The 72,089-nt window shown below is 39.4% G+C and overlaps 1 protein-coding gene across 2 annotated transcripts; it reads left to right on the forward strand.

The window, feature by feature from the left end:
* Positions 1-26,918: 26,918 nt before the first annotated feature.
* si:dkey-112a7.4 lies at positions 26,919-33,008 on the forward strand. 2 transcript variants are annotated; one of them, XM_039746920.1, is made up of 3 exons: positions 26,919-27,055; positions 27,399-27,679; positions 32,543-33,008. In XM_039746920.1, exons 2-3 carry the CDS (start codon positions 27,415-27,417, stop codon positions 32,626-32,628), a joined length of 351 nt encoding a protein of 116 aa, XP_039602854.1. In that variant the 5' UTR covers positions 26,919-27,055; positions 27,399-27,414; the 3' UTR covers positions 32,629-33,008. The 2 variants fall into 2 exon arrangements, with proteins under 2 accessions (XP_039602854.1, XP_039602855.1); XM_039746921.1 differs by lacking the exon at positions 26,919-27,055 and adding an exon at positions 27,110-27,220.
* Positions 33,009-72,089: the final 39,081 nt, after the last annotated feature.

Genomic DNA, 72,089 nt, shown 5'->3' on the forward strand with positions numbered 1-72,089 from the left:
CGCGGGATTTTGCTATATACAGTATATATATGTAGATATGTATATATATATATGTGTATGTATGTGTATATATATGTAGATATGTACTGTATATATATGTGTATATACTGTATATATGTGGATATGTATATATACAGTATGTGTCTGTGTGTGTGTATATATATATACTGTATATAGATATGTGTATGTGTAGATATGTGTATATGTAGATATGTATATGTACAGTATATATGTTTATATGTGTGTGTGTGTGTGTGTGTGTGTGTGTGTGTATATATATATATATATATATGACAGCAACACTCATAACAGTGACAAAACAATTACATTGACAATCATGTTACGTTATTTTTAAAATGTTTCCTTTTCTTTTTCATAACTTCTTTAACACACTACTTCTCCGCTGCGAAGCGTGGGTATTTTGCTAGTATACAGTATATATAATTTGTAACTGTTTCATCTTGTGTAGATCCTCTCCAATGAGTCCCTGATCAATAATAAACAAGAAATTTAACAAACGAGAGGAGACCATTCAGTCCATCATGCTTAGCTAATCATTAAACTGTTCCATTATCTCATCCAGGTTCTTTTTAAAGGTTGTGAAGATTTCTGCTTCAGCTCCATGTTTTGGTGATTTGTTCCATAATCCCACTATTTTTTGCATAAAGAATTTTTAATGCACTTCTCCTTAATTTGAACTGTTGTCTTTGAGTACGTGATTCACCTTTAAGGTAAAAGACTTCTTCTGGATCAACTTCATCAGTGCCTTTGAGGATTTTAAATACCTGAATTAGGTCCCCACACAGCCTAATCTGCTCGAGACTAAACAGGTTTAATTCTCTGAGCCTGTCACAGTAGAATATGCCCTTAAGTCCTGGGATGTACCTGGTTGCTCTCCTCTGCATGCCTTCAAGTTCTGCTACGCCTTCTTTGTACCATGGTGAGCAGAACTGCACAAAATACTCCAGATGTGGTCTCCCTAGTTCATTATATAGTTCGAGCATAACGTCCCTCAATTTATCCTTAATGTTTTTTTTGATATAGCCTAACATTTTATTTGCCTTTTTAATTGTTTCTGTATATTTCTTAGTCAATTAAAATGCTGTGTCAACTTAAACCCCTAAATCCTTTTCAGAGGTTGCTTCCTGTATAACAATTCTTCCCATCTTTAATTTTGAATTGATGTTTCTGTTGCTCATGTGTGTCATTTTGCACTTTTCTACATTAAGCTGCATTTACCAGCTGTTTGCCCAGTTCTGAAGCTTGTCCAGGTCTTTTGTGACTTTTATCTGCCTCCTCAGTGTTTGCCATCCCTACAATTTGTGTGCCACCTGTAAATTTCACAAATGTACTAACTACAATGGAATGAAAGTCCTTAAAGTAACTTAAGAAAAAGTAATGGTCCAAGGAAAGACCCCTAAGGGATGCCCCTGATGATCTCGCTCCATGTAGAGCATTCGCCTCTTACCTGTACTCTTGGTCTCCTGATGGCTAACCAACCTGAGCTCCTGTTTTGTAGGTTACCTCTGATGCCTACGGATTTTAGTTTCAGAATTAATCTTTTTTGTGGGACAACTGAGTCACAGGCTTTTATAAAGTCTAAGTAAATTATTTTATGTGCTTTGTTTTTGTAAATTGTTGGTTGCTTCTTCAAAACACTCTAAAAGATGTCTCTCATAAACCCATACTCACTGTTATTTAGCATATATTTTTTGTTTAGGTTATTTCCTAATTTATTTCATATTATAGTTTCCACAGTTTTGCATGGCACAGAAGTAAGACTTTATGGTCTGCAATTACCAGGATCTAATTTGTCTCCCTTCATGACAACTTGACAAATCTGCAACTTTCCATTCCTCCTGCACTTCTTTCTAAAGTGACTCCTCAAATATGCCTAATCAAAGTTTATATACACTATAAGAGGTGGGACCCAATACTTTTTTCCATAATTTTTGAATTCAGGTGTTTCAATAAGACCCATTTCCACAGGTGTATAAAATCAAGCACCTTAGCCATGTGTGAAGATAAACGGTCTAACATTTGTGCAAGATGTACCCTTAATAAGTTTCCATCTTGTGTTCTTGATGATGGATATATTTTTATGTGACAGCCAGAATTAACTGTGGAAATCCTATCTTGTTCGGATGGTCAAGGCAAATTTTATGATGTGTCGACACGCTATGGAAAATAACTTTTTAGAGGAACAATTAGTATGTACACTCTGGACAAGTGGCAGCTCACAATGGGGTACTTTAACAGGTAATTTTGTTACCTTATTTACTGAATTACATTTACATTATTATTATCTTATTAATCAGTTGAAACCTCTACCCAAGATGACTTAAATCCTTTGAAATACTGTACAGTACTATAGTTATAATTAGCTCCATTATACAGTGGATTCAAAAACTTGCTACACACTTTACTGTGCTGTAGATTTCATTTTAAATGGATACATTTGGCATTATTTTCAGTCAATCTACTCAACAACCTGTAATGTCAAAGTGAAAGCAAGTTTTCAGAAAAGTTTGCAAATTTATTAAAAATCAGAAACTAAAATCTCTCATCAAGTATTCAGGGCTACAAAGGAGTTGTAGTTATGTTGGGCAGCTCTGTTTTGGTTCTCCAGTAGGGGGAGCTGCTGAGAGCAGGCTTGTTTGGAGGAGAGTGGAGGTGGAAAAGAAAAGAAAAGGAATTGTGACTAATTTACCAGGTGATAAAAACCTGTAAAATGTATTTTGTTTAATAATCCTTCTATATAAAAGCGGTCGGGATTGTCCTTCTGTCCCGTGAGTGCTACGCAGGCGTGGAGTTTCACACATGCCCCGCCCATTTTGCAATGCACGATGGGATTTGTAGTTTCATTTTTCCAGGTAAAAGATGATTTTCTACTCCAGACTGTGTGATATCTTCTTCTTTCTTACTATATAAAAGCGGTCGGGATTGTCCTTCCGTCCCGTGAGTGGAAAGCGTAGCGGTATTCCGCTTATCACAGACTTACTACTTGCAGCTTGCGGTACGAAGCGACATGATGTGAGCAGTGTTCTGGAAATAATTAATGTTGATGGAGTACAAATGCCTCACCGCGTAGTAAATATCAGGGGGGTTCAAAAGGGCGACCTCAATATAGAAAAAAAGTTTAAATTTCATCATAAAAATAACAGAAACTACGAGTATTAAAGTAATACCGCTCAAATGCAATATAACCAAATTAATGAGTTTGTATAAAATATCAAATTGATCTACATATTGAATTGCCTTAAGAAGTGGTCAACTTAAAAGTCAGTCGCCTTAAAAGGCGGGTCAGCCTAGTAATAATAATATTGGTTTAATAACCTGTGTCTGGGTAGTTTCTTGTATCTGGGTATTTGGGGTGCAGGTGCGCTCTCTACAGGTCACAAAGTATAAGATACAATTTTTTAGCTGTTGGTAAAAAGGTCACTTGACTGATGTGATTTTCATAAATTGGCCTCTACTCAGAATTAATCGAATATCCCTGTCTTAAGGCATAGAACTTGAAACCACAAGATTAGTAACTTAAATCCCACTGAGACCACACTGTAAACTAGAAAGAGCTAATACAATCTGACCCTAGTTTAGTTATAAGGATACACATCTTGAGTTTATGTCATACTATGTACATAAAACATACTGCAATAATGTTCACCAGGAAAAATACAAAATGGATGAATGGAAGATTTATAGAAAATGATAAGAGGATAAGAATGGGTTGGTTTAAGATAAGAGCTGGGTAAATATGTCATGTTCCTATTTATTTTTGTGATAAAGGTATGTTAGTGTATGATAAGTCTTTGAAACCCCTGATAACAAAGCAAGATATGTTCTTGTAAAAGCTTAAATTAAAAAGCGTGTGAATTAAATGAGGTTCTGTGACTTTGCTAATTTCAGATTCCAGTTGTAGAGTGGGCTTATTGCTAGTGTTGTTTTCTACTGTGAATTTTGTCTTTTTGTTGTCTATGTATTTCACTTTTCCTGCCTTCTCTGTAATTAGTGTTGGAAAACGTCATTTTTAAAAATAATGTAGGTACATTACTTATATAAAAAGGAACTAAATATGTTACAGTTACTTTAAGTAAAATGTAACATGTTACAAACAGTGAAATGCTTGGAATAATTTTGTTGACAGCCTCCGAGCATTGACTTTCTAAGAAGACAAGAAAAAAACACCTCCCCAATAAAATCCCTTGCAAGGAAAACAAAAATGGAAGAAATCTTGGGAAAGGCAATTCAGAGAGTGACCCCCTTTCCAGGTAGGTTGGGCATGCAATTGATGTGAAAAAAGGGGTAAACAGAAAACAAATAATCCTCTTCACAGAGCTAAGTGGTCAATCTGTTGTGGCCACCGCAGGAATACAATACAATAGTACAAACTCCAAGGGAAAATACAAGAATAGATTTCAGCATTCACTAAATATCACAAATGAGGATACAGATATGTTCAAATATATCAAAATCAACATAGAAGCTAATTAACCTCAATGAAAAACAATTGTATAATTGTAGAACCATGGCCAAACTATAGAAAAGGAGTCAGAGAGCCTGGAGACTTCAGCCAACAAGCCGCTATTGGTCATTCAGTGCTGGGCCAGCCAATCTGATGAAAGGACCCTTCTACCTGATGATTCCAGTGCTCCTTTATCAGAGATAACATTTTCATTTACTTATTTGGCTGACACCTTTATCCAAGGTGACTTACAACATTTATGGTACAGTAATCATAGGGAGATACCATTTAAGTCCTGCTGGGGAAATCGTACATAGCAAGTACAAATCAAAATATCTGACAACAACAAATACATAATAAAACAATAAACAACGAAACATTTATACCTAACCTCCAGGTTACTAATATACACACTTAAGCATTATGGTACACGTAGACTACTAATACAACTTGGACTCCACCTATAGCTGTCATTTGATCTTCCTAGGCACCCGTGACTGCATTTAGCGTCTGTGCCACCTTTAAAAACCAGTCGGTAAAAATGGTATAGTACGCGTGAGACTTGCACTTGAAATATACAGTGAAACATCTGGAAAAGAAACTAAACAAACAACCTGATGGTAAGACCAAAAGTCTTATAAGAGAAAAAAAAATCCTTTTTGTTTTTTTTTTCCATGGTAAACTTGCTGATATATTGTTCATTGTGGTTTATACGTAAAACATATTGAGAGTCTTGCCCCGTATCTATCCAAACTATAATGTATCAGCATCACATGCGATTGTAAAATTAAAATTTTTTCTCAATCAATATTTTTTTCTTATGGTTGGTTTAATTTATTGAAATCTTTGCATTACATAATTTAACATTTAACTTTCATTTTGCTATTTTTTTTATTTATTGCTTATGTAATATTTGATTGTTTTTCTTTAATCATTCTGCCTGGTTGTCATCTATGTTTTGATATGCATGCCAATATTTTGACTTCTGGATGTCACAACAGGTTGCAAGTGGGTGGTGACAGGGAGCCATATCAGTATGATGTTAATTAGGTTGATGGTATATAACTAGGATCTTATTAAGATTTGGAGTATTTTTGTTGTGATTTGATATCACAATTGGCCAAGGTGGTGTGAGGCATTCCAGAAGGCCAATACCCTGTCTAGAGAAGGTGCACCAAAAGGCAGCCTAGCTTCCACTTGAGTGACTGGCTTCAGCCTACACTGGTCAAAAATGAGCTTCACTTTCAAAGTTCTCAAATATATTCTGTAAAGTCCCAAAACACACTCAAGAGAAAGGATCACCATTAAACCCTGACTTGCATAGACCAAGAGCATAAGAAATATTTTAAAAGGAGGATTTATTGAAATAAAAAGGAAAAAATTATTAGCAAAGTTTAATCAAAAAAGGATCTTGCCTAAAACACAATTCATGAAAACAAGGAAGAAATTCGCAAAAAGAAAAACCCAGATTAATCCAAGCAGACAAGGAATATAAAAAAGAACAAGCAAAATTCACCAGAATGCTTTCAAAATGAGCTACATTAACCTTTAAATACCAGCAACCTTTATAGGGTTGGGGGAGCCCTTAAACTATGATGAATTGGTGGCCCTGCATCTTGGGGAAACTCCAAAAAAATATAAGGAACAAGACACAACATGCTCTCACATACAAAAAACTAAATAAACAAAAATTAAAATGAAATTTACACAAAATACATGGCAAGACAAATAGTAAAAATGCATAACCTTATAAAATAAAATAGAAAGCAATTAATAATAATGATGGGCAGTATGATGGCGCTGCTACCTCGTAGTAAGGAGACACAGGTGTTTGTCCCAGTTCTGTCTATGTGGGTTTCATCCAGGTGGTCCATTTTCCTCCCACACTCCAAAGACATGAAGGTGGATGCGTTCACCCAGTGATGGACTGGTGCCTTGTCCAAAGTTTATTCCTGCCTCGAGTCCTATGCTTGCTGGGATAGAATTTAACCCTTAAACCCCCTCACATTGCCCATCTTCCCTCCATCCCCCACCCGGCACTACTGGTCTGGATTAAGCACAATGACATGACATGAAATGTGTGATGAAGAAAAGAGTCAAAGATGACAAAAAGAAGCACTTTAAACATGAGCAAGGAGAAGAACTCTGACATGATCATAAGAAGTTTAAAGAAATTATCAAAGGAGTTTAATGAGGGTTTATTGTATTTTTAGACAACAAATTTCAGGACAATTTCTTTAGACTACAAAGTTTGGGTTTGCGTTTTGGTTTAAGTGCACATTTCTTTTTGATCTCTTAGTATTAACCCCTGTCTTTTACTTGACTTTGTTTCGCTTTACTCCTATTTTCCATTCTTCATACATTTTGCCCAATGCCTGATCTCTCAGATAGCCCTTAAATTCCTTGGTTTTCCACTCTTTCAATTCATTGCTATTAGTTTGCTTTCTGATCTCTGTATTTGAGATTTTATTTGGCTTCTGATGTTTTTACCATTTTGTCATTAGCAAAGAAGAAATGGGAAAAGCTGTGAGGTGTAAAAGGGCTAGGTAATCTCAAAATCAAATAAGAAGGTAAATAAACCTTGCAAAGAGTAAGAGAGACACAAAGACTAAAGAATCTAGCAGACTTTCTGAAAAGAAACTAAAAAAAAAATTAAACCCAAAGCAAAACTTACACAAAGTCATGCAACAAAGTTGTGATTTTCAAAATCATCCCAAGATTACGAAATTTAGCATAGCGCATTACTGTCTTAAGTAGTTGGATGGTGATGAAGTTGACTGCAATCTTACTACAACAACATTTATTTATATAGCACATTTTCATACAAATAGTAGCTCAAAGTGCTTTACATTATGAAGAATAGAAAAATAAAAAGACACAGTAAGAAAATAAAATAAATCAACATTAATTAACATATAATAAGGTCCAATGGCCAGGGTGGACAGAAAAAACAAAACTATGCTAGCACTCTAGGAAGGAAGGTGTTTTTAAAGGAGATAAGGAGAAAAAATGTAGTCAAAAAAAATTTGCATCCAAAATCTTACTCAAAAAATAAGGCATAAGTTGAGACCAAAAAAGCAGCAGAAAAGTAGAAAAATACCTTGCTCCAAACAAAAGACCAATTGACAAAAAAGACTTTTGGAATTTGTAAACCTAGATGAGAAAGTGCTTGAAATGATGACACTTTAACCCCTTGCATCATTATCAGAGGATTGCGACCTCTCAGGACACGCCCACGACAAAATTCACGACAAAAGAAGTAAGCTTTTAATTACTTGGGCTCCAGAAAACCCTAAAATGAGTGTTCAACTTTGTAAATTGAAAAAGAAAAATATATAATAAAATTGATAATGAACCAATTCAAAATATAAACAAGTGATGTGTACAGTTTCAAAATGGCGATGTTGTGAATTGGAGTCAAAAACAAGGTAAAAGGCAAGCCAGTACCTTCACCCCAAGCCAGCTAGCATTTCTGCTGCTACCTGCAAGCTTCAGCCTGAGCAGGTCCCAAAATGGGAAGCTGGCCTTGAAAGTTCAAAAAGGCTGTAAAAATCCCAAAATAAACAAAATTCCTTACAAGGGAAAGGGGTACAGTGAACCTCTGGCTTGTTTAGACAACTTAAAACCAGACTCTTTATAAACTGAGAACTCCTTTAAAGAAAAACAAAACAAAGCACAGAGTAGAAAAAAAAAACAAAAGCAAAAAGGATTTGCTAAAAAGGCAATCCAAAACAAACAAGTCCCACTAAACAGGCCAATATTTGAGCAATAATAAGAGGCTTAGCTTGCAGTTACTCTGATTATGCCACAAGTGCTAGTCACGCAGTTAAAAAGCAGGGGGTGTTCCTCTTGCAGTTTTTGCACAGTCCAAGAATGGGAATGGAGGGCCCCTGTGGGGTTTCGTACTGGTTATTATTGCCTGTCAGAACGGGGGCTAGGATCTCGAATATATGGGGATTGATGCCTGCGATCATGGGATGGGGTTGGAGGTGTTTACAAATTTCTAATGGCACCTCTGATCCAGAAATCAGTGCAAAAAAGGGTCACACAAAATTCTTCCTCTAGGCTTCTTATAAAGACAGATGGAGGACCCAGAAGCAGTGATTGCATGGTGGCCCTGCCTCCTGGGGCTATACCCACAATGTGTACAGAATAACCACACATTTAAAGGGGCAATCTGTCATTCACAAATAATCAACAAAACTAACAACATAAAAAATAATAATTAAAAATGAACAAAAACAGAAAATATACATTAATCCTGGCTGTAGAACAAAAGACAGTGGAAAGATATATTAGTCATAAAAAAGTTTTTTTTCAGGTCCCTCATCATCTGATTCTAATCTATTCCTGAAAACAATACAGAACATAAAAAAGAGATATGAAAAAGCAATGTCCTATAATTTTAAATGTTAAAAACAGCAATGCATTTCACTTGGAGAATAAGCTACTCAATTAGAAAAAAGTTTCCGGCTATTCAAATGGTTTAACTGGCCCATTGATTGGACAGCTTTTGTAGTGTTGTACGGAGTAGTAAAGCATTAGAAACGTAATACCTTCTTTTATGGTAAAAAGTTTGGATTAGTATAAGCCGTCCGAATTCATGGTGTTTATAAGAAATGTAATGATTTACTTCATGAGGTATTTACATAATAAACAAGAATAGTTGCACCAAACATTTGAAATATAAAAATGTGTGCTTCAGTTTAACTGTTTAAAGTCTAAATATACTCAAGTATAACAGAAATGTATCATTTTTCACCTTCTGATTGAGGTCCATAGACGGCTAGATCCCTAGGTTTTGGAGCACATTGCTGCACCCATCACATGATGAACCAACCAGATTGGGACCCGAGTGCAGCTGTGCAACAGGTGACACATCAGCACAACACTGGAACAGTGTGAGGTTTTTTTTTTTACAGTGGCTGAAAGATTAAAAAAATAGCATCATATTGATAAGCGCCAATCTTGAAATAGTGTAAAATGATACTCCACACACTTATGTTTGAAATTTCTCATTTTTAACCTTTTGGGGGTGGCTCTTAGAGGGCTAGGACCACTGGTAAAAAATAAAAAATGTATCTAAAAAATATATCTTATTAATTATCAGTAACCTTAAATCAGGATTAAACAAATACTCCACATTGCCTGTATTACCTGTCCCTGTTTTTTCAAAGTTTTAGAGCAAAATGGGATACTCCTCTTATCCCATTAGGGATGAACCCTTGCACAACTTCAAGTCCTTTTTGGAAGACACCTATTAGTTTAACTCGTATCGTATGGGTGTAGTTTTCTGCACAGAATATGGTTCAAAATTTCCTAAACATGATGTTTTTGAGTCTATAAGGCAAAAAATGGGGAGGAACTCCAAAAAGCTTGATGTCTTGCATAACTGAACATCAAGTCAAGTCGAATGGTATATCACATGTGCGGGTTTTCTCTTATCTTGAATCAAGAGACACCGGACAAAAAAAAAACAGAAGGGATTTCAAAGAGTGAATAACTAATTCTTATCAATACAAAAGTTACTTCTATTCTGAGAGGCTGAGGGCCGGTAGCGGTCTAGCAGTGACACTATAGCTAATGGCCACTGCTGCTCCATTATAGAAGACAGTAAACTGTATTGGAATTATAGCTACACTACATAGCACTGTGTGATGATGATTACTAGGAATTATTATTATTATTATTATTATTATTATTATTATTATTATTATTATTATTATTATTATTATTATTATTATTATTATTATGTCAATTAGTATTGCCTAATTTAATTTTTATATTTTTAGTTTTTTCTTTCTTCATCTTGTAAAGTACTTTGAGCTACAACATTTGTATGAAAATGTGCTATAGAAATAAATGTTGTTGTTGTTGTTATTGCTCTGCCAAATGAATGGATTGATATTATGGACAAGCTGCAGACAAATAGACGAGCCAGTTATTTATGTGCTTAATAGTAAATCCGATCTCAGCTCTTGCCATTTTACTTATTTTTTTACTGCAGTGCTTAATGTCTTTTAGTTTTGCTGCTGTTCACTACTGTGTAATGGTCTGTAAGATGCAAAATACATTATGCAGTGCTTTATATTTTTAAAGTCAAAGTTATCTTTCACAATAAAGGAATATATTAATTTCCCATGGAAAACTGATATATTTTTACACATTTAAAAAAAATGTGGTGGCTGTGTTTGTGCTTTAAAATGGAATCTACAGGGTACTGGTCCAAAGGTGAAAAAAAAGCATAAATTGATCAAATATGTCCACTTTAAAATGGGAAAGTTTTCAAATTCAGAAAAACATGCTTTCCTTATTAATGTTATTTATTTATTTTTATTTGGAACAGTATAACAAAACACATCTCAATCAAACAAATGAGAACAGTATACACTAGTGTTCAACTGTTTAAAATCACCCACCTTTTGAAAGGACAGCTCTGGGATGCTCACCTTAGAGGCACAGTGTCAAGGAAAAAGCCATATCTGAAACCGGCAAATTAAATGGAAATCACCTCAAAATCCATTGTCCAGCACCTGTGTTCTTTACCCAGTTTAACCTCTTCATTTTTCTGTTGCACATGACTCAGGCATTTGTCAGTCTGGGTGAATCCAACAGGTGGAGAACACTCCCTGGTATTATGTTCAGATGGCGTATCACAAACTTTAGCACTGCTTTTACGAATCCTATATCAAATGGCATATAACAGAGTCATGGGCATTGCATGGTGCACTGCAGATGTTGATACTGAAGTCTACGTTGATTACTTGGATTTCAACTTACCTTAGATGGGTAGCACAGCTAGTGTTCATAATAACATAATATCAATGTTCATTTTAATATACAAAAACAATCTGAATAAAAATATAAAGAAAAACCTGGTCAGGTTTACAGATGATACCAAGCTAGGTGGAAGTACAGATAATGGAGAATCAATTACGAAGGGACTTGGACAGCATACAGGCTTGGCCAGATTTGTGGCAGATGAAATTTAATGTAAGTAAATGTATAGTATTACACCTAGGAATTAAAAATGTTAGGTTTGAATACACAATGGGAGGTTTGAAAATTGAAATTACACCTTATGAGAAGGATATAGGAGTCGTAGTGGGCTGGTCATTATCTACATGCAGACAGTATTCAGAAGCTATTAAGAAGGCTAACAGAATGTCAGGTTATATTGCACCCCAGATTTGTAAATTACAAGTCAAAGGAGGTCATTCTTAGGCTTTATAATGCACTGGTGAGGCCATACCTGACATACTTTATGTGTTTAATATTATGAATGGAATTAGTGGATTTCTGCTGTAATGTTAAAATAAATTTGTTAACAAAAATACACAGATGGATGCCTGTGAACAGCAAATTTTACAAAAATGGTAGCAATTTTTTCTTCACATAAATAACCACAGACACATGCAGGGACGGTCCCAGCCTGTTTGGTGCCCTGTCAAAAACTTTGTAATGGAGGTTTAGATGCTATAGCTGCATTTGAAAAAGCCTGCCTAAATCTGGATTAATGCACAATTGTTTTATTGAGAAAGCTGTTGCATTGCATATAACCCTAATGCTCTGCCTCAGACTGAGGATCAGGACATGAAAAGTAGTCAGGGCAGTCATGCCAGGCTCAAAAACCAAAAATCAAACCAATCTTTCATCAAAAAATGAGAATGTTAAATAAAATCAAAGACATTTACATCATAAAGAAATTTGTTAGCCAGATGAAGCATAAATTACAAAACTCACAAACCAAACGCTATTGGTTTAATCCTAAACCTCGGGTTAGTTAAAAACACATGGGTATACCTTTATATCCTTGTGCCAATTATGTTGCACATGGCACACTCTCATTTGACTGTGAGTAAGTTTGCTGCAGCAATAAGTGACAAAAATGTGACAAAATGACAAAGCCTATAAACAAACAAAAAGATTACAACTTTTTAGGACAAGTGCTATGATGAAATAAAGGTCAGAATCTGTTTCCTTAGGTCAAAAAAAAAAAAATCAAGTAGAGCTATAGATTACTTAAATCCATTCAGAAATGTTCAAACAGAAAATTAAAGACACCAATCACCACCCCTAAACACTGTAGGTGTGTGTTGCCTCCTGTTTTTGGTGAACAAGAAGAAATGCCCCTAAACTGTAGCTTATTAGTTTATAAATATTTTCTATACTCACACCCTGCAATACTCACCCCTGGGGACATCATTAATGATAGGTTCACACTTCTGGGACTACAGCTTTCAGTCATTCACCTGTTTCCCTACCAGACCTAGAATAGGAAGGAAATAAGGCAATCGCCAGTAATCAGTAGACAGCAGGTAGTTTCTGTGAGATAATAGCACAATTTATTTAATCTAAGCCTGTATAAAATTATCTGTAGGGAAAACAGACATATCAAATACGTGGAGTTAAATTGATGAAAACATACAGTCTGAAATGCATGACTGAATGTATTTATTTCATTAAAGGATTGTGGAAAAATAACATGATATAAATTAAATATATACACAATACATTGCTACCAGGGTGTCCATATGGTAAAACAAATACGTATATAGCATTTGAAATGATGCTTCCAAAATGATATCATTTTGCTTAAGCATGTTCGTGGTACTGGGCTCCATGTGCCATCTGCTGGTGAAAGGGGTGCAAAAAACATTGAAAGAACATTGAGGGGTTAATGTTTTTCAAGCTGCCGGAAAGGCATGACAGACTACACTCACAGCAAATTATGAGGGGGAGTCAAGTTAAAGTTAGAAAATGAGATTTATCAGGAAATGGAACGAACCTTAACCAAACTGATCATGTTATTTCTCAATGTTGTCTCCACTCTCTTCTCAATGCACTTGAAGTGCTGGGATTCCAGCAGAATAAAAGGTTTTGTCTTGTCCTTGGAAACCACTCGTGCAACACTTTCTTCACGTCATCATCTGTCTTGAATGAACAACCACCCAGATTTTTTTTTTTATCTTGTTTTTGTATCCTTTGCTGAGATGGGAGAACCTGCCGCAAGACCTATCATCTCAGCAGCACTCCATCAAAGTATCATATGATAGATTAAATGACACTGAGAGCATAAGGAAGAAGATTCTCTAATTTCTGAGAAGACATTAAACTCTTTGAGCAAAACTCAAGCACTATGTCTAATGAAGGCCTGGCACTACTCATCACCTGCCTTTTACCGTCTCTGTGGTTAATCATGGTGGTGGCACATTCATGCAAGAACAGGGGGACAGGTCAGAATTCAATAAGGATACATGCAGTCAAATGCAGGCAGGTCCTTGAAGAGAACCTGTACATGACCACAGACGGTTCCACTTGTTGGAATGACAAATGCAATGCAATTTATTATTACAAATGTTTCTGATGCACCATCTATTTGAATGACAGGTTCACAGCAACTGGATGAAGACACAGACACACAGGCACTTATCTTCGTATTAAGGTGGATAACTGACTGAACAGCTAAACGGACAGACCCAAAGATTGAACTTCAAGAGTCTTTCTATCCAATCTAATGGAGTATGAGAGATTCTGTCCAGGAGAATGGGATAAACTGCTCAAATCCAAGTGTGCAAAGATTGTAGAGACATACTCAAGGAGATTCAGAGTTGTAACTGCTGCCAAAGGAGCTTCTGCAAAGTACTCAATTAATGGCCTGAATACATATATGAATGAGAGATTTCAGTTTTAGATTTTTATTAAATTTTAAAACCTTTCTGAGAACATGTTTTCACTTTGTCATTATAAGTTATCGAGTGGAGATTGATGGATAAAAATGGCAAATGTATTAATTTAAGTTTAAAATACAATGAGTGTGCAGAAAGTGAAAGGATATGAATGCTTCCTGAATCCACTGCATATTTCATTCTTACAGAATATCACTTTTATTATAAGCATCAGGGACAGTATGTACAGAAGCTATTAATGTGTTCTCTTGTGTCCTGGAAGGTACTATTAGATAGATAGATAAATAGGCAGGAACAAACCCTTGACGACACCCACACACACACACACATACACCAAACACACACAAATGATCACTGTGGCTGATGTGGCAATCAGTATTGCTCTGATGATTGTTTTTGAATACACCTACTACCTGAAGATTGCCCATGATTCTCTGTGAGATAGATAGATAGATAGATAGATAGATAGATAGATAGATAGATAGATAGATAGATAGATAGATAGATAGATACTTTGTTAATCCCAAGGGGAAATTCACATACTCCAGCAGCAGCATACTGATAAAAAAAATATTAAATTAAAGAGTGATTAATATCACAGAAACACAAAGAATACAAATGTTTCATTAATATTTATGGTAATTTTCTATCCCTGTATTTCCAGCTGTCTAATATAGTAAAACATGTGCTCAAACAAAATGAAGTTCAGTGTTCAAAAACACACAATCACATTGCCTCCCTAAAGGTAGAGTTTTGGTACAGTTATTTCATACCAACAATAGAGGGCACTCTTAATCTTTGAAATGAAAAATGAAAACTGAAAGTGTAATGACGGACTTTTTTTCTTTCTTCATTTTTAAATCAAACAATATTTTTAACAATTTGTCATAAAGGTTTCACTCTCTGTGCTGCCATATTCTGAAGTAGCACAGGTTAGGTTGACTGGCAATCCTAAACTTTTTATATGCTTTGTTGTGTGTTTTTGTACAAAGTGCGCTAGACAGTTTGTGTGTGATGACTTGCCTGCTTAATTAAGAGATGGGCCTTCGGTTTCAGATTTAAATCCAGGCTGATGACTCCTGACTTTAGTCTATGAGTAGGAAACCCTGAGCTGTTGATAAGTTGTGCACTGCAGGTCTGACACCAGAAGATTTTCCAGTATAAAGTTAACATGAACCTCAACATTATTTTCTGTAGAACTCTCTTTTTGCTGCAATGATGCATGTGACAGAACATCAGCTAACACGTTATACTTGCCTGGAGTATAAATCAGCTCAAAATCACAGAGTTCAGGTTGGATTTTATATATACCGTACTGCTCAAAAAAATGAATGGAACACTTTTTAATCAGAGTATAGCATCCAGTCAATTAAACGTGTGGGATATTGATCGAGTCAGTTAAGTAGCAGAAGGGATTGTTAATCAGTTTCAACTGCTTCAGTGTTAATGAAATTAACAACAGGTACACTAGCGGGGCAACAATGAGACAACCCCCAAAACAGGAATGGTTTAACAGGTGGAGGCCACTGACATTTTTCCCTCCTCATCTTTTTTGAGTGTTTTTTCACTAGTTTTGCATTTGTTTATGGTCAGTGTCACTAATGTTAGCATGAGACGATACCTGGACCCTACAGAGCTTGCACAAGTAGTCCAACTTCTCTAGGATGGCACATCAATACGTGCCATTCCCAGAAGGTTTGCTGTGTCTCCCAGCACAGTCTCAATGGCATGGAAGAGATTCCAGGTGACAACCAGTTACTCTAGGAGAGCTGGACAGGGCCGTAGAAGGTCTTTAACCCATCAGCAGGACCTGTATTTGCTTCTTTGGGCAAGAAGGAACAGGATGAGCACTGCCAAAGCCCTACAAAATGAGGGCCCGACATTCTCTAGTGGGCCCTGTGCTCACTGCCCAGCACCGTGGAGCTTGATTGGCATTTGCCAGTAAATACCAGAATTGGCAGGTCCACCACTGGCGCCCTGTGCTTTTCACAGATGAGAGCAGGTTCACCCTGAGCACATGTGACAGACGTGAAAGGCTCTGGAGAAGCCATGGAGAACATTATGCTGCCTGTAACATCATTCAGCATGACTGGTTTGGTGGTGGGCCAGTGATGGTCTGGGGATTCATATCCATGGAGGGACGCACAGACCTCTACAGGCTAGACAATGGCACCTTGACTGCCATTAGGTATCGGGATGAAATCCTTGGACCCATTGTCAGACTCTATGCTGATGCAGTAGGTCCTGGGTTCTTCCCGGTACATGACAATGCCCAGCCTCATGTGACAAGAGTATGCAGGCAGTTCCTGGAGGATGAAGGAATTGATACCACTGACTGGCCCCCACGCTTGCCTGACCTAAATCCAATAGTACACCTCTGGGACATTATGTTTCATCCCTCCGACGCCGCCAGGTTGCACCTGTGAAGTTATCACGTGAATGATCAAAGATGTCTTTATAACAAATGTTCAGTGTTTAATGTAAATAGTAAACTCGTAGAAATGCACTATCTACATGGAAAAACTTTCATCTATATTTCTGATATTATTATTATTATTAACACAATTCAAGGGATCTCTTCAAATGTATTTCAATAAATAAACAAAATAAGAACTCCCTGAGGATAAAAAAAAATCAAAGTGTCGAAATGGGAAGATGACATATTGTCCGCATCAAAAGATATTAAAAATAAGTATAAATTAAGAGTATATGTGTACAGTGATCTCACTGCTTGCAAAGGGAATCTCAATAAAACAAAAGAAAGGGTTTTTGAAATGAAATAACTATTTGCTTAAGTTTATGTTAAAGTAACAAATAACATCAGAGCTCAATTAATATTTGGTTTTGCACTTTTTCATTATACTGGAAGCATTGAACGGTCATATTATCATGAGAAAATTGAGTTTTGTCACAGACAGCAAAATTGCATGCATTAAGTTGACAGGTATAACCTAAATGATATACAATTTGACAACTATAAAAAATGTTTTATAGTTGCAAAACTGTGCCTGTGTGGATATTTTTGGTGTGGCAAAAAGTAAAAGTTAATTGCTGAAGAACTAAAGATAAATAAAAACAAAACAACAAAAAAATGCATTTAGAAAATGGCAGAAAAAAAATAAAACTAAATAGAAAGAAAAACAGGAACAAAAACAAAATAAAAACTAAAATATGAAAATGGTAAAAAAAAAAAAAAAAAAGTAAAATTAACTAAAAACTAATAATAAAACCAAAAATAGAAAAACTAAAACTATATTTTAAAACTAGAAAAACACTGGACATGGAAGTAAAATACAGAGAATGATGAAAGACTTGACACCAGAAATTTCAAAAGTGGACTTGCTTAACTCCATAGGAATGTAACAAGCATTTATGTGTGTTACATGGAGATAATCTATTGTTTTTTGTCTTGGTTCTAAGATTTTCTATCATCATCATTATTTACCCCATCATTTTCTAATAATAAAATTTGTGGATCTGATGCTGAAATAGCTGCTGCCTCTCATCATTCTGTGCCATTTACCATTTGTCTATTCTATTAATTATTAACTGCCATTATAAGGATACAATTTAAGGAAAATACTCCACATATAAATGTGAATTAACAGGAAAGCATAGAGTTACAAAAACTAAAATTATAGCAGAAAATACAAATATTTCTAACTTTTAATGATTGAAATTGTCATACTAAGGTTCTTTTCTAATTGTAGAATAACAGAAAAAGACTAGCCATTTAAAAAACAATGATATCAATTAGAGGTAAGAGAGTTTTGAAGGTTGCTTATCAAGTGAATGATCTGAGATTTCTCCTAACAAATGTTTAGTATTTAATGTAAATGGTATGCTCATAGAAATGTGCCCTAAACATGGAAAAAGTTTCATCTATTTTATTATTAACTGACTGATTATGAAACTGGTTAGAGCAAAAACTTGACGCCAAGTGGCTTCATGTCCTAAGACTGGGACTAGAAAAACCACGGAAGTATAGTATAGTATAGTATAGTATAGTATAGTATAGTATAGTATAGTATAGTATAGTATATAACAGCATCTAGCCCAAAGCTATTCCCCAAGACTTCTTACTTTCTTACTTTTACGGGACATGTGTGCTTCTTTTGGCTCAGTCCTCTACCTCTGTCACTACCCCATTTCTCTCATTAAATGTAGGCTATCCAGTGTGAACGCCACCCGGGCACAGACAGGCGGACATCTTGTTTTTAAACACCACCACACGTTTATTTACAATATTTACACAATAATAGAGGTCACAAAGACCCAGTCACGTGCACAAACCCCAAATAGTCCTCAAACTCCTGGCCACAACGCCTTTCTTGGGCCGCCTCCACACTCCTCTTGCTTCGTCCTACTTCCACCCGACTCCAGCCTCGAATGAAGGGAGACGGCCCCTTTTATACAGGACCCGGATGAGCCCCAGGTGTTCCCGGCATTCCTCCTCTAGCCACGCCCCAGCGCGGAAGTGCCGGCTGTTCTCCCGCAGCTCTCCGGTATCCTCCAAAGTCTCCCCCCAGCACTTCCTGGTGTGGCGGGAGTGCTGGGGAAACAAGTCCCCAAGGCATTGGGGCGCCTCCTGGCGGTGACCACGGGCCCCTACAGGGAAGGGCTTCCATGCCCTTGACCCGTGGCCCCCAAAGCAACCCGGAAGGCAAACCCCACGTGATCCAGGCAGGGCTCTGACCTCTTCCGTCCCTCCTGGCGTCCCGGCGGGTCATGGCCCCTGGCATCCCTGACAGTGCCCCACAGCCAGCGAAGACCACTCGTGGGCAAGAGCGACCTGTCCCGCGAGGGCAGCAGAGCCCCGAAACGGGCCCCACTCGAGGATAGCCGGGGTCCGGCCCGCACTCCTAGCAGGGACAGGGCGGAGACACAATCCGAGCACCAGCCCTTGGTGCATCCTGTGCCTCGCACAGGTTGTGCTCCCCATTTACCAACACCCGGGGCCTCCTCGATCGGCACCCCTCCGAGACCTCCAGCGCCCTTTGGTCCGAGCCACTCGTTCCCCCGTAGGCTCCTCCAGCTGTGAGCGCAGCTACGCGCGCAGAGAGAACATTCCGCTGACGGCCCGACATCAGAGGGCTGTTCCGCCCGAAGGGTTCCTTCAGCCCGCCGGGTCCGTCCCTACAAAAGAGAACACAGGGGCAGAACCGCTGCCAGCACCCAGCTCGTGCCATGCACGGGCAGCGTTCCCCTCCAATCACCCCGCACTTGCCTGATCGGCACCCTCTCCGCGCTTCCGTGTCCCTCTCGATGATGGAGTCGTCGGCACCGCCTGCTCTCTCTCTGCCTGCCTCAGGGATTCCCTCTGCTCTCCCAGAGGGCAGCCAGCCGCTGCGTGCACCCAGCAACGCTGTCTCACCATATTGGAGGAAGCGCACCCAGCCGCTTAATCCTCCCTTCACTCGGACGCCTTGGCGGTGTGCGACCAGATAACCAACGCGAGCCCCTGTCCCGTCTGCGTCCCCTTCATATCGGAGGAATCGGCACCCAGCCCTTTATTCCTCCGTTCACTCTGGGACGCCATGACGGTTTGAGACTCCTTATGGAATAAAAGGCGCCTCTGTCCGTCTGCGTCCCTATAGTGCGGCGAAGACCGCAGCCGACTCGGGCGGAGGGCGCTAGGACCCGGGCACTTAGCAGCCCGTGTCCATTCAGCGCCCTCACGGACTCCCCTCGCCAGCGCGATACAGCCCGCGCGCCGCGCCTCCTGTCGGAGGGCTGCTTACTCGAACTGATCGTTGTCATCACAGCCTTTTTCAGCAGACCCTCCCGTATGCTTTACGGAGTCGGTTGTACTCACCGTCTCCGCTGTACCTCTCCGCTGGAGATTCCAGCGTCGCTACCGTCCGCTGTTGATTGAACGTTCTCAGCGCGCGCGCCTTCCTCTCCAGTTCCAGCACCTCAGCCCGGAGGGCACATAGCACCTGCAACACACGCTGCCCGGCGGGCTGAAGGGACACCCCCAGCTCCGCCAAAGCAGCCGGCAAAGACGGGAAGTGAAGCGACGCTGAGCCTACCTTTCTGTCAGCCTCCAGCGCCGCCACTTCCTGTGGGCCTTCTCCTCCGCCCAATCGGGTCTCCCCTGCCCGTGATGGACATTCCTTGGTCCCGCCTCTCTGCAGTCATCGGCGGGCCCGCAAGACACACCGCCCAATGCGTGCCTGTCAGGGGAGGGACTTCTGGTCGCGCCATCTTGCCTCCCCTTCTGCGGTGGCGGCGTGCCTGCCGGCAGCCCTGCTGTTGCCAGCGCCTTTCGAGCTGCAGCGTCTCCTCCTCCACAGCCCTCGCGGCTGCCGCCACGCTGCCGGAGCCCCGCAGACCAGCATGCGCCTGCCACCGACGTGGATCCGGGAGGTCCCTGCCTGCAAAAGAGAAAACACGCCCGTCCCCATGGGCCGGCTGCCGCTAGGCAGGAACTCACCTTCCGGACTCGCCAAACCGAGGACACTTCCTCGGCGTGGCCTTTCTTGACGCCATGCGGTCCCGGGCGCCTTCAGCAACGGCCTGCTTGTAGGAGACCGCTGCACTGTGTAGGCACGCCACCTGCCCGCATCAGGGAAACATGGCCTTCCTGCGGACCCTGGCGGTCCGTGGGGTTCCTTTACCCAGCGGGGCTGTGTGCACGCAGCACCAGCGGTGCGGGTGGGGTCCCCTGCTGCACCGGGCCGCCCACAACAATATGTTTTTGATCAGGTCTCCGCCTTGAAACAGGCGGAGCATCCTGCCGACTACGCCAGATGTGAACGCCACCCGGGCACAGACAGGCGGACATCTTGTTTTAAACACCACCACACGTTTATTTACAATATTTACACAATAATAGAGGTCACAAAGACCCAGTCACGTGCACAAACCCCAAATAGTCCTCAAACTCCTGGCCACAACGCCTTTCTTCGGGCCGCCTCCACACTCCTCTTGCTTCGTCCTACTTCCACCCGACTCCAGCCTCGAATGAAGGGAGACGGCCCCTTTTATACAGGACCCGGATGAGCCCCAGGTGTTCCCGGCATTCCTCCTCTAGCCACGCCCCAGCGTGGCGGAAGTGCCGGCTGTTCTCCGGCAGCTCTCCGGTATCCTCCAAAGTCTTCCCCAGCACTTCCTGGTGTGGCGGGAGTGCTGGGAAACAAGTCCCAAGGCATTGGGCGCCTCCTGGCGGTGACCACGGGCCCCTACAGGGAAGGGCTTCCATGCCCTTGACCCGTGGCCCCCAAAGCAACCCGGAAGGCAAACCCCACGTGATCCAGGCAGGGCTCTGACCCTCTTCCGGTCCCTCCTGGCGTCCCGGCCGGGTCATGGCCCCTGGCATCCCTGACACCAGCTAAGAGTTGTCTGCCTCAGAGTGGCCCAATTTGAAGTCCTTTGTTTAGTCTACTGGTTTTACATCTTAAGGCATTAACTTCCTAGGGCTATTAAGAGCACCCAGACTGTAACTCTTTAAAAATCATACTAAAAGGCAACTTTATAAATAAGTTGTATGTTTTCTGTTGCAATAACAAGCTATCATACGTTACTGCACCATATTACATGTAGAGTGTAGAATAAGTGTCACATTAATTCTGAGGCTAGTTTAAAATCCTACTTTATGTGTAAATAGTCCTCTTCATTGAAGGCCCTACCCCAAGCATCATGTTACAGAATGGGTCATGCAAAGGCTAGACCTAGGCAGCACTAGAAAACATATGAACAGTGGGATATGAAATGTACTGTAAGTGTGAATTTACAAAATAAATTAAAACTGAATTTGTTTTTAAGGTGCATTTCCAATCAAAGTTTGTTAAACGTGAACTTTACAAATTCAGTGCTTTTAATTACAAGATTAAATGTGTGCAGTTCACACACATACAAAATGACAGGTCATAAATCTCAGCATTTTTCAGCACCTAGAGGATACCCTTGGCAGAATTTTCCTAAGGTGACAAGTTACATACCAGTTGCTAAGACACACAGGAAAAGTTTTGGCTCTCTACTCAAACGGTGCTGTTTGCTAGAAAATGGATACCCCCATGTGTACTTGCTTAAGGACATGCACTCAAACAGGTGGGAACTGTTCCAAAAGGTGAAGAGGTTGTGAGGAGGAAGGTTATGTCAATATTTTCTGTGCCTCCAATCTTATAAAACTAAAAATAACATTTTCCTGAAGGACAGCCAGACCTGAATCATTCAAAAACAAGTTGTAAAAAACTACCACTCCCTTTTGATAGCTCAGACAGAAAGCTGGATAAGGAAGAGAAATCTGGAATGCAAATACAGGCAAAACTAACATTGGACAGAAACAGGCATAGCGAAAGAAAGAAAGAAAGAAAGAAAGAAAGAAAGAAAGAAAAAAGATTTTGAGTACAGCCTTTCATTTTGTGCACCATCACAAGATCTTAGTACACGGCAACAATGTAAATTATTACATAACAGAACGTAAATATTAAGGGAAATCCCAGGACTTTGGAAAGAACCTGAAATGTTGCTTATTTTAGTTAATTGCCAGATACAAGTAGATCAGAATAAAATTTACATCAATTTAACTTAGGCAGTACAATAGCATAGTGAGAAGGCCACTGTTTAAAACTGGAAGGCTCTGCCTATGTCTTTATGGCTTTTTCGCTGGTATCTAGGTTTCCTCCCACAACTTACATGTGAATCGGAAGGTTAATCAATGACTTCAAATGAGTCGAGGATATGCCCATGATTAGGTCCTACAATGTTAGTCCTTAGTTCAGGTTTCTCCCTGCCATGTACCTGATGATTCTAGAGGCTGTGGATCCCAGCAATGCAGTAATTGGATAAGTAGATTTCGAAAAAAGATATTTAACTTTACATTCTCAAAGCCATTTAACTCAATTCAGGGATATAAGGGATGGGAGCCCATCCTATAAGCAGTAGGAAATAATCAACCCTGGACAGAAGACCAGTCCATAACTGGACCCATTAATGAACACACCCACACTCACACAGGGCCAGTTTGGAATCAAAAATGAATGTAACTTGATGGCAATGTGGGAATAAATATACCAGACAGACACGTAAAGAACCTCTAGATTCAAAACAGACGATAACCACATGCAAGAATCAAACTCAGGAAACTGGATTCTTGAGGCAGCAATACTTATCACTGCAACACCCAATGAAATAATCTTAATTTTAAATACTGCCTTTAATCTTTCTCACAGTCACAATACTATTAATACAAAAGCAAACAGTGTAGCAGAGCAAATAGCCAAAAAGGAAGCCCTACAGATTATTTAACTGTTTACTTCTAAGTGCATAATACCACATGTCACTTTACATGTACGCAGAGAGAAAACAAGGGAAGGAAAATCATATCCATGATGATGCAACTGTCATGTTGGTTTAAATACCACCAGTAAAAGGACCAGATGCTTCAGAAGGACTAAATAGAGGGAGTCTCTGAGGACTCTGGAAGAAAAGGCAACCCAGCAATTGCTTATAACTCACAGACACCTTCATGTAGAAGACTGCCTTGGCCAACAGGAATAATCTTAGGCCTGAAGAAAACATTATTCTGGAATGAACTTCATGTATATATGATGAGTCCATTATAAACATCTATGTATTTGTCAGTATTTGGGTAGTGTTCTGTCTGAACATACACTTTCTATAGGATAATGGGGAGGAGCAAAGGTTAAGCATTGCCCACACTTAATCAGCTGAAACTCAAATTATTTTCTTACAGCACACTTCCTACTGAGAATATCAAAGTATTGTACACATTTACATAATGTATAGTTAATATAAAATAAAAAATAACATTCAAAGTGAAATAAAACACCACTTGTGCCTGATGCTTGCTAGGATATCCCCGTGACCCTGCACTGGATAATCAGGTTTAAATAATGGATGGATGGATGGATGGCAAAAAGTACAAGTAAATATGCATATGTTTCCTACAAACGTCTGGCATTCTATTCAGGATTATCTCTTGATGGTATTGAGGATACCGATTAGGCTCTGGTTCCCTGCACTGGACTAAATAAGCAGGAATATTATGCTTATATGTATATTGTATACAGTATACTGTATATTGTAAGTGCCAGAATGAAAGGATGAGTCAAGGAATATTTTCTACCTAGTTGGGAGGCCATAATGGATGAAGCACAAGAATGCCGGCACAACTTGGCTGTGATGGTCTTTGGTTTCTGTCCCAGTCAGGATACCCAGATAATGGATGGACGAGGAACGAATGGATATTTTAAACAGTTCGTCCTCCGGCACGAGAAGTAACATTATTCCTCCCGCTGGAGCCCAGTCTGCACACCTGCAGGGTTGCCTGGGAATTGTAGTATGGAAGGGCAACCTTGTCGGGGTTCATGGGTGCCACGTGGGGAGCATTGTGAAGAATGGCCCTCTTGATTTCTGTATGATCTGAAAATGCTTCATGCTCCCAGGCCTGCCATAAAAGGAGGCATGTTGTCTCATGTGGTGTGTCAGAGTTGGGAGGAAGCTAGATAACATTCACAGAGGAGACACAGAGGGAGATGGAGCTGTTTTTTCTGTTGTTGGTATAGTGTTGGATTGATTTGTTACTGTGACAAGGGCTGTTACCAAATAAAGAACATTTTTATTTTATCTTGAACTTGTGTGCAGCTGAGCTGTGTCTGGTGTTTGGGCTCTGGGCTCCTCCTAGTGGTTACAATATGTATTACAGAACACCTGTGTTCTGAGTACTTTGGTGTTAACCTCTCATTGTAATAAAATAGTAAAGCAATATATTAAATAAATAAAACTACTGAGTGACTGAAAAGTGCACAGAGGCTGTGTGCATGTAATGCAACATACTTCTGAAAGTCATGAGAGAAGGGTTGAATATGAAAGCCAAAATGTGCTCAAAAGCTGTGTGTATATACTAAAACATGCAACTATTAACAGAGAGCAAAGGTGAAACGTAATGTAAGCATTGGCAGAGGGGTAATGCCACTGTGCCCTTTATTTGATGAGGCCTACAGTTAATGGCTCCATATAATATAAAATATTAACTTGCAGCACAGTTATCTAGTACAGGTAGACCTTCAGTAATCTGGCTAACTGGGACATGAGGACTGCCGGATTAGTGAAAATGCCAGATCATGGAAGGATCACCTCTAAACAGTAGCTGAATACTTCATCATACCTATAAAATATCTTGTAAATCAACTACAAGTTGGATAATAAAGGAAAAAGAAACATTAAATGAAAAGCAAGTGAAATTTTAACAAAGTAATGCACCTCTACTAGAAAGGTATTGAAAACAGCAAAATTAAAAATGGAACAAATACTAATATTTTGGTATTTTCAGTACTGGAAGTAAATATCAGACTTTCTCTCAATCGACAAACGACACCCGCCCATTATTGCTAAGACATGCTTGGGACTTTCATTCCCCCCTCTTGCTTGCAAGTACTCACAAATTCACTGGGTTACTGTTAAGGATTCTGTAGTCTGTGCTTGTCCGCTTGTCCTACACTCATTTGTTAGCTTTGCACATGGTTTTAACACCCACGGGAAGAAGCCTCCACAAAATACATTTCCAGAGGCAAATGTTCGACACGGTCACATTATTCCTTCTTCAGGCTGAAATAAACTGCCTCAGAATTTCAGAATTTGCTAAAATAATGTTGATGAGCTGAACATATGGAGCAAAACTCAGCATCACAATCTCGAGAGCAGTAGGATAACACGTCACAAGTAATGTGCATTACATAGTCTGATTACTTTTTAAAGTAACAAGTAATCTAACACATTATTTATCTGACTGCATGTTTAAGCAGTTTAATAAAAAAGGCTTAAAAAACTGGGGTATCCAGATTGGCAGAGTTAACAAAGAGAGAGACCTGTGCCCACAGACTCCGGGTGGTCATGGCTACCAAAGGTACATCAGTTAAATACTGACTTGAAGAGGTGAATACTTACGACAGCGTTTCTCAACCTTTAAGTATTTGTGACCCAAGTTTTCATAACAGTTTTAATCCCGCCCCCCTAATGTTTTTTTGAAAGGTGCCCACTAATACCAATTTGTTCATTTTTAATTAATGATATATCATAGATCCATATTTTATTATACCTACTTAACTTTTATCGACATTTATCTAACTCTATATTTATTTTTCCAGTATCAGAATGTAGTTTAAGTTAATTTGTTTTGGTTTCAATAGATGTATTTTTTCATATTTTCAATTCTTATTTTCACATCTTTGCGCCCCCGCCCCACAGTTTGAGAACCACTGACTTACGAGATGAATTATGTTGTATTTTAACAATTTGTGAAGATTTTCAAGGGCGTGGATGTTTTTATATAGGCACTGAAACAAAATGACTTGAGAAAGCATACATAAATGAATGTTTGAAATGATCTACAAACTGACCGAATGTATTTATTGTTAATAAACATGACTAATCCTACTTCCTGAGAACTTTCTTTGTCGTTTCTTTGTGGGGTTCACGTGTTAAGTTTTAAATTTTTTTTTTAAATGATGCAAAGAAACGTTAACCAGATACTGGTTTGAAGTTCTTTCACAACTGCAGGGCCAGTGTTTTGGAAACTTCATCTTTATTTGTAGTCAGCTTTGGATAAAGTGTGGCAGGTGGAAGACATCATTCGGTAACTTCTCTTCAAGCTGTCGACAGGGGGGAGGTGACTGGGGAGTTCGTCCCATTTAATTACGTCTCCTTCCTCCTCTTCTTCTGGTCTGTCTATATTGGCTGTATGTCCGTCAAGGTTAAAAAAAAGTAGGAGTTCCCCAGTGAGGGAATGGAAAATCCCTCGGGGCGGGACGTTTCGCGCAGTTTCCCACGGTAGGATGACGCTGTGGTGTTGACTTCAAAAAGAGAGAGCAAGCTGTCTGCGGGCTGCATAATCTACGTGATCGCGGCGTGTTGCTTCGTCAACAGCTACTCAAAGGTAAAATCGAAATGTTCCGGAAATGCTTACTTATTAGCAGGTCGCTCCCATAGCGTCATGTTGTTTTGATCCCTATCTTCATCGTATTCTTACTCTGTCTCCGTCATCTTTCTGGTTCTGCTCGACTGGCGCCCGAGCTGCACTCCGTTGTGCGGAAGACAGCAGGTAGAAGGAACGTGTTTTTAACGTGCGCGCTCACGAATTGGCGGGCGGGTGGTTGGTTGGTTGCACTCCCGTCTGAGCAGGAGGAAGTACCGCTTGCTTGTGTGTGTTCGCGTCTTACCTTGATGGATCGGTTATTCATATTTAAACACTGTTTATTTCTTCCTGTTATTATTTGAAGCGACTCATCAGACTGTATGCTGTATTGTTGTGCCAACAAGCCGAAGAAGAGCGACGGTCCAGCCGAAAGTGACGAGCCGCAGAAGTCAGAAGAGAGGCGCAAGGCGGACGGTATGTACGACGCAGCAGGGCCCCGTGACAGGCCAGAGGACGCACCGCCGCAAGCGATGGCACAACCAGCAGCTGCCGAGTTTCATCCGGAGCAGCTGAGCTTCGACTCTCCGCAGCGTCGACTGGGCAAGCGAGCTCCAAAGTTGGGAGTCATCGGACGCTCAAAGAAAGGTAAGGGAAAGATTGGGGGTAAGTAATGCGGCCTTGTGCCGTGAAGGCGGACTCTTCAGGGCAAGGTGGGACAGCAGTTAAGGTAGTTACGTAAATGCTTCAAAGCCATGGGTTCAAGTTTTGATCACAAACCATATCAGTGTGGAGTTTTTATGCTCTCCACGTGTGTGCGTAGTTTTTTTTTTTTTGTCCGAGTAGTTGTTTGTTCGGCTTTATGCCTACATCACGAAGACCCTGCAGTGAGTGAGAGAAGTACTGTAGAGTTGGAGACGCATGCTAAAAATCGATCACACATCTAACGGGTGTAAAAATCGGAGGGGTTAATTAATCACTTGATTGGGGTTTGTACATTTTAATTCATCTGTCTTGATCAGCAATGAATTGACACGTCATTCGACCACGCTTTTGTCAGACTTTTCTTATGTACCTTTTTCCTTTTCACTGAACGGGGTGTTGCGCAATACTTGACAATTGATCTTGTAAAATAAACTAAAAACTTGAAATGTTTTCTTGGTATACGTCAGACACGAAACACAAAACCGATTGTATTTCAGATTTAAGTAGTTGTATAACGTGACTTTTTTGATGTTGGTCTAGTCATCTGCCTTGGTTTTTGGCATGTTTGAATGTTAAGTGTTTTCACAACAGTCTTAGTTCTGTCACTATAAAGGGAAGTTCCGCTTCAGTCGATTTCTAGAATTTTTTTGGAAACTGAATAAAGCACAGTGAATAATAACGAGGCAGGGGTTTTCATCCCTAGTCCGCCCAGTGTGAAGTTTGTCCGTTCTTTCCATGTCCACACGGTTTTCCTCCCGCAATCCAGAGACCCATAAGTTTAGGAGGAATGACAATGCTAAACTGCCCCTTTATGTATAGGGTGGTCCAGATCTAATTTATGCAATTTTCATTACGCTATAACTTAAGTTTATTACATAGAAAATCACCCGAAAAATCCCAGACCATCGAGAAGTGTGTGAACTGATGACATGAAGAATCGTCTTTGCGCCGAACTGGAATCGTCCTCGCATAAATCAGTCATCCAGACGATCTGGACCACCCTGTATTGGAATTGGAACCACTACAATACCCCCCCATCCCCTCACCTTAATTGGAGTTTTGTTTTCTTCATTTTTCTTGTGTCTACCCTGGCAAACTGAACTTATCATCAGACCCTGGTATAGAGAGTTAATAAATAAATATATATTTAAGAACTTTTCTCTTAATCATATATTATGTAACTCTGCATTATTTAATGTTTGTATACAATTTATGTATTATTATCAAAGTTTGTTTTTCATACCATCTAACTACTACTTGGACATTTTGTAAAGCACTTTGAGCTATATTATTTGTATGAAAATGTTCTATAAAAATAAATGTTGGTGTGTGTGTGTGTGTGTGTGTGTGTAATCGGATACGCTCCAGAATTCCATCCTACCCTGTAATCCGGATAAAGGCAGATTTAACAAAAAATGGATGGATAGATGAAAACTGAATGCAGTGTTGATGAATACTGTGTTTGTAGAATATGATGATCAACCTCTACTTTATCAGAATTATGTGACAAAACACCTAATCCAATCCATTTGCTTCAGATTAAGCAAAAGAACAAGCCACATTATCAAGTAAAGGACTTCATTTCCCCCCACAGTTGGAATTTACGAGGAAATTCCATTAACCAAATTAATTAAACCAAAATTTTCCACATGATTTACATAAGAGAATAAACAAATAGGGATTTATAAAGTACATGTTTGACATTTCAGTCACTCTTCTAAAACAAAACATACAGGAAATGTTTTTCTATTCCTGTGATGGACTGGTCTAGTGCTTTGTTTAGGGTTTGTCCCTGTCTTTTTCCCTATGCTTCCTGGGATAGGCTACAGCACCCCCCGTGACTCTGTTCAGGACTAAGCGGGTTCGAAAAGACTGACAAATTCAGTGTGGTGAGAGATTTGAACAAGTATGTCAACATTTGCTGTTAGTACATTTAAATTATTGTAATGCTGAAATTGCACACTTTTCAGTCTGGCATTTTTACTTTAAACTCTGCATTCATAGTTTCTGAACTAAACACAAGTGTCATGCTGGCTTATTATAACAGTCCTTCATTCATTTTAGAAGGGATCTCCTCTAACTTGCATTCAGGTCCCCTTTGGATTGGTTTAGAATAATGTATGCATACAATAATATGCAGATGTTTAATGACAGCAACATTTATTTATATAGAATATTTTCTTTCAAGGAATGGAGTGCATAGTGCTTTATAAGATGTTTTGTTTTTTCTTAACTTTTTCTTTGACAAGTTGGGATTCAGTAAGAATAAGAGAATAAATTGCATACCAAAAATTGTAGAATGTTAAACAGTCTTTATCAATTTGGATTGTTTTAAATCATCATCATGGGAGGTTGAAGTTATTAAAAATACAAGGTAATATTTATTTCCTTGTTTGTTATAGTAAGCCCTAAATACTATATATAAAGTAGTTTTGTATTGTATAGTCTGAGTATCTTTATGCTTTGGTAAGATTTTTGATTTTACATCCATTATACTATGTTAAAGGTAAGTCCCTGAGTAGCAATACTTTGCATATGAAAAGCAGCATTGAAACAAATGCGAGTGTGTTGTCAGGCAACAATGATTTAAATATTTAAAATGTCTTTTATGCTGGGTTTTAAAAGCAAACAGTCCAGTAATTTAGTTGGTATTGATATAATCCAAGAGCATGAGCAAAGCAACACATTTATTTAAAGATGTTTTTTTTCATATTTAACTGAAGGAATCTTTAGGATATTTTGCACATTGTGAGTCATGTAAAGGAACATAAGTGGTATTGGCAGTGTGCTTTATGAATTTGCCTTGTCAGTTCACCATTCCAAAGAAAGAGCTGTTTAAATGAAGGCAAGTCTGGTAACACAATTTTCAGAGAATTTCTGTAAAAGTAACAAATTTGGTCATTAGGACTACTATACATGAACAGTGATGTTGTTCTAAACAACTTTAAAATGGTGAGTTTTATATTTCACACTTTGGTGCATTTACCATCACAAGCACTAATTGTATGTTGGTAACAGATTCTCTGTTTCAACATACTTATTCTTTTTTGTTGGGTTTCGTTTTGGAGCGCAATGATGAAAGTAGGTAATGGCCTTTCAGTTTTTGGAACTTCCTGCGTTGATTCTCTTGTGAAATGACCAGTCTTCACTTTACGTAACAGAAACATGCACTCGGACCTTCCAACTCAATATAATGTTTAGCTGTTACTGTATAGTGGCAGTTTATGTATTTTGCACTTGCACATACTGGGCTCATTTACAGTTGGCAGTTGCACTACTCCTCTTTGGGATGAAACTAGAGAATCCCCATTTGGCCAATGAAAACCTGCGCAAACTCCAGTCCATAGATGAGCTAGAATTTCACTTTTGGTTCTTTGAGGTGATGCAGCTCACATCAGTATGTTACTGGACATCAGTCCTTCATCACTTAAACCACATTTCTTAAACCTTAAGGCAAATTAGTGCATAAGCTGTTTGATTACTCGGCACTTGCAGAGAGTTGCCTGTAAGTTTCATTAACCAGTAGCTCTCTAACTCAGTCCTATTGACCCCAAGTTGGCGCAGGGTGTTTTTTAAAATTTTTTTTTTTTTTTCACCAAAATGGCTTTATTTTTTAATTGGACTCCAAACCACTTTCCATATTTCCCAATTTCCATGTTTTTGGGTTCAGTGTATATATTTTAAAACTAACTGAAGCCTTTCAGCATTCAGTATTGTTTCTCCAGGTGTCTGCTATGCTCAGTGTTTGTTGTTATTATTAGGATACAATTTTGTGCATTTTAAGATGCGATATAAGAGAAGAGAGATGGGGGGTGAAGGATAAACCAATTAAGTAAGATCAGTTAAAGATGAAATGGACTACTGATTGTGAAACTCGCAGGGGTTGAAAGAAATCTTGCAGCCACTTGGGACAGAGTTTGAGAACCACTGTCCTAAGCAATGCCATGTCTGACTGGAATATGTCTGTACAACATCCAGTAAAAGTGGAGTACAGATTAACTCTTTGAGGGCTGCATATTCTTTCCAAAAAAGTCAGTTTTCTGAAAAGCACACAAAGCAATGGTTTCATACATAAATCAACATAAAACATCTGTTGCTACGTGCTGTGGCTGCTGTTGGCGCATGTTTGGCGTCTCTAGCGGCAGTCGCTGCGCAGGGACACCTCGATGGTCAGCGGGAATGCACGGTGGGCTGGCTGTCGGGTTGTCTTCGCACAGCAGGTGGGTGGTGGTGGCAGTCACAGTGTGATGCAATATGGTTTGTACCTCCTGTCATCATAAGTGGTGGTCCTCTAAGGGGAATGCTGCTGTAGGCGCATCAGCTACACGAAAGTGTTCAGCACCACAATCAGACGATGCTGGTACTTCACTGTCGTTTTTGATATCCATCTCCAGGTTGGAGTTCGACAAGTCAGAGTCGTATTCAACAAAATTACGTGAAACGTCCATGGAGCATTTTGCTTTGCACAATCGCTTTGGTCTCTCGGCAGATGTCAGTGCCATTTTAGAAGTTGTTTACTCTTCGCTACTCGCACGTGTAGGTATTCGAGGTTAAATCGGCAAAGCTATGTAAGTCTCCTTCTAGCAAAGAGAGTCAAATTAAAATGTAAGGACGAGTTTTGTTGCAGTTTACACCTGATTACCGTCCTCTACCCCTGAATTTTGACGAAAGTCGACATCAGCCCTGAAAGAGTTAAGATGGCATTAGTTTTGTTCAATTTAGTCTTAAACTGCATTTTGTAAATTATGCTGCTGTGTTTTTGTTTCATTGTCTCTATACATCCCAAAATTTTTTTTTTTTTTGCAGTTGTGATAGAAGATGAAGATTTGGACGATGTAATGAACAACAATGGCCTTTTTCCTTTGACCCTTGACCTGACACCTATTTCCTAAAGTTATGCATGATGCTTATGTATCTCATCTGATTAAAGCCAAACTCTACAAATATTGGCTTCTGGAAGATGCATTTTCTGACTAGAAATGGAATGGCACTTTGTTTAAATCACATGTATTTTTTTTTTTTTTGTTTTTTTTTGTTTTTTCTAAGTGTACCACAGGGAAAGAGGGAGGGGGCACAGGGGGATCTGAAAGCCAAGCGCCAAATTTGTGATAATTTGCACAGTGCAATATAAATTTTGTATGTTTACAATTAAATGCCTGCCTGTCTTAAATCCATGCAGAGACCATCACATTGGTGGGACCGGAGTGTGTTGTGCTTTTCAGGCTTTGTATTAAGCTTTATATTTCTCTTTTGAATCTGTGATATGATGTTTGTATTTAAAAAAAAAAAATGAATTGAAATAATAAATCTATTTATGATGAACTTGTACAGTTGCATGAAATAGTTTTTATTAGAATACAGATTGTTAGTCAAACAGTTCAGGATACATTTTCTGGTCTTTTTACAGGTTTTCCTTGCATTGTTCAGCTTTATTTTGTCATCCAGTTTCCTTTATTGTAAAGTTAACTTTTTAGCCAGTGCATTTTATACATCTAAATATACGATTGTGCAATGGATGCATTGGTCTAAAATGATTATCCCTGGTATCTGATCTGAAAAAAAGAACTGCTTAGCAGGAGAAATAATATTACATATCATGGGTTCACATCCCCCAACGTTTAGAGAATTAACTTAAGAAGTGCACGACTGGGTTCCCTTAGAGAGTATTGGCCCTCTAATTAATTTCCTGGTTATAGAGTTCATTCTGCAATGAATCCATTAGTTACAGAGCTTGTATATGTCGGGGATAATATTACTGCTGAAGGATGGCACTTAGTAGGAGGCAAGTCTTTTTAATTGTGTGTCATTTTGTTTTAATGACTCCTTTCTTCATGTGCTGGAGACAACGGACAAAGACTTGCCTGGATACCTGGCTTTCTCCTCTTCCCTGGTCAGAAAGAGGCAGTCATGAGAATTGCATAGATTGAATTTACTGTATATTTCTAATGTACACAGTATGTTTGTGTAAGCATGTGTGTTATACACCGATATGTTGGGTGGGCAGCACTAGTTTTATAACTAGTACGTGTTGTCGATTAAACTATCCATTTTTTTTTGTGTGGTAACTGACAACCAAATACTTGATGACTGGGAAAGCAGTCGATGAAAACATTAGGGAAATAAAGACATCATGATAAAAGAGCGATGGTAGTGGGGAGTAGGTGATAATGCAAGTTTAAAAGGTATTGAAAGTGGAATAAAAACTTAATTCAAAATACTGTTCACTGCCAAAGTGATGGGATGGAAGTTACAAAAGAGTTGACATTTTTGTTAAAAAAACCCAACCTGTTTTGTTCAGGCCTTATTAATTAATTACAGTTTTGGAAGATCATATCCTAAACAAAAAACACAACGCTGGAGTATAAACCTTATCCATGATGACTTTTTTTTTTTGGTGAGCAGTGACAATGACACTGGCTAGTGACCACAAAAGAGGAAACAAACCGAGTTATGTGATTAGCCCTGATTTATGTGATGATTGCCTCTCATAGTCTAATTTGAGTAATGCATGGTTTGCATGTTCTCCCTGTGTCTGCATGGGTTTCCTCCCACAGTCCCAAGACATGCAGGTTAGGTGGATTGGCGATTCTAAAAAATTGTCCCTAGTGTGTGCTTGGTGTGTGGGTGTGTTTGTGTGTGTCCTGCAGTGGGTTGGCACCCTGCCCGGGATTGGTTCCTGCCTTCTGCCCTGTGTTGGCTGGGATTGGCTCCAGCAGACCCCCGTGATCCTGTGTTTGGATTCAGCGGGTTGGAAAATGGATGGATGGATGGTTTACTTTTCTCATGTTGAATCGTCAAGTGCTTACAAATATCATTGAGGAACCTTTGCTATGACCAGCATGCCTAGTTAGCATTTGGCACAATGGCAGTAATTTAACCATGTGAATAATTAGCTCACTGTTCAGGTAAGATGAAAGATATTACTAATTTCAGTGTAAATTCTCCAACAGATGCTCTCCATATTACTCTACAGCAGACCTAATTAAGTGTTTTTATGACCACCCATTAAAACTACATGGCATATTACAAAGTAATTAAGATTTTATTGCAATCAATAAACATTTTTTTATTTTTAATTACAGGACATGCTACTTGATTTTATAGCAGAACACAAACTTCCATTCGCCCAGCCTCCAGCTGAAACACTAAGCTTAGTCATGACCAGAAAGCCCACCAGAGTCACGTGTTACAACATTCTGCAAACTGAAGCATGGTTTGATGAATACATTGATTCTGAAGACCTTAGAGAATACAATAAAAATTGTTTTCTTATAATATGGAATGAGGCAGCAAGCCCTAATTTGAAAAAGATGGTGTGCTACTTTTCTGTAGGCAGCTTTGAGTCTCGGTATCCATTCCGTCACTGTGGTTTATATATTCAACAGTGGTGGTTTTGACATAAAAACCGCTGGTGGGCCCATATTAGACCTTTCCTATATGTGTGTTGACTTTTCCAATATAAACATTAACTTCCCTAACTGGTATCTATCTCTTTTTTGCTAATGACTGGTGAGACATTCAAGTTCACACACCTTTAATGTCCCAAGAAATCAAACAATATACTGCTGATGTTGTACCCTCCGAAATTGTCACCATCTGAAAAAACAAAGCCACAGAGATTTAAGCACACCATTACAGGCTTTAAAAAAAATGAGAGCGCTGCAACTAGGATAATCTATTGGCTTTGAATTTCCTAAATTGAAATGGCAACATAGAATCAAATGGATTTGAGGTGAAAAAGGACAAACAACACTGACACAACACACCGACTACACATACACAGTACATACTGTACTGTAACTCAAACTGTACTGTAACCCAAACTGCACACTGCACATCCATCAGCAACACTAGCTACCATTCTGTCAGGTGTTTCCTGCTTAGACCAAGGCCAGAAAATAATTGATTTTCTACATATATACCTGTTCTTTCAGCTCTGCATTTCTTTGAAACCGGAGCATCAGACCATTGCCTTCTTTTCCACAAAGTAAGGAGTACATGTACACTTCCTTAGCTTTTTCAAATTTAGCGTGGTCTCCTTCAGCAGTGGGTGCAAATCAAGTGCAGCGTAATGGTGGCTCTGAGGCTAAGGATCTGCCCTGGCAATCAGAAGGTTGCTGGTTTGAATCCCGTAAATGCCAAAAGGAACTCTGCTCTGTTAGGCCCTTGAGCAAGGCCCTTAACCTGCAATTGCTGAGTGCTTTGTGTAGTGAGAAAAGTGCTATATGAATGCAAAGAATTATTATTTATTTATTATTATTGTCTTCTGAACAATACTTTCTTGATGGTGATCTCTTTTTTTTCACAATTACTGCAGCTGTCTTCAAGGGAGCAAATGGTACTGGACTTTTCATACCTCTTCACTGGTGTATGCTGCATGAGTTCATCTGAGCAAAGTTCTAACCAGACGTACAAATACTCTATTTAAATAAAAAGAAAAAAAAATCGGACTGTCCTCATCTTAAACTGGGCAATGACTTTCAGGCCTCAGCACTGGAATGGAGAGTTCAGACTGCACACACACACACACACACACACACACACATTAGGGTATAAAGAACACTGCAGGGCCAATTGTTCATCCACTCAACTAAAAAAAAAACAGCCTGGCAGTACTCAGCATGAAGACAACTTCACATGCTACAAGAGGTAAGATTTTTCTTCATAAGCAATTACGTTGGGTATATGATAGAAAATTGGAGAAAAAAATGTTTAGGAAAGCAAAGCAGAATGTTGTTATAAAAATTTTAATAATAAGTTAAATTACTGAGGGAAGCTTATTGCCTGTTTTGCACCGCATCTGCTGAGGCTGAGCACCACTGGTCCTTGCTGCTAAAATGCCACTGGTATTCAATAAGCTTTGGATTCATACAGCATAACCTGCTTAGGAAATGTTATTTTTCATGTACATGTTCTGCATATTATTATAATGCAACATGGTTTGCTTTTCCTTATTATGTATTTTTGCTTTTTTTTTTTTTTTTGAACAGTGAGAAAATGTTTCCTGGGTTCTGCCCCCGAGTAACACTGATAAGGCCATTATGTTTCCAGATGAAGCTCCTCTATAAACACTGATTGCTTTATTGTACCAAAATAGTGTCAACAACAACATTTATTTCTATAGCACATTTTCATGCAAATGATGTAGCTCAAAGTGCTTTACATGATGAAGAAATAATAAAGACAAAATAAATAAGAAAATAGAATTAGGGAACACTAATTAACATAAAATAAAGTAAGGTCTGTTGGCCAGGGAGGACAGAGAACCAAAAAAAAAAAACTCCAGCCAGCTGGAAGAAAAAAAAAATCTTCAGGAATTCCGAGGTCACGAGACCACCCAGCCCCCTCTAGGCATTCTAACTAACATCAATGACCTCTCAATCAGTCCTCATTGTATTCAGGGTTCACATGGAAGAACTTGATCATAACGGTCATGTGGACCTCTGGCCTTTATTCCATCAATGTAGGGACATCACGGTGCTTTGATTAGATTGTGGTGGCACAGATTGCCACCACAGAAAACCGGAAAAAGAACAGAAGAGAAAGTAGGGGTTAGTACGGATTACAGAGCCACCAGGAATGATATTGATAATTAAATGCGTATACAGAGAATCAGGATTAAACTAGATAGATAGATAGATAGATAGATAATATTAAATTAAATAGTGATAGAAATGCATGTAAAAACAGACAATAACTTTGAATAATGTTAGTGTTTACTCCCCCAGGTGGAACTGAAGAGTCGCATAGTGTGGGGGAGGAACGATCTCCTCAGTCTGTCACTGAAGCTACTCCTCTGCCTGGAGATGACACTGTTAAGTGGATGCAGTGGATTCTCCATGATTGACAGGAGTTTGCTTAGTGCCCGTCGCTCTGCTACAGATGTTAAACTGTCCAGCTTCATTCCTACAATAGAGCCTGCCTTCCTAACAAGTTTGTCCAGGTGTGAGGCGTCCTTCATCTTTATGCTGCCACCCCAGCACACCACCGCGTAGAAGAGGGCGCTCACCACAACCGTCTGGTAGAACATCTGCAGCATCTTATTGCAGGTGTTGAAGGACGCCAATCTTCTAAGGAAGTATAGTCGGCTCTGACTTTTCTTACACAGAGCATCAGTATTGGCAGTCCAGTTCAATTTGTCATCCAGCTGCACTCCAGGTATTTATAGGTGTGTACCCTCTGCACAAAGTCTCCTCTGATGATCATGGGGTCCATGAGGGTCCTGGGCCTCCTAAAATCCACCACCAGCTCCTTGGTTTTGCTGGTGTTCAGGTGTAAGTGGTTTGAGATGCACCATTTAACAAAGTCTTTGATTAGCTTCCTATACTCCTCCTCCTGCCCACTCCTGATGCAGCCCACAATAGCAGTGTCGTCAGCAAACTTTTGCTCATTACAGGACTCCGAGTTGTATTGGAAGTCTGATGTACTGTATATTGGCTGAATAGGACTGGAGAAAGTACAGTCCCTTGCGGCACTCCTGTGTTGCTGACCACAATGTCAGACCTGCAGTTTCCGAGGCGCACATACTGAGGTCTGTCTGTAAGATAGTCCACGATCAATGCCACCAGGTGTGATTATTGATAAAATTCACAAAACGAAGCTCTGAGAAAGCCATGTTAAAATAATGTGTTTTTAGCAGTTTTTTAAATTGCTCCACCATATTAGCCTGGTGAATTCCTATTGGCAAGCTAATGTTACAAAAAAGTGTTAGCACACTAGCATTTGAGACCCTACAACCATTGAACACTGGACACACTGGAGCACCAAAGCTGCCTGCCAGTTCAGCCCTTGGACTATTGAATTGCAGCTTTTTGTAATCTTCAACCCTGAGAAAAATCTGCACACTCTGACAACACCATAATAGAGGGCACACCGGGAGCACCTCTGTGTTAATCTCTCTTGCCTTTTTTAACGGGTGTCTCCCAGGACATCCTGATTGTGGATTTTTATGGTAAAAAATTGTTCAATGCAAGCTAAACATAAAGTTTTTATCTTTGTTTTTGTTGTGGTTAATTGTCCCCATTGTGGCTTTGAGGTGGCGCTGAAAGCAGAACGACTTTTCCAGGATGCATTTTCCTGCACTGATCTCGAAAACTACCAGAGAAGCGAACACTCCCTGCTGGACACATTCTCTGATGAATGTGGCTACATCACTTTAGAGTACTTTGCTTCCTTTGAAGGAACACTCCACCCAAAAATCATATTTTTTATATGTTACTTACCCCATGTATTTCGCAGTGATGACTATGAAAAAAATGTAATCTCATGTATTCATGGAGAATGATGATTAAAAAACAAACCAATAGTGACCAACGCTGTACAACATCAAATTTAAAAACAGTCTCTGGAAAAAATAAAAATCTCATGATGCTTGTGTTGCATAATCCACATGTCAATTATCCAGTTGTTTGCTCACAATATGGAAACTGAGCTTTTCAATTGAAGATTCTCCCCCTCCCCACCCCAACGCCATTCATTGGTCAGGAGTCCTGTCTTCAATTTAAAAGTTTAGCCCTGTGTGAAGGGGCTTCCTGTTTGTGGACTTCTTTAATTTTCCAGAGGCTTTTATAGTACAGTGATCCCTCGCTATATTGCACTTAGACCTTTGCAGCTTCACTCCATCGCGGATTTTAAATGTAAGTATATCTAAATATATATCATGGATTTTTCACTGGCTCACGGATTTCTGCGGACAATGGGTCTTTTAATTTAAAGTACATGCTTCCTCAGTTAGAAGCTACACAATCAGAGCATGTATTACGTATTAAATAAAACTCCTCAATGATATATGATGTGCTTCCCGAGTGGTACTTGATTGTTTGCTTTTCTCGGTCTCTCTCACTCTCTCTGACATTCTCTGCGCCTGACGGAGGGGGTGTGAGCAGAGGGGCTGTTTGCACAGAGGCTGTTTGCCTAGAAGATACGGAGGCTACTCTAAAAAATGCTGAAAGACTACCTTCACATTGCTCCCTTCTTTGCGGCTGCTTTATCGCGGTGCGCATACTTAAAAGCCCAACAGCACGTATTGATTTTTGATTGTTTGCTTTTCTGTCATGCTCTCTCTCTCTCTCTGACATTCTCTGCTCCTGACGGCGCTCCTTTGAAGAGAAGATATGTTTGCATTCTTTTAATTGTGAGAAAGAACTGCCATCTCTGTCTTGTCATGGAGCACAGTTTAAACTTTTGACTAAAGGGTGTTATTTCATGTCTAGAGGGCTCTAATAATGTTAACAGTGTGGGAGAGTTTATAAGGGCTTAAAATATATAAAAATAACCATACAAACATATGGTTTCTACTTCACGGATTTTCACCTATCGCGGGGGGGTTTTGGAACGCAACCCCCACGATCGAGGAGGGATTACTGTATTTACAAATATTTTAGAAAAAAATGTATGCACTTTGCACGTTGTGAACATGCGACTGACTTGACATGTGGATTATATGACATTAGTAATGTGAGATTTTTTTAAGGATATTTTTGTTGTTGTCCAGCATTGGTCAGTGTAGTCTCCTATTTTGTCAGAAGCATTGCTTTCTCTGCCATCACTACAAACTACAGTAACATCAACGAAAAAAAAATTTTTGGATGGAGTATTCCCTTAAGGGTTCAGGAAAATAAATTGAACAAACTAGACTTAATCATGGTAGGAACAAACATCTACATCTTGGTATTGCAAAGCGTTAACTCCACCATTGCTGGTCCAAAGCCCGGGTGAGAAAGGAGGAGGGTTAGGCGCTGTGTTAGCAACCTGCCCCCATAAAAAACCTACGTGCTACAGGAACAGCAAAAAAAGTCGCACACTCTCGTTGTGATAAAGACAGTTCAACCCAGAAAACACAATGCCTTGAGTTCCGGCGGCCACTGTCAATAAACTTAATTGACTTTAAGAAGACAGAAAGTCACTATGGCATATTGTCAGACTATATGGCATTCCACAGCTCTATGTAAATGTCATCGAAGATCTGTACCAAAATTCCAGCTGCTATGGAAAAACCAATATAGGCCCAAGTGAATACTTTCCAGGTCTTACACGAGTGCATTAAGGCTGCTCATTGTCACCACTTTTCTTCTTGTTGGTGTCAAGCAGTTAAATGGGGTAAAGTGTAGTGTACAATGGAACACACATTCATGGCTGACAGACCTCGACTTCACTGATGACATCACACTGCTCGCTGTCTCCAATATGAAACAACTAATTTAGAAAGGGCCACAGGCAAGGTTGGCTTACAAATCAGCAGCGATAAAACTAAGACTAAAGAAATCAGTGTTAGTCAGCCAATAACACCCCAAATCGTGGTCAACCAAACGCCAGTTGAAAAGGTTGACCAGTTTAATTACCTGTACGATACTTTGTCCAAAAATGATGACATTGAAGTTGAAGTAAATCACAGGATTGGGAAGGCTGCAGCGGCCTATCAGCGAATGCATTCAATATCATCAATGGCAAGTATCAATACCAATATCACAACTACATCTGTATATCATTCCTACTGTGAAAATGTGCTAGTGAAACATTGAAAATCACCGCACAAATAGCTCAAAAACATCTTTCATCAGAGGTGTTTGCGAAGAATACTTCATGTCAGATACACTGTTCAGGCTCCAAATGAAGAGCTTTTCCATAGGGCTGGTTCGAAAAGACTCCAAGATATTATTGCAGAGCAAAGATTTTGCTTACCTGGCTACATCTTGTGCCTACCAAAAGACCGACATACAAAGATAGAGCTGCCAACCAACAGATGGTAAAAGACTTGGCATAGTACATTCCCCGGGGATCTCCAGAATGTGAACATCAAAATGATGTCTTATTTGCAAAACTAATGTTCATGCCTTCTACATTTAAAAGTGAAAGTGCCTTGGGACTGTCTGTAGCATTCCCAGTGTGGACTTGAACCCGGACACAGACAGACAGACATCGTTGGCTCCACCACACTCTGTTTATTTACAATATATTTACAATAATGTCAGTGCACGTCCCAGTGCCTCTTGCACCGTTCCCCCAAAGTCCAGGCCACACAGTCAAAATGCCTCTCTGGCCGCCTCCAGTCCTCTCTCCAGCTCCGTCTCTCTTCCACCCGACTTCCGCTCTCGACTGAAGGGAGGCGGCCCCTTAAATAGGAACCCAGATGGGCTCCAGCTGCTTCCCGGCATTCCTCCGAAGACACGCCCCAGTGTGGCAGAAATGCCGGCTGCGCACCCGGAAGCCCTCCTGGTGTCCCCTGTTTTCTTCCCCCCAGCACTTCTACAGGCACCGGGGCGCCGCCTGGCAGTGGCCACGGGTCCCTACAGGGCTGGGCTTCCAAGCCCTTTACCCGTGGCCCCCAACATAACCAGGGCGGTTGCCCCGTCGTGGTCTGGAGGAGGTACAAGCCCTCCTCCGGTCCTCCTGGGCGTCCTGGCCGGGCTCCAGCCCCAGCCGGATGCCACACCAGCTACTACCAGAGCTTCTCTTTTATCGTATATTACTGCTTATCCAGTGTTTAAACTCATTGAAGCCCTTTTATTAATGTCACATTAGGAGAAACATTGTTAGGTTTGATAGTGAAGTCCAACTGAACAGCTTTCGCATATGAATGAAAATGAAAATTACATTTTCAAATGGTGTCTTATAAAGCTAACATATAAAACTACACAAGTGTCTTGTGGGGTCTTAGGATGACTAAATAAAGAAGGCACTGTCAGGAAATGAGCATGAGTCACTAATACCAAAGTAAACATGACTATCTGAGCATCTAAATTAAAAACCAAACTCCAAAATTTGTAGTTGAAGACAAATACTGTTAAGATTTTTTTCATTTATAAGTTTTTGTTACTTTTCTGTCAGGTTTAGCATTGATTTTTTACACTTAATATGGGTTTTTGAGCATAAACATTCAAATTGGTCGGCAGTTCTTGCATTTAAAAAGTATTTGCAATGGTTAAAATGATTTTTCACTAATTTTGATGCCATTTTGTTTTATTTATGAGTGCCACCGTTCTGGGAGTACTGTAGTTAGAATATGAATCCTTGTCTCTAGAGGTGTGCTCATAGACATTGTGGTGCGAGATGTCAGTCTTTGACATTGTGTCTCCATCCAAAATCGCAAATATTAAATCAAATCCAAACTCTCTCTAAACAAAATGTTTTCTTGACTTTTCTGGTTCTGATAATTAATAATTAGGCATTTCTTTGACTATGATTCTCATTTTGTGTATTGGGCTTGTTATGGAAAATACGTTCCTTTATTTTCAAAGAAGTAATTCTCGGAGACCAGATGAAAATGCAGAACAGTTCTTTATTTGTATACAGATGTCAGCACAAATGTCTCAATTCATGGAGTAAGCCATCATTAATTCATTCCCTTTAATACTGTCCTATTACCATTACGTTATCTAATACATCACGTCATCTGATTCCTAATAGGCAGAATGCTATCATCTTTGCCAATCAACTACAACCACCAGTAACGCCACATGTTGATTCTTCCATTATTCAAAACATCTCTTCGTTAACAGGGGTATCTTACGGGTTTTCCCATTAATTTTATCACTGCTTCATAATAGGGGTGTTTGGACTTTTCTCACTAGTTCTGTCCTCACGTTTTAAGGGGGTGTTTATTACTCATTTACTTCACTTTATCCTTATTAATTACCTTGATGGTTTCTCTAAAGATGAGGCAACCCTCACATGCTTAAGCTTTAACCAATGTTTAGTTAACCCTTTAGTTACCTTTAGTCATTTTCCTTATACTTTTAATAATCCATTATTACAACTTTATTTAAGTATATGCTTGTATTAAATTGTAAAAATCGCCATGTATTGGTTAAAAACATTTGATTTAAATTCTATAGGCTTTGGCTGTAGAGACAGCATCTTCAGAAATTACTGTGAGGAGCAGGGAGACCAGGAGCTGTCATGTCAGGCAAACTCGTAACAAAAGACAAGTAAAGGTCAGTACCAAAAAGATTGTAATATGATCAGCAAACAAAGTATAGGGGCAGATCAAAACAGAAGTCCGAAGCAGAAGTTGAAAACTGAAATGAAACCTAGTGCTTGGAATACTTGACAAATAAGCACTCTGTCCTAGAAAGGTTTTAGACAGAAATTATCCACAGAGGGGTAAGCTACATACCAAGGCCGGTCAATATTTGACATGTCACATTAACAAGATGGATCAGCAATATAATATTTAACATTTGTCTAAACTAATGAAGAGTAGCTCAGAACCTTACAAAATTAATCCTCTGTGATAAAAATGTATCATTCAGCACAGAACTTTCAACTTTGATCTTGCTTTTTTATTCGACTATGGCTCTTGTACTGATCCTTTGCCCTCTTCTTGCTATTTTCCACCTGCTTTTAGCAGTACAAATACCAAAAGCCCATCATTTGTCTAATGCAGGGGTCTCCAGCCTATTTTCCCCTGAGAGCTACTTTTACAAAATGAAAATGGCTGAGAGCTTCTCATGTTTTCTTCTCATAACTTATTTCAACCCAAACAAACCGAATAAGCTTGATTTGCCTGAACATTTACAAAATGTTGGTGTCCACAACTCACATTGTTGAATTAAAACATGAATGCTGTCAAAACAAAACAATGCAATTCCAAATACACAGATATGACTTATTCATTTGTCATTTTGTTCCATGTCACTGTTTCACTTTATTCACATGCCCAGTTGCATGTGTGATGTGTTTTTTACTTAGTAAGATGATTGGCACTGCATGGAGTCAACAAGAGAGGCCGGTGTATGGCGGATTGGAGCCACTTAGGTTTATTCTTATGGAGTCATTTAAATGTTCATCTATCAGTCTTGTTCTGAACTTTGCTTTCATGACATTCATGTCAGACTCACAGAGGTATGGAGACCCAAACAAAGCAGACATTTTCAGAGCTACTTGGTGACAATTCGTATAGTTATCTGACTCTAGTAAGCTCCAGAAATGCTGAGAATGCTGTTGAGACCTTGACTGCACATTATTTTGAAGGTTTACTAATATATAATATATAAAATCCAATGTCTGTCTGTCCACTTTAAACGAGAGAACTACTTAATGGATTTAGGTCGGGTTTTTTTCTATAATTTGCTTGAACATTCCGGTTGATTTTGTGACTTCTCTCATTTCGCTATGTATCATAGTTTGCTTGTGGAGCCAATTTATTAATGCGAATCCAAGAAGTGAGCTCTCCTCACTCACTCGCCAGCTTCGGGGTGTGTTCCTTAACTCTGCTTAGCTAGAGAACAAGAGAACAATTTAATTCAACTTTGTTTGATATTTAAAATAAAGTGTTACTTAGTTCTTGATGAGTTTAAGTCCAGATAGTCTCTTAAGTGTATGTCACATTGAAAAGACAGATTGCAATTCAGATTGTGGATCGCGATTTTGTGTTAAAAGGATTGTGATATGATTTTTTGAAAAGATCCCCCACCCTGAATTTGACTAATCAAGTTTGCAAATTTATGTACGATTTATTAACACTTTGGCGAGCTACTTGGAAATGGGGTGCGAGCTACCAGTAGTTTGCGAGCGACGTGTTAGAGACCCCTGGTCTAATGTCATGTCATTTTCTAACCCAGATCATGTTCATGGTGGGAGGTGCTGGAGCCTATCCCAGCCAGCATAGGGCGTAAGGCAGAAATAAACCTTGGACAGGGGACCAGGCAAACACACTCAGACACACCTGGGCCAATTTAGCATCGCCAATTCCTGTAAACTCCTTGTTTTTGGACTGTGGATTGAAATTGGAGCACCCGGAGGAAATCAACGCAGACAATGCTCTGTAGCAGCACCACCATGCCATTCCACTTTGTCTAATATTTTTTCCCTAAATAATGTAGTGTGAAAGAATGTTTTGTTTAAGTAGATTCAGACCTGTGATACATGCCACCATCTTGTATAGTGCCTGTGCAATGATGCCAAATACCAAAATGTCAGAAAGTCAACCAATGACATTATTGCTCACAACAACAGTGCTACAGTCATGAACATTATGGAGAAATTTACAGCTTATACAAAGAAAGCTGCCCAAAATTAGACAAAAAGGCTACGGTCACAAAAAAGAAATGATAAAAAAATAACAACAATGAAATAATTCTGGGAGTTTCTAAATGTTTTCTGGCAATGGAATGTCTTGCTTTATGCACCTTGCACACAGAAAATCCCCTGCTATACAGTTAAATAAAGCAGATGGATTGTTTTCAAAGTATAGTCACTATGTTATTTTAATTTTTTTGATTGAGATTGAGATTTCTTATAATGTTTGGTTTTCAAATAAAAGAGACACCAAAAAATGCACAGTCCTCAACAAAGACTGTGTGATACAAGTCACAGCATGAACTGAAGCACTTCTTTCAAAAGATGAATATTAAGCAATAGGAAAAGACAATGGGGAAGTAAAAGAAGAAAAACTAAAAATGGAAACAAAGCAAGCAGCCTACATTTTTCAAGGGAATGCTGGCAGGCTTCCCTCTGCAGGCGTCACCAAGTCTCCTACAGGGCAAGTGTTTATAAGTATTCTGATCTTTCACTTCCTGCTTCTGACTGGCTGCTGATCATTCCACAGAGCTCAAGGGCTCACATCCTCCCAAATAGGAATTCATTATGCAGCTATTTAGCCCCACCTGGAGTTCACTTTTGGCCATTCTCACTGGGTCATTCCTGGGGTTACTGATGGCCATGTAAAGAAGGGGTATCAAACTCAAATCCTGGTTGGCCTCAGTGGCTGGTCAGTAACCAATTACTGACACTAATTTCACATACTTTGTTTTGCGTTAATTCTAAATGATGTGCTTAATTGTTTCTTTACTTAACCTGCATCCTAACAATAAAGAAACGCAAAACAAGCCAAGGGATGACCAGCTATCTCTGGGTTCTCTTACAGTCCTGATGGTCCACAATTTTCACTCCAGTCAATCTCCAATTTAACTGTCAATGAAACCCTGTTATTTAATTCTATTGTTTGTTAGTGTTCTCATTCTGCCACACATGTCCAAAACAGATTTTGTTTTTGAGATCACAGTCCAAATGCTCTACAGTCCACAGCAGATCAGTGTTTCTCAGATCTTTACTTTCTTCTTTTCAGATATTTTTGAGACACAGGTGCAAATGGCATCAGCAGGAAAACTGATTTTTTGAGTAAACCGGAAGAAGTGGGCAAAAAGCAAAAATAAAAGAAAATAAAAATAAACTGTAGCGACCATAACCCAGATGAGAGGCAAATAACTGTCAAAAGGTCAAATAACTGTCAAGAAGTCGAATCAATTCAAGAAAGAGAAAACACAATAGGTCAAAATGAAATTAAGGATTTTATCTGCAGATTGGATAAGGTTCCTAGCGAAAGGCTGACCTTTAATGCTGGTTGTTGATTAAGTCAAGGTCATGACCCTGGAGACTCCACCCCTAGAAATGAAGGACATGACCCTGACAACAGTACACAATATGACTTCTCTTAAAGAAAAAGACTACGAAGCATCAGTTTTCAGCTTAAATCATGACACTAGTCATCCATCAGTTTGCCTTGCATCTCATTGTTATTTGACTGCTTTATAAAGAAAAAAACAATAAAGACTTAAAATGCAAGTCAATTAAAAAAAAGGCAACATAGTCTGTTAGATCATTAGAAAACAGTGAGTAGATGTGACCACTCGGCAAGCTCATCCATCTTATGCAGGTAGACTGTCCAAAATAACATCAAGATGAGATTTAAAGTCCTAAAGTAGTATGAGTGAAGAAAATTGCTGAAACAAAAACCTGCAGTCACGGCAACCTGAAAGAACAGGAGTTTGACACCCTGGTGCAAAGTATGAAGCCTGCCAGTCCATAGCACTTGTGCTTGTTAACTCTGTTAAGTATTGTAATGGCGCTAACAAGTTGGATCAGACTGCTGATGAGTTGTCATAACTATAAGCTGCCATTCCATCATCTAAATGAGCAGCTACGGGGCAATAGGGAGGGGTTATTTTAAGGACAGCAAGCTAATAAAATGAGTGGTGTAAAGAAGAAAGTATTAATTTGGTATTCAGAGCCTGCACTACATTGGTGTTAGCAGTGGGATGAGGATAAGACCAACTGTCTGATTTATCAAAGCACTGAGTGCCAAAGAGATCAGAAACAGACTTTCTTTGCTCTTCCAGGTAGTTGTTAGAGAACCTCAATGCTGAGATCTGGTATCTGGAATATTAGTTGAGGCATCAATACGAAAAGGAAGACAGCTGAGAGACTGCTACATCTGCAGCAGCACAATTTCTCCATATGTTGAAGTCCATCGGTGTGGAAGCATGGTTGCCCGTGGAGCTATGGGCTCATGAAGATAAGATAAAGTGTAGAAGATCAAATTGCCACTGATGCCATATGAGCAATACTTACCATCCCTGCTGTGTCACCTGACAAAAAAGCACTGAAGACCTCTGATGATGTGTTTCAAAAAGTTGTTCACAGTTCCAAGGATATAGAAGTGGTTGCTTGGGAGTGAGGGTCATGTAATGGTGCTGACAAGTTGCATCAGCCCAAGATAAGTCCATCACACTATGAGCTGGCATTCCATCATTTACATACAGGAGGGCCTATAAAACTGAGAAGCCTGCAAAGTTGCAAATTAATTCCCTCTACTGAGGTGACAGCAAGCTGTCCCTTTAAGCACACCTAAAAGAGTGATGTAAAGTGAAAAAAAATCTGGTGTTAAAGTATTTAAAGCAGTGACCTCAAACTCCAGTCCTGGAGGGCCGCAGTGGCTGCAGGTTTTCATTCTAACCATCTTCTTAATTAGTGACATGTTTTTGCTGCTACACTACACTGGTTACCTGTGTCATTCAGGATTGACTTTAAAATTCTGCTTATGGTTTATAAAGCCTTAAATAATCTCGCCCCATCTAATATATCGGAATGTCTGACACCTTATATTCCAAATCGTAACCTCAGATCCTCAAATGAGTGTCTCCTTAGAATTCCAAGAACAAAACTTAAAAGAAGTGGTGAGGCGGCCTTCTGCTGCTATGCACCTAAAATCTGGAATAGCCTGCCAATAGGAATTCGCCAGGCTGATACAGCAGAGCACTTTAAAACACTGCTGAAAACACATTACTTTAACATGGCCTTTTTATAACTTCATTTTAATCTTAATTTAACTTAATCCTGATACTCTATATGTTCAATCTCCTCAAAATAACTATTCATGGTGGCTCTAAAATCGGTACTGACCCCTACTCTCTTTTCTGTTTCTTTTTCCGGTTTCTTTGTGGTGGTGGCCTGCGCCACCACCACCTACTCAAAGCTTCATGATGCTCAAACAATGATGGACGGATTAAAAGGCAGAAGTCTACGTGACCATCATCATCATCAAGCCCTTCCGTGAGAACCCTAAATCCAAAGAGGACTGTTTCATTTATATTAGGTAGAATGCCCAGAGGGGACTGGGCGGTCTCATGGTCTGGAATCCCTACAGATTTTATTTTTTCTCCAGCCGCCTGGAGTTTTTGTTTTTCTGTCCCCTGGCCATTGAACCTTACTCTTATTCGATGTTAATGTTGATTTATTTTGTTTTATAATTGTGTCTTTCATTTTTCTATTCTTTAATATGTAAAGCACTTTGAGCTACTCCTTGTATGAAAATGTGCTATATAAATAAATGTTGTTGTTGTTGTTGTTGTTTTGAATTAATTTTAATTGACTTGCTCTTAAAGACTCAGACCCCTTAATTGTTTCATTTTCCTTAATTAGCAGCCAAACAATAATAAGATACAAAATAAGCCAATACATGACCAGCAAACTGTGTCCATCATACAATATCTCAAAATAAAGAAAGATGAAGGTCTCAGGAATGTTAGCATTTTAGCAGTGCTCTTAGAAAAGAGAAAAACAACAATTTTGGAAATGTCTGCCATTGCACAACGAGAGCAGCAACAAGCCATGCAATTAAAGAACGAGTTTAATTAACAACTAGACTCAGTGCCTAATAAAGCAATTGCTTGGGAGTGAAATTGGTTGGAGTTTGAGGCCCTGACTTAGTTGGTGTTATGTTGGCTCACTCACTTCTCATTTTACTTCTTTTTGGGTGCCATTTAAGGAAATAAATGAAGCAATTCAGAGGAACGGTGAAGAAATTCAGAGTAACAAATCTTAAAACTTAAGTCAATTAAAATGAATGGAAAAGGAGTTAATTAGCAGCAAAAACTGGTCAGCAAATTAAAAAAGGGGTTAGAATGAAAACCTGCACGCTCTGCGGCCCTCCAGGACTGGAGTTTGAGACCACTGGTTTAAAGGGCTGCCTACCCTTGTATTTAAAGCACAGAACACCCATACTATACTTACATCCTGTTATGCTCTAAATACTCCCATTTGGGTACAGCGATCCTCTTCTTCTTGAGGTATCCCCGAAAGTGCATCCTTGCCTAATGGACAACTTCACTGAGTGGGCTTATGCATTCCTAATTCCTCCCTGAATATGGCTGCCAGCTGTCCTCATTTTCCCTGACATGTCCTTGTTTTTAATGTGCCATGGACTGTCTGGGAAAAATGTATAAAATTTGGAAAATGTTCTGAATTTTGGCTCCTAAAATTTGGAAATCTCCATATCCTTATCATTGGTAAAAATTGAAAGCTGTTGTGAAAGCTATAATATATAATACAATGCTACAATATATGTATTACTAATTTACTGATATTGATATACTGATATAAGCAATTGACTAATATAAGTGTGTGTGTAAGCAAGAATATTTAAAGCAGGGTGACAACAACTGTTAACAAAAGAATGTTTTGAAATTTCCTAAAACCAATCGTTAGCAAAAGACCATTCTATGTTTAGGAATACAAATAAAAATGTGATGACATAAAAAAAAGCTTGCAAAAAAGAGGAAACACTGAAGCAAGTTTAAAAATATTTTAGAAAAGGGCACAGAGGTAAAAAACTATATAAGCAGCCTGAAGATGGGGAACTTAGAGTCTTTCTGATTTGCAAGCAGAAAGCTCCATACTCGCTACTCACCTGTTTATTAATTTTTTAAATAAACTAATACTGATCAATTGCGCTCCTGTCTTCCTTGGCGTCTTTCTTCCACACTGTACACCAATCAGCGTTTGCGAGCAATGCATATACTTTTTTCCCCAGAATCTTTACTTCCATTCCAGTAGTAAACAACGCAGATATTGACGAGAATAGTCCAACTTGGTCTTTTCACTTCATCTTTTGAATTCAGGTTTATCTTCTTGGTGAGTAGATAGTTCGTTATAAATGTTGTTCCTTTCATTAATTATTTGTAATCCTAATTCACCATAACTAAGTGAATTTATTCAAAATCAAAATTACAATTTCACATTTTGTATGTGAGATCTTATTTTCAATTCTTCTTTTAGCAGCTTGGTTAAAGAAGAAATTTTATACATTCAGGTCCAGCCTGTCATATTTAAGTGCAAGTAAGTACTGCTTTGTAATATTTTAATGGAAAATATTGTTATTACCACTGGTTGTTCCAAAAAGGATTTATAGTTGTAAATGAATAAGTCAACTATTAAAGTTTCAGTTATTTTTTTAAAAATCACACATTAATTCTGTCATATAAATGCAATATCTTTTTAGTTATCAGTTGATGAAGTAGGGTGGCACAGTGGCGCAGTGGGCAGCACTGCTGCCTCACAGTAAGGAGACCTGGGTTCACTTCCCGGGTCCTCCCTGCGTGGAGTTTGCATGTTCTCCCCGTGTCTGCATGGGTTTCCTCTGGGTACTCCAGTTTCTTCCATCAGTCCAAAGACATGCAGGTTAGGTGCACTGGTGATTCTAAATTGTGTTTGAGTGTGCTCTGCAGTGGGCTGTTGCCCTGCCCGGGGTTTGTTTCCTGCCTTGCACCCTGTGTTGGCTGGGATGGGCTCCCTGTGACCCTGTAGTAAGGATATAGCGGGTTGGATAATGGATGGAATGATGAAGTGACTTCTTCAAATAATTTAATATTTTCACAATTCTTTCATTTGCATGAATACAGGAATACCCATTATGCCGAAAAGAAAATGCAAGTTGACAGACTACATGAACAGCAAATCTCCTTGTTTTTGAAAGGGCAGAACAGATTCAGTTAAGGGGCTAACGCTCACAGGATTCAGTTTTAGTAGCATGCTATATAAAGATTTCTATTCATATTTATCCAAGAACCCGGAATTACTGAGAAAAACAGCCTCAGTGGAAAAATATAAAAGAATGTAGATAAATGCAAATAAACTAATTTGAAAAGAGTAAAATTATTTTTATTTTACTAGAAGTGAATTTACCATGTGTATCATTTTTTAAAGGTTTTTGACAGATAAGCTATCCAAATAAGAATGGAAAGAATCTGTTAAAGTCTGTTAAATTAAGAGGTTTGACATGTTCAAAATATTTAATGGGTTATTTGTTTGCCAGTGACTGTGATCGTGGCCATCGTATAATAATTATTGTGATAAACTGCTACTAAAGGTTTATTTCATTTTTAAAAACCATAAGACAGTATAAAGGGTGTATTATGGCATCTCAGGGAAAGGCGACCTCAAAAGTCCTCATTTTTTAACACAAATGTCCTCATTTCCAGAGAAAGAGAGTTGGCAGCCCTATCCCTGCAGCTCCCTGTCCTCAAAAACACTCCACTTCTTAGGGAATCTCTTGTCACATAACTCTCTCTCTCTATGACTATTATGGGATTTCCTGCCCTCCCTGACTAGGAATCTTTGACAGCATTCAGAAAAAATTCACTTGCAAAATACTTACTGGCTTTCACATTCAGGTCTGTCTGCTTTTCTACTTCACATAATTTGCTGTCATTGACAGATCATACTGTCTCATGTTAACTGAGTCATTAGTGAGCAGAAGTCTAACCAAGCAGAAATAAATGTTCAGAGAGGTCACCAGTACATTGCAGGTGTCACTCACAATCCTAAACTCCATCAGACAGTGCCACCAATCAGCCAAACCCAGAGAAAGACCCAATTAGCTCATGTTTAGGTGCCTTTTGAAAACAAACCTTTTCAGCAAATATTTTGAAACAGCAGATTAGTGGCTGTTGTTTAGTTTAGGATACCTGCCAAGTTTTGTTGCAGTCGGGTTGCTGGTATATTTATATACTGGTTGTACTAATCCACTCTTATTCGGTTTTCTGTCTTGTTCTCAGTTGCTTTTAATGTTTGAACCTCATAGTCATTTTTGTATATATTATAATTTGCTTTGTAAGTCACCTTGCATAATAAATTAATACAAAAATAAAAAAGCAAGAACAAGATTAGATTCGATTGGAATAGAATAAATAAAAGGTTTCAATCCCATACGGAAATTAAGACATACATAAAAACAAGGATACGGACTCACAGAACAAATATTACAGCCAATTAACCAAGTAATGTGATGGTGCAGGTCAGCTGCATGTTACCAGGTTCTTCTGTGGAGCCTCTTGCAGCCACTACCACCAATTATGTACCCGAGTCTAGGGATGAGTCTAGCAGATGAGGACATAACACACAAAGCAAGGGGTAGAGGCATAAAGTTGCCAAGCGCTTTTATTAAAACCATCAAAAACCAAAAGTGCAGTGTGTACATCAAATAAATAATCCATAAAATCAAGGTGCTGGTGGAGGTTGAAACAATCTATTAAATAATCTAAAAAAAGTGAGGTTAATATTACTTGGCTGGAAGCTCTCTATAAAAACATGAGCCCTGGTGCAACCCTTTAAAAGCTGTCATCTCCTTGTCTTAACCCTAGAGTAAGTGGGTCCTTGTAGCCAAGGAGGCGCCTAAGTGGCAGTTCAGCCCACCATCCGCTCTGCTCCTAGGCTGTGGCCCCTGTAGCTATCTATGGCTCCCAAAAGGGCACCATCCCAGAGCCTCCGACTCCCTCTGCCAGGTTTGTGTCCCTGCAGTCAGTGCCTCACTGAGCCTTCATTTCCCCAGCAAGCGCATTACCTTTCTCTAGCCTAATGCGGTGAGTCGCTCCGACTGAACAGTGCGTCACTCTTCAGCTCCCAGGATGCTCAGCTGGAGTGACCTTCTTTAGGCCCTGAGTATTGGCCACATGCTCTCTCGAGGTATTTCCTAACGGTCAGCCAGCTACTCTGTCTCTCTTCCATCTTCCTCCTGCCTTCTTCTCTCCATCATTTAACCATCTTTTGCAATCGTCTCTGACTGATCTTTTCTGACCCCCTTTCGATTCTCCCCTTTTCTTTTGCCAACTCTTCCTTATAAGTCTCTGTGGGTGTTGTGTCTCAAACTTGCACCGCAGGAAGCCGATGAAGCAATTAAAACAGACTGCACCCTCATGTACAGGTACATCCCACCCCAGTTACTCCACCAGGCCCCCTCAGTTGCATGAGCATGCACACCCATGGAGATCAAGTGGACAAATTAATTATTCATTCATTTAACATGTCCCTTGATTGTTACGCCGCAGACCTGCTATACCACAATAAATTAAAATAAACTTAATAAATACATTGAGAGGAAGCACAGATCCACCTGATAGCAGTGGGCAGAAAAGATCCCCAAAGATGCTTCTTAGCACACCATGGTGGAATGAGCCTGTGGCTAAAAGAGCAAAAAGACAGCACCTCCTGGAGGGGATGGAGGGGATTTTTCATGTAACCTTCCAAATTTGCCATCATCATCTTGTCCACAACAGTTTACTGTGCGTTCAGTGTTGGCCTTGTGATAGAGCAGGCTTTCGTGATCAAGTTGCTTCCCTAGCAGACAGAGGCATGGAACACCACACTGACTGCTATGGACTGATAGAACATTTCTTGCTGCACACATTAAAACACCTGAGTCTCCTTATGAAGCCCAGTCTGCTCTGGCTATTCTTGCATGGTGCCACATTTTATGGAAACCCCCAAGTACTTGTAGCTCTGCACCACTTCTACGCCCTTCCTTTGAATGATGACCTGTCTCAGTGACTCTTTGCCATATCCACCACCAGCTCTTTTTCACAATTAGGAGATTAAAATAAAACCTAAAGAAAAGCAGGGATTGTTACCAAAAGGCAGAGAAATTGTGAACTAAAGTTGACGTCAGATTACATGATGTCTAGTCGGAAAGGATGTCAAAGTTGATTACTGCGATTGCTGATCGTGTTTCATCGTATGTTGCCTTTTTTTGCAGTTTACATTTCAAAAGTATAACAAAGTTCTCCCCTTTTTCTGACAGCCAATAACTTGCTACCTGTGTGGGAGCGTAAAATGCACTGAAGATTCTCACTTTGAAGAAGGCCCTAGGAGTTGAAGGATCGACAAAGAGAGTGATTAATTTTATTGCAGTAAACAATCACACAAACTCAACCCAATTAGGCCAAACTGAGCTGAGCCTCAAACAGGCCAAAAATCACAGTTTATATAATCATTTCTTATCATCTTCACCTCACTCATAACAATGCATTTACTGTCTTTTCTGACTCCCTACTCCAGCTGGCTTTCCACGGGCCACTTTGCTTTTTCATGGCCACCAATATTGTTCCCAGCTTATCACTTGTCTTCATTCTTGGCTTCCCTTATTTCCTAACTGGCCTTCAAACAACAGGTGTTCCCCCTTCTCTGACCCCTGGTAGTTTCTGTTCGTCATTCTTCCTTTTCTCTGTCTTTCTGAATTACTAAATATTGGTGGTTTCTCTCTGAGCTTAACTAAAAAAGAAATATGGCAAATGCCTTTATTGAAAAATTTACTTTGACATACTGTTCCTAATTCACACTATGTTTAATGCTTTTAGACATTCTTACTAAATTTACATTTATCCAAGCCAATACATGAATTTTAATTTTCTATACCTGATGGCTGTGCAAAGGGTTTAAAGATAAGGCAAATTCATTCACAATCTTTGCCCTTTTCTTTCTTTTTACATTCTATCGTGGTACATAAAATATATACTGTATATAGTGAATGCCATGGAGGACAGATGGACATCCCAGTTGAATGACAACAAGATAGAAAGTGCCATGGGATGGACTTGCAGAACCTGAAGTAGAGGAACTGTTTGATCTCCCATACATTATGTGGCTGTGGTCCACTGGAGGTGTCCCAGTTGGTACCCCCACAAAGATTCATGGGAACTGAAGTCTGGAAGTGCAAACCTGTGGTGGTCCCATAGTGCCACAAGAGGTCGCTGTCTGGGGAGGAGTACCCTGGGACTTGCTCCCCACAAGTCATGCCTGGTCACGGGGAGATGTATAAAAGGAGCCCGCTGTCTTACTTTTGGGAGTTAGAGTTGGGAGGCAGTGGGCAACAGTTAGCTAGAGGTGCAAGAACAGGAAAACAAACATTGTTTTTATGGTTGTTGGCTGTGTTTCCCTTTACTTAACGGTATTTGTTGCTTGGAGGATTAAAAATTCATTATTTGAGCTTGTAACTGTGTTGGACATTATTTGGTCTGGGTTTTGGGGCTCAGTAGTGCCCCTTACTGGTTACTATATATATATATATATATATATATATGTATATATATATATATATATGTATATATATATATATATATGTATATATATATATATATATATATATATATATATATATATATATATATATATATATATATATATATATATGTATACTAGGGGGCTTAGCCCCCTGCTCGTTTCGCTTGCCCAACCCCGGCCGCTCTCATTATCAGGGGGGAGGGGGGTGGAGTTTAATGCACGCTGAGGAGATGTGGTCTGATCAGCTGCTGTCTTTCTGCCACTGCTGCCAAGCTGCATGTTCTGCTTGTCGCACTGCGCGTCCATCATGTAAAAGCCTGTACAGCAGCTTTCTTTTGTCTCACTACCATGTCTCACGTGACGTTAATGTGTCTCTCGTGGGATTGTCTTCTGAGAGAAGATCACGTATCGTCTCATTCCAAGATTTTTTTATAATAATGGACTTGTGGACTTGGCCTGTGTGTGCAATGTTTACAGTTGATTTACCCGCTTAGACATCTCAACAGCAGTAGTTCAGTGAAGAAGAGTAGAAACCCTGCAAGTTTTCAGCCAGTTGAAAAACAAGAGGAGTAACCAGGTGTGTCAGGTTTTGGGAACAGATATTCTTTGAAAAAGCAGAGCAAATGCTCATGACAAGGGTGCGCCATCTAAAATGGAACAGGTCTAACAAGTTTTTCCCTTTACAGGAAACAGGTGTCAGCCACACCTTGGTGAATAATATTTTCAAAACAAGATTAGATAATGGCTTAAACCAAAAACTATTTTTCAAGCTTTTAATTATGTTATTGTCTTTAACACTTCATTACAATACACACATTACAGATCAGTAACACAAACAGTACTACATCTTACTAAAAACAGATGAAATACCACCCACATTTCTTCAAATGAGATCAGAGGGCAGAACATGAAAATGATTCATTAGGAAGTAATCATTCAGAGAAACAGAAATACCCAAATGGTTAGCAATGATGGAGCATATTTAATTAATTGGGGACAACATTAGATCTAGCCATGCTCTCTGAATTGCTTGTAGATTGTGAGCAACTACACAAGTGTATTAAAACAGGTGATATGCATGTTTTCAAGAAACTTCAATGACAGCCAGCATCTAAAAGATCTAACTATCAACAACTAAGCTGTAAATCTAGTCAAAAAAATAATTTTCAGGAGTCTTTAACAAAAGGATGAGATTATCACCACAGCTAAGACACTAAAATTGTGAACTGAATCAACAAGAGGAATGCTGTGAATTGTTTTCCAGAACACCAGACAATAAGAGCAGAAGACTAAGGTTGTTCAAGGCTTCAATCCATAATCTTGGATGAGAAACTTGAGTGCTTTACTGGGCTTAATAGAGGAACTATCATGACATGGTGTGTAATTTCCTCTGGGTGGCAGACCCTAGCCGTGGCACAGCAACTTTCTAACAAAATGTTAATTTTAGGAGGACCAGGCCCCTCATGGACCCCGTGATCATCAGAGGTGACTGTGTGCAGAGGGTGCAGACCTATAAATACCTGGGAGTGCAGCTGGATGACAAATTGGACTGGACTGCCAATAATGATGCTCTGTGCAAGAGAGGAGAGAGTTGACTATACTTCCTTAGAAGGCTGGCATCCCTCAACATCTACAATAAGATGCTGCAGATGTTCTATCAGATGGTTGTGGCGAGCGCCCTCTTCTACGCAGTGATGTGCTGGGGAGGCAGCATAAAGAAGGGAGGGACGCCTCATGCCTGGACAAACTGGTGAGGAAGGCAGGCTCTATTGTAGGTACGGAGCTGGACAGTTTGACATTCGTGGCTGAGCGATGGGCGCTGAGCAGGCTCCTGTCAATCATGGAGAATCCACTGCATCCACTGAACAGGATCTTCTCCAGACAGAGGAGCAGCTTCAGTGACAGACTGAGGAGATCGTTCCTCCCCCACACTATGCTCAGTTCCACCCGGGTTAAATGTTAACATTATACAAAGTTACTGTCTGTTATACCTGCATTTTTATCACTCTTTAATTTAATATTGTTTTTTATCAGTATGCTGCTGCTGGAGTATGTGAATTTCCCCTTGGGATTAATAAAGTATCTATCTATCTATCTATCTATCTATCTATCTATCTATCTATCTATCTATCTATCTATCTATCTATCTATCTATCTATCTATTCAATATAGTGCCTCTCACATCTATCTATCTATCTATCTATCTATCTATCTATCTATCTATCTATCTATCTATCTATCTATCTATCTATTCAATATAGTGCCTATCATCTATCTATCTATCTATCTATCTATCTATCTATCTATCTATCTATCTATCTATCTATCTATCTAAAACTATAAAGACATTGTGTGACACACTTAAAATTAAATAACAAAAATACTTACGTTTTTCTTAATTATATGTTATTTTTTTATATATTATGTACCCCATGTGGTATGTAGTGATGGTCGAGAAAAAATTTTCATCTTTTCATGTACAATGGTGAGAAAAAATATGATATAACAGAAACCAATAGTAACCGCAAAGCAACAAGAAAACAACCATGAAAAAAAGAAAACAAAGTCTCATGTTACTCATGTCGCATAATTATTGTGTTTGACTTTGAGTCATTTACTTATAATGTACAAAGCACCTGCTTTTTTGCTGAAACATTGTTACGTTCCTTACTTACAAAAAGTTTTCATAATTTAATATTTTCATTGGAGACGGTGAAGGCGGGAGGAGTAGTAATTGGTCGTGTCTGAGAGTGTAATGTGACTAGTTCTGTCCGGCAAGCCGACTGCCCTTGCAGTTTAGTATAAGAGTTGTCACCCTGTGGTGAAGATGCCTGAGAAACTTATGAATTGCACCAAAGAGGAACAGAGTTCTGTCGTACGCTTTTAGTGGGCAGAAGGTGTGCCAGGAGCACAAATTCATCTCCGCATGTGTGTTGAGTATGGGGATGAAGTTCTCTCTTGTAGAGTCGTCTTTGAGTGGAGTGAAATGTTTGAAAATGGCCGTAATAGTGTGATGGATGCAGAGCACTCTGGACCTCCAGCTACAGCCATGTGATGATGATGTGAAAGCAGCAGTTCATCAGTGGCTATGCGCTTAACCAAAAACAATTTTTGCTGATTGCATTAAAAAGTTGGTACGACTCTGGGAAAAGTATATTGCAAAGGAAGGCAACAATGTAGAAAAGTTATGTAATTTGTTTTTGAATTTCTTAATAAATAGAGTTAAAAAAGTGTGGAAATTTTTTGAACGTCCCTTGTAATTAAACACTTTAAGAATCATCAGCGCACATCATAAATAGGAAAACTAAAAGCCCCATGCTATTGACTTTCCGAATTGAAGACATGATTCTTGACCAACAAATAACTGGGAGGTGTGGGTCTTCAGGTCATCATTCACTATCAGTGCTATACCTCCACTCGGCATGTGACATAAGTACTCCACACTTTCTGCAAAGAAAAAAATGTTCTTGCCACCTGCTGTTTCTGACTTTTGTCCTTTATTTTCGTTTTTTCCTTCAGCATTAGTTTTTCAGTTCTGATTGTATTCCTGCTTTTGATGCTTTGCTACTCATTTTGACCACGTCTTACACTTATTTTCATCTCCTGGTCAGTTTGCTCAGAATAATTTTCAGGCCCAATGCATATCAAATAACAAACTGCTCACTCAAGCAGTCATATTCAAATATTTTGTAACATTTATGCCCTTGTGGTCTCACTCAAGTAACAAGAAATACTAACGTTTTGACCGGAGATCATGCTAATCGTGTCACATCTAAGGATAATTGTGTACGTCTCAAGAAAAGTTGATGTTCTATGTGATGCTGGTCAGACGTTCAAGGTGGTGCAGCCTTCATTTGAAGACAGATAGATAGATAGATAGATAGATAGATAGATAGATAGATAGATAGATAGATAGATAGATAGATAGATAGATAGATAGATAGATAGATAGATATCACATATCACCAGCACCACAACAGTCCCTTCTTGCCTCCAGTCCTACTTCCACTCCTTCTCAGGCTTTGCCCTCTTCCGACTCTCATCCCGCTGAAAACCAAGGGGTTGCCCTGTATCAACCTGGTGGAGAAACTGTCCTGAAAATACTCTGTCCAACGGTCTTTCCACACTCAGGGCATCCCAGCCGGGTAAGGGTTCTGGCCGCCTGCCACAATAGATAGATAGATAGTGTAACAAATTGACTCAAGACAATCCAAAAGGTTTGGGGCAGCCACCTGTATAATAAATGATCCTGGCTGAAAATGGTTAGTGCTGAATGAGTGAGATTTTTACAACAATAAGTCCAAAACAGAACTGGATATGTGGATGTAAGATGTCAGTTTTAAGAGCTGGTAGAAGAAATGATGTCATCGATGCCTGAACCGGAAGTAACATCATTAGAGGCACCCTGACCGGAAGTGACATCATCAGAGACATCAAAACCAGAAGGGACGTCAGAGGCGCTTAACCTGGCAGGATTCCCCGGGAATGGTCTGCAAGGAACTGAGAGAGACAGTCAGCATACCCCGCCTCCCCCTGTTTTGATGTAGTATTACAATCACTCAAGCTCTTTAGCTGCCTCCTAATAGCATGTGTGTGACAATAGATAGATAGATAGATAGATAGATAGATAGATAGATAGATAGATAGATAGATAGATAGATAGATAGATAGGCTTCCTCAAGTTTATGAAGCATTAACTTATTTGGACTTTTTACAGAAGCGAAGATACATACATACATACATACATACATACACACATACATACATACATACATACATACATACATACATACATACATACATAAATAAACACACAATGATCTAAACACAAACCACAATGGTTAAAAAGCACGAAAATTAAAAAGAAATAAAAGTTCTGACTTGGCTGTCCCAGTCCCAGTGAGGCACTATAAAGGTATATTGCTGTTGATATAAAGGAGCCCCCGTCATGGTTCTTGACACACTTCAGTTCAGTAATTCATCAGCTGTGTTGGTGTGTCTGAGAGAGGCTATGCAGCATGGTGCTCAGTTTTGTTTTAATTCTCTCCTTCGCTATGACCTCCAGCGGGTCCAGAGTGCATCACATAACTGAGCCTGTCCTTTTAATTAGCTTGTTGATTCAATGGGACTCTTTTGAAGTGATGTTACCTGCACAGTTATGTGAGTTGCCTTCTTAAGAAGTGCATATCCTAAGTATCACATTCTCCATAGATAAATTATTGTACAGCATAGCGCCAGAGTAATGATTTCAGTACTTAGCCAACACTAGAGCACTAATCTGACCCCCTGATTATCATGGGGTATTTCAGATACCACTGGAGACCAAACCTACAGGCAATGTCCTAGATTTGCCTTCACATGTGTCTTACTCATGTAGGCAATGTAGTCTGGTGGCTAAGACTTTGGACTTATCTGATTCACTAAGTGAGTCAGTTGAACTGACTAGTACATTATTTTAAAAAGAGAACATACAGAATAACAGCTGTATTACACCTACACACATGGCAAGGCACTAAGCAAAAGTGACATTAATTGGATAAGGTTAGTCTCTTACAACTCTTGTGTGGGTGCAAAGTACATTTGAATGCAAATGTGGTGAACTTTAAACTTCAAGACTGTTGCTTTAATTACCAACACTGCTGCGCTCTCTGACCCTGATCAAGTCATGTGACTCACTGGTCCTCTGTCTATGAAGTAATAATGTATCCTAATCGTGTGACTGAATTCCCTTTGACAAAAAAGGCATTAGACAAATATATCATTCTTTCTGTTGTTACTATTTGCACTTTGAATACCTTTAAGGTTTTTCTCCTTTCTTAATTCAAATACTACTATTTAAAAACATTCTTGTTCATCATGGCACTGAGAAATGTTAATGTGTCACATGTTGGTCAGATATTCAAGAACACATGGCAATACAACTACTGCCACTATTACTGCTACTACTACAACTACTGCTACTACTACTACTACATCTATACTACATCTTCTACTATTATTACTACTGCTTCCACTGCTACTATAGTGTCTTCAACTACAACTATGACTACTATTACTACTACTACTGTACTACTACTACTAATATTACATGTTTTCTACTACTACTACTACTACTACTACTAGTACTGTCATTACTATAAAACAGTTACTACTTCTACTTCATCGTCTACAACTACTACTACTGCCACCACTATCTTTGTCTTCTACTATTACTACTACTACCACTACAACCTCTACTACTACTGCTACTACTATACGTCATTTACTACTGCTACTACAACTATTACCACTACTATAGCTACTGTTACTACTAATGCTTCTACTACTACTACATCGTCTTCTACTATTACTACTTCAACTACTTCTACTGCTTTAACTGCTACTTCTACTAATATTACATTTTGTGTAATACTACTATTACTACTACTACTACTACTACTGTCATTACTGTAGCTACTGTTACTACTTCTACTTCATTGTCATCTACTACTACTACTACTACTACTACTACTACTAATAATAATAATAATAATAATAGTATGTCATCTACTACGACTACTACTACTAGATGTTGTGTACTACTACTAGTACTACTAATAGTGCTAATACTATAGCTGCTGCTTCTACTACTGCTACATTATCTTATACTTTTACTACTACTACTACTACTACTACTACTACTACTACTGCCAATGCTAAATCTACCACTACTACTACAAATTCTACTACTGCTACTACTACTAATTGTATTACTTATTAATTTACTAACTAGCTGCGTTCCCAAGTGAGAAAGCCGGAAGGGGAAAAAGTAACTGCAAATTACATATGTTGTTGTAATTACAAATACATATATTTCATTAAACATTTTTTTTCTATTCACTGTACTACTGGACTTGGGGAAGACTATCAATGTGGACATTTTCTATTTTTGTGGCACAATAACACATTAAATGTAAGCTCTCCTTGTCGTGGCGAAAAACTCATCATCAGAAGGCTTTTTACCTAAAAATAAAGGCTATTAGGACTCGGATAGACAGACAGAGTTTTAAGGCTTTATTGCAATAAATCAACACAAAAAATAACAAGCCCTAAAAAACATTGCCATAATCGAAGTTTTTATAACAATTTCTTATCATTTTAACCTTGTTCAATGAGCTCATTCCGCACCTGGCTATACTGTCTATTGTTTATTTCAGTTTCTATTTTTCTTATTCCTGATTGGTTCTTCAACAGGGCAGATGTCCTATAGAACAATTAGAACAATTAGAACAATCTAGACGAGAACAGGCCATTCAGCCCAACAAAGCTCGCCAGTCCTATCCACTTGCTTCCTCCAAGAAAACATCAAGTCGAGTTTTGAAAGTCCCTAACGTCTTACTGTCTACCACACTACTTGGTAACTTATTCCAAGTGTCTATCGTTCTTTGTGTAAAGAAAAACTTCCTAATGTTTGTGCAAAATTTACCCTTAACAAGTTTCCAACTGTGTCCCCGTGTTCTTGATGAGCTCATTTTAAAATACAAGTCTCGATCCACTGTACTAATTCCCTTCATAATTTTAAACACTTCAATCATGTCACCTCTTAATCTTCTTTTGCTTAAACTGTAAAGGCCCAGATCTTTTAATCTTTCCTCATAATTCAACCCCTGTAGACCTCGAATCAGCCTAGTCGCTCTTCTCTGGACCTTTTCTAGTGCTGCTATGTCCTTTTGTAGCCTGGAGACCAAAACTGCACACAGTACTCAAGATGAGGCCTCACCAGTGCATTATAAAGGTTGAGCATAACCTCCTTGGACTTGTACTCCACAGATCGTGCTATATAACCTAACATTCTGTTAGCCTTCTTAATGGCTTCTGAACACTGTTTGGAAGTTGATAGCTTGGAGTCCACTATGACTCCTAAATCCTTCTCATAAGGTGTACTCTCGATTTTTCGACCCCCATTGTGTATTCAAACCTAATATTTTTACTTCCTATGTGTAATACTTTACATTTACTGACATTAAATTTCATCTGCCACAAATCTGCCCAAGCCTGTATGCTATCCAAGTCCTTCTGTAATGATATAACGGATTCCAAATTATCTGCTAATCCACCTATCTTGGTATCATCTGCAAACTTAACCAGCTTGTTACTTATATTCCTATCTAAATCATTTATATATATTAAAAATAGCAGCGCCCTAGCACTGACCCCTGTGGAACACCACTCTTAACATCGCCAGTTCTGATGAGGTTCCTCGCACCATCACCCTCTGCTTCCTGTGTCTGAGCCAATTCTGCACCCATCTAAAAACATCACCCTGAATTCCCACTTCTTTTAACTTGATGCCCAACCTCTCATGTGGCACCTTATCAAATGCTTTCTGAAAGTCCAGATAAATAATATCATAAGCTCCACTTTGATCGTATCCTTTTGTTGCCTCCTCATAGAATTCCAACATGTTAGTAAAACACGACCTCCCCTTCTGAACCCATGCTGACTGTTCAGAATAACTCCTGTCCTTGTCATGTGTTGCTCAATCTTATCCTTAATAATTCCTTCCATTAATTTTCCTGTGATGCTTGTTAAGCTTACTGGCCTATAGTTGCTTGGATCTGCCCTGTCACCCTTTTTATATAATGGGATGATATTTGCCATTTTCCAGTCCTTTGGAATCTCTCCAGTGCACAGTGACTTCCTAAAAATATGTGTCAAGGGTTTATATATGTACTCACTAGCCTCCTTAAGAACACGAGGATAAATATTATCTGGGCCTGGTGATTTGTTTGATTTCATCTTATTTAATCTGAGCAGCACTTCTCCCTCTACAATTTCCAAATCCCTCAGTACCTCCTTAGTAGTTGTGTTTACCTCTGGCAGGTTATCCACTTGCTCACTTGTAAACACCTCAGAAAAATGTAAGTTTAGGGCATCTGCTATTTCATTGTCTGTATCTTTTAATTCCCTTTACTATTCCTGATGAACTTGACCCTCCTCCTTAACTGTTCTTTTACTACTAAAATACTGAAAGAATCTCTTGGGGGTCTTCTTTCGCCTTATCTGCTATATTCCTCTCCAACTGTCTTTTAGCCTCTCTGATATCCTTTTTAATGGTTGCCCTCATGTTCTCATACGCTACGGTTCTCTTTGCAGTCATTAGTCTTATATGCCTTATACAGCAGTTTTTCCTTTGCAACTTCTTTTTAAATCTTTATTAATCCATCGTGGAGATTTTTTAGTTTCCTATTACTTCCAAATTTAGGTATGTATCTGTCCTGCATTACATGTAAAACATTTTAAACCTGTTCCACTGCTCCTCGACTGTCTCCACATTTAAAAGCTTATCCCAGTCTATCCTACTTAGACTTTGTCGCATCTGCTCAAAATTAGCCCTACTAAAGTTCAACTTAACAATTTTAGTCTTTGCATCTGTACTCTTACAAAATACTGAGAATTGTATTACATTATGGTCACTTGACCCTAGTGGTTCAATCACCTCTACACCCTCAATTCTATCCTGATTATTACAGAATACTAAATCCAGATAGGCTTCACCCCTTGTTGGTGCTTTAACATGCTGTGTTAAAAACAGTCGCGATTACTTCTAAAACTCCTGCTCTTGTGCTCCTCCATCTGTAAGGTTATCCCGTTAATATTTGGATAATTAAAGTCCCCATGACTATAATATCCCCTGTAAACTTGCCTTTTGATATTACTAAAAGATGTGTGTTGAAATTACTGTCTGAATTGGGTGGTCTATAACACACTCCTAAAATGAGACCTTTTCCCTAATATTTTCCAGGCGAAGCCACATGTCCTCACTAAGATGGGGCTCATCATCCAACTGAAGATGACTTACATTTAATTCCTGTTTGGCATAAACAGCAACCCCACCTCCTTTTCTGTTCTGTCTATCCTTCCTAAAAATGTGTATCCCTCTATGTTACACTCATCCCCATCTTTGTTATTTAGCCAGGTTTCCGTTATTGCTATAATATCATAATTGTGCTCTGCTACATACAACTCCAACTCACTTACCTTATTTTTGATACTTCTAGCATTAAGGCAAGCTATTTTTAATGTGTTAATCCTTCTATCTTTACGTGTTTGCTTAAAATTTACATTACTATGCATTTTTATTTCTACACCATTGTTTGTTCTTCCATGTATAGATCTAAATCTGGCCTGTCCTAAACTCCCTGCCCCCATCCCCTAGTTTAAACAATCCTCGACTAGCCTACACATACGCCTCCCCAATACATTGGTGCCCCTCCGGTTCAGATGTAACCCGTCACGGAACAGGTCCCATCTGTTCCAAAAGGAGTCCCAATGCCCCATAAACCTATACCCTTCTACCCTGCACCAAGATTTGAGCCACGCGTTAAGCCTTCTAATCTCCTCAATCTTACCTGGACTGGCGTGGCACAGGCAGAACCGGAGAAGACTACCTTGTCAGTTCTGCTCCTCAGCTTGGTACCTAACTCTTTGAATTTGGATCGCAGAACTGACAGACTACCCTTATGTATGTCATTTGTTCCAACGTGGACAATGACAACTGGATCCACCCGCTCTGGCCAAGAGCCTATCCACCCTTCCAGGAGGTCTCCCACCTGTGCTCCCGGAAGGCAACACACCGTCGAGACTCTCTCTCTCTGGAGCACACCTGCGCTTCAATCCCCCTAATGATTGAGTCCCCAACTATCACTACCTCTCTCTTTTTGGGAACTGGTTTTGAGGTGGCCCGTTGGGGCTCCTCAACCCTGCCTACCACCTCAGAATTATCAGAGTCACCGTCCAGCTCCGCCAGGACATGATAACGGTTAGACACTTCTAATTCTGGGGTTGATGCCCCCGGACAGTGTGCACCCTTTACCTTACGCCTTGCGACCGTGACCCACCTATTCCTACCTGTCTGGTCTGGAATCTCCTCCGCGCCACCTTAGGGGTGCACACTATCTCTCTAAAGGACACCTGGGCCAAGTCCGCCAATTCTCTATTACAACGCAGGTCAGCCAACTCCTCCTCCAGTTCAGCGACCCTGAGCTCGAGGTGTTGGATCAGCTAGCATCTCTTGCAGATGTAGCCCTCATAGACAACTGGCTCTTCCAAACCATCATCTAAAAAGTCCAACATCCAACAGGACTTGCATTGCACTGGCCTCATTATTAAAATTTGATTTGGGATTACTAAGCTGCCTTAACTATATATTTTTTTTTTTTCTTAAAATTAAATTTCTTCTTCTTTCAGCTGCTCCTTAACTTAAATGGTAACACTAAGATCTGCTACAGATATTTTACACCTTTTCCCCCTTAAGCTCCTGTACTGTTCTCCCTCTCAGCTGCCTGCCTTTCTATGAGGTTATATGAGGTCTATATTCCATATTTGGTCTTTCATGGTGTCACTTCCTCCTCTAGCCTTTCAAGCTATACTATAATATTGGCCTAAAGCTAAACTTTAATTAAAAAGAAATATTGTATATGCTTTCATTTAATCATTGCTTGGCATACTTGATTTGTCTTAATTTCTACACTAAAGCTAATTTCTAATATATTCTTCTAATATTTTTTCTAAAGCCTGAATTTACTAAGATTTTCCCTTCATGCATTACAGTGTGACCTTGCTTACAGCAAAAAGCCTTTTGTTGCATTTCTGCTGATTCACCAATCCAGCTGGTTTCGCTACATGCCTTCCAGAGCCACCTTCTATGTGTTATCACTTCCTAGCTTCCTAGCCTTGAACACAGGTGTTCTCAACCTCTTATCCTGTTCTAGCTGGTTTCTATACGTCAATTTCTGATCTTTTTCCTGTATGTTCTCAAACTAGTAATTTCTGCTGTAAGCTTAAAAATAATGCAATATAACTGATAGTTATATAGTTTAAACTATAGTTTAAACTAAACTATAGTTTAGTTTAATTTTATTAACATTCTAATTTATGCTTAATCTAATGTTTTAGAAGCTTTTAATTACTTTTTATGGCTCTTTATGTTAATTTGCTATTCTCTATGCTAATATACAAAAATTTCCTTCTACATCCTAAAAGTCACCTACAGACAACTGCTCTGGTCGTGCATCTCACATATCAAACAACCAGGACTCATATTTTTCATCAAAAACGTTTTAAATAGATGTATTGGGACAGGTTGATGATCATGGGTTGGGTGTCCTCAATAAGTGCCCATATTGTTAATGAATACATGCGTTCTCCACTTATTAGGCTTTTTTTTCCTCTTGCATATGTGAAGACCCCTTTGCAGACAGGGCCCCATGGTGTGCACCCATGTCACTCTGGTCCTACCAGGGCAATATTCTTTGTTTTTCCCATGGTGCAAATAATTGCAACAAATGTTTCAAGTGACAAATGCCTGAGTAAAAAGAAAATGTTAAATGTAATAGGTGGGACCTGAACCTGGATTTCATGGTTGGAATCCAAGAGGGATAGTCATCATACAAATTGTGTGGTGCTTTTTCTTAATTGATAGATCATGCTGCAGTATTTCTTGTCACTTATTCTATCCCTGAAGTGACCCTGCCTTCCCTCTTGGTCTCTTGGGGTTTGGGCGGTCAACCTTAAATCTATACCTGCATGTTAGAATCCTGATCTAAGGTCAGAAGTTCCTGTGTGCCAAATTTATGACTTGACAGACAAAGCTGTCCATAAAGAACAAATGAATAGAGACTGCGCTTTATAAATACAGAGATAATTATTTCAATAACAATGTACTTTGCACCAGTGGAAAAAACAAATTTGCTTTTTGTGAATTATTGTTGGGCGGCAAGGTGGTGCAGTGGTAGCGCTGCTGCCTTGCAGTTAGGAGACCCGGGTTCACTTCCAGGGTCCTCCCTGAGTGGAGTTTACATGTTGTCCCCGTGTCTGTGTGGGTTTCCTCCCACAGTCCAAAGACATGCAGCTTTGGTGATTTTAAATTGTCCTGTGTGTTTGTGTGTGCACCCTGTGGTGGGCTGGTGCCCTTCCCGGGGTTTGTTTCCTGCCTTGAGCCCTGTGTTGGCTGAGATTGGCTCCAGCAGACCCCCGTGACCCTGTAGTTAGGATATAGTGGGTTGGATTAATTATCTCTTCATATTCTTGTAGTTTTGAGGTGGAAATCCCGTTTAATTGACGAATCAGTAAGACTATCATACTAATGTCTTCAAGCAAACTAACTGACCCAGTGGTTGTCCACTGCAATAAAGGACAATGAACTCATCCATGCTGTCCATTTTCCTCACATTTCTAAGCTTTCTCAAAAGTCTCAAAATCTAAGATTTCTAAAATGTAGTGATGAATGTTTTAAAAACTCCATTGGAAAGTCCAGCATAATAGACTATTTCTTTAATAAGTTATTTATTGAATACAGTGCTTTGCGGCACGGTGGCGCAGTGGTAGCGCTGCTGTCTCGCAGTTAGGAGACTCGGGTTCGCTTCCCGGGTCCTCCCTGCGTGGAGTTTGCATGTTCTCCCGTGTCTCGCGGGTTTCCTCCGGCGCTCGGTTTCCTCCCACAATCCAAAGACATGCAGGTTAGGTGGATTGGCGATTCTAAATTGGCCCTAGTGTGTGCTTGGTGTGTGGGTGTGTTTGTGTGTGTCCTGCGGTGGGTTGGCACCCTGCCCAGGATTGGTTCCTGCCTTGTGCCCTGTGTTGGCTGGGATTGGCTCCAGCAGACCCCCGTGACCCTGTATTCGGATTCAGCGGGTTAGAAAATGGATGGATGGATGATTAAAACATAAGCAGTTAATTTAAGAAAGAATGAAGGCGGCTTACCTGCGTATCATTGGTGTGTGTTTGCCATCTAGTGGGCAAGGTGCTTCATTGCAGGGAATATTAATTTTACAGTACAGTTTTGACACTCTCCCTCTTGCTCTTTCTGTGAGGGTTTCTCTGTGGGTACTCATCTTAAATCCCACATAGCTTAAGATGTCAGTTTAATCAACAATTCTCAACTAGCTGAGCCTGGTTAGACCCTGCAATGGACTCACATCCAGTCAGCGATTTGTTTGTTGTTTTTGTTGTGACCCAGAATTGGACTAGAAATCTATATTGTTTGTAGTATCATTAAGAAGTGGCATTAACATATTCAGACCCCTTCACTTTCTGCACATTTTAATATACAAAAGTTTTCATTTTATGTTAATAAATTTACCATTTGTTTCTAACTCATAATGACACATTGAAAGTATGTTATTAGAAAGGTTGGCAAATTCTCATTATGTAAATACTCAGCCCCTTAATTCAGTATTTTGCAGAGGCTAATTTGACTTCAATTACAAGTTTGAGTCTCCCTAGGTAAGTCTCTACAAGCATTGCACACCTGGATTTGGGCAGTTTATTTCATTCTTCCTGTAAGACCTTCTCAAGCTCTATTAAATTGGATAGGAAGTGTCAGTAAAATGCCATCTTCAGGTCTCTCCACAGATGTTCTATAGGGTTTCAGTCTCGGCTTTGGCTGAAACATTCAAGGACAGTCAGAGACTTGTCCTGAAGCAACTACTAGGATTTGTCTTGGTTGTATGCTTTGGGTCATTGTCATGCTGAAAGAAGAACCATTGTGCCAGTGTGAAGTCGTGTGCCCTCTTGAGCAGGTTTTGTTCAAGGATCTCTCTGTATTTCGTTACATTCATCCTCCCCTTAATTCTGACCAGCCTCGCTGTTCCTGCTGCTGAGAAGTACCACCACCATGCTCAACCGTAGAGACGATATTAGGCAGGTGATGAGCAATGTCTGGTCTTTGTCAGACATTGTGCTTGGAGTTCTACCCAAAGAGTTCAATTTTTGTCCCATCAGACCAGAGAATATTTTTTTCTTATGCTCTCAGAGCCTTTTAAATGTTGATTAGCAAACTATAAGTGGGAGTTAGCCACTCTATCATAAACACCACATTAATGGAGTGCTGCTGCGATGGTCATCCTCCCAACTACTTCTCCCATCTCAACAGAGGGCTTTTGAAGCCTTGTGACCATTGGGTTCTTGGTCACCTCCATGACCAAAGCACTTCTTGTTACTCAATTTGGCTGGCCAGCTTTAGGAAGAGTCCTGGTGGTCCCAAACTTCTTTCAGTTATTGAGGACACTGTGCATCTGGGAGCTCTCAAAGCTTTAGAAATGGTTTTATCAAAGCTCTACAAGACATCGTAATTTGATCTCAGAGGCCTACAGAGGATTCCTTGGACTCCATGGCTAAATTGTTGTCCTGACATGCATTGTGAATTGTGGGACCTCCTATGCACAGGTGTGTGCCTTTCTAAATGATGTCCAATCAATTCAGTTTACCACAGGTGGACTACAGTCAAGTTCTAGACCAGGGGTGGGAAAAGTCGGTCCTGGTGGGCCATAGTTGCTGCAGGTTTTTGTTCCAACCCAGTTGCTTAATTAGAAAACAATCCTTGCCAATAATGTAAATACACACAGATGTTAAATGGAAACAAGCTAAATGGAGAAATGATGGTTTCTTTTGTCATGTATATCTTATCGCAAATAAGGAGCAATTAAAAACTGAGAATACAGCTTTTTAAGACTAAACGAAACAATAAGGGTTCTTAGCAAGCGAGACACTTAAAATGAAGCAGAAAAATTTTACTTGAACAATCAGTGTTTCTTATTAAGCAATTGGGTTGGAACAAAAACCTGCAGCCACTGCGGCCTTCCAGGACTGACGTTGCCCACCCCTGTCCTAGACACATCTCACAGAGAATTAAAGGTGCTAAATATGTATATGAATGGGAGATTTCAGTTTGTTATTTTTAATAAATTTCCAAACAGGGGTTGTTACAATACGTAAATTTATAAATGGTTTACCTCCCCACACCAGAGGTGAATATGACTAAAACACAGGAAGCAGAGGCTTATAGTGAGGGGAACTTTTTCAGAACTAGTTTATGTTCAAAGAAAGGACTGGGGCTGCTGCTATTTTTAATATATATAAAAGATCTGGATATAATATCATCAATAAGCTGGTTAAGTTTGCAAAGGATATCAAACCAGGTGGA

Source organism: Polypterus senegalus, chromosome 3 (assembly GCF_016835505.1).
Source record: "Polypterus senegalus isolate Bchr_013 chromosome 3, ASM1683550v1, whole genome shotgun sequence".
In the NCBI taxonomy this organism is placed as follows: domain Eukaryota; kingdom Metazoa; phylum Chordata; class Cladistia; order Polypteriformes; family Polypteridae; genus Polypterus; species Polypterus senegalus.

What these genes read in the sequence shown, in the direction of transcription:
- si:dkey-112a7.4 (XM_039746920.1), top strand. Translation starts at nt 27,415, where the DNA reads ATGCTGTATTGTTGTGCCAACAAGCCGAAGAAGAGCGACGGTCCAGCC. An exon ending in CATCGGACGCTCAAAGAAAG is followed by an intron (nt 27,680 to 32,542) that starts GTAAGGGAAAGA and finishes TTTTTTTTGCAG; the next exon opens with TTGTGATAGAAGATGAAGAT.